The following is a 72,089-nucleotide window of genomic DNA, read 5'->3' on the forward strand; positions in this document are numbered from 1 at the left end:
TAGCACATCCATGGCTCCTGATGACAAACACCATTATCTCTTATCTGGGTCCTGAACTCGGCTCCTGACCCAGGCCCCTGCTCTCTGCCTCTGCCCTCCAGTCCAGCCAGAGGGACCTTTTCCAAACTTGAGTCAGACCAGGTTGCTCTCCTGGTTTCACATCTCACTTGGAATAACAACTAAAGTCCTTGCAAGGGCCACCAAGAGCCTACGTGGTTTGGCTCCCTGTTACCCGCCTGACCTCATCTTCTGCTGCCCGCCCGTCGCTTACTCAGCTCCAGCCTCTCTCTTGGATGTTCCCCCAGCACACCAGGAACGCTTCTGCCTCAGGGAGTTTACCCTGGCCGTCCCTTCTGCCCAGGCCACTCTTTCCAGCAACAACTGCTAACTCATCCCCTCCTTCATGTCTTGCTCTAATGCACCTTCTCAATCAGGCCGGCATAAGTTACCCTATTATTTATTTATTTATTTATTTATTTATTTATTTGTTAATCCTTACCCGAGGATATTTTTCCATTGATTTTATAGAGAGTGGAAGAGAGAGGGAAAGACAGAGAGAAATACAGTATCTTTGTGAGAGAAACACATTGATTGGTTGCCTCCTGCATGGTCCCCGACCAGGGCCTGGGGAAGAGCCTGCAACCGAGGTCTGAGGTACGTGCCCTTGACCAGAATCGAACCTGGGACCCTTCGGTCTGCAGGCTGACTCTATCCACTGAGCCAAACTGGCTAGGGTTTACCCTATTTAAATCGCAACCTCAGCCCTAGCCAATTTTGCTCAGTGGATAGAGCGTTGGCCTGTGGACTGAAAGGTCCCAGGTTCAATTCTGGTCAAGGGCACATGCCCAGGTTGCAGGCTTGACCCCCAGTAGGGGGCGTACAGGAAGCAGCCAATCGATGATTCTCTCTCATCATTGATGTTTCTATCTCTTCCTCTCCCTTCCACTCTGAAATCAAGAAAAAAATATTACATATATATATATATATATATATATATATATATATATATATATATATATATATATATATATGGATATATAAAATAAATAAAATTGCAACCACAACCTCATCACAAATAAAAGAAGAGGGAAAAACATGAAGAGGGCAGAAGGAGACTTTTGGAGGTGAACACGTCCATGGCACAGATGGTGCTGATGTGCATGTATCTCCAAGGTCATCCAGTTGTAGACAGTAAACATGTACAGTGTTTGTATGTCAATCATGCCTCAAAGAAGTGCCCTTTTTAAAAGTAAAAGACAAAATTGCAACCTTGTCCATGCTTCACTCCAGCACTCCAAACCCTCCTACCTTCTTTAATTTTATTTAACACTTTCCAACTTAACTCTTCAGCTGAGTTATTCGTTACGCTCAGACTTTATTTCTGACTCTCCTCTAGAATGCTAGCTCCACAAGTGCAGACGCCTCTGTTTACTCATGAAGTGTCCCAAGTGCTTGCTCACACGGCCCTTCATAAATATTCCCAAGTAAGTTGTTACAGACGCATGCAGACCTGCACGTGGCTTCAGTCTATAGTCACTAAGGGCGGGAAAGGTTCGCAGGGGGGCCATTCCGCTGGGTGAGAAAAGCAGACTTCTTCATTGCAGCGTTGACACATTGCTGCTCTTGATAGGTTTCAACTACAGGGATCCTTGGCGGTGTGGATGCTCTGCGTCTGGGCGTGGCCCGGAGCACGTGGTCTAGATGGAATGTCTTGATTAGCTATCAGATGTGCCTGAGCAGCTCTGGGGGAATAGCTTGTCGGTTCAGGTCTCACCATGGAGAAAGGGTTTCTCATCAGCAGTTCCATCGAAATCCTTCCTGGGCTGTCTCTATCCTCCTGCAACTCAAAAAAGCATTCTCCCTCAGTCTCTCTCTCTCTCTCTCTCTCTCTCTCTCTCTCTCTCTCTCTCTCTCTCTCTCTCTCTGTTTTAATATATTTTTATTCATTTCAGAGAGAAATGGAGGAGAGAGAGATAGAAACATCCATGATGAGACAGAATCATTGATCTGCTGCGTCCTGCACACCCCTCACTGGGGATCAAGCCTGCCACCTGGGCATGAGCCCTGACCAGGAATCGAAGCGTGACCTCCTGGTTCATAGGTTGATGCTCAACCACTGAGCCACGCCAGCCAGGCCCTCATAGTCTCTTTCTACAACCTTTTCGCTTATTGATTGCAAAAAAGCAGTGATCATTTCTTAATGTATGATTACAATGGTCATTTGGATGGAATATTTCAGTTTCAGCTATTCTGTGGTACATGCCATAAACTTGTCTAACGTATGTTATACCTGAACTGTAATAGGAATATGTTACTGTGTAGAAGTCACAGGGCAGTGCATTTGGACCCAATATAAGAAGTCTTAACAGGTAATCATGATATAAAATGTAAAATTTCCTAACCATTGGAGAGGATTTACATTAAATGTGCAGAACAGACAAATGTATATAGAGAAGAAAATCAGTAAATTAGTGGCTGCTTGGGGGCTGCAGGTGGGAATGGGAAGTGACTGCAAAGGGGGGCCATGATGAAAACAGTCTCATGTTAGATTGCCCAACTCTGTTAGTTTAATAAAAATAACTGCATTATACACTGAAATGGGTGGATTTTATGGGATGCGCATTAGTTCACTAGGGCTGCCATAATGAAGTATCACAGAGTAGAGTGCTTAAACTACGGACATTTATTTTCTCAAGTTCTGGAGGGTGGAAATCTGAGATCAAGATGTCAGCAGGTTCATTCCTCGTGAGGGCTGTGAGGGGAGGGTCTGTTCCTGGCTCTTTCATTGGCTTGTAGATGGTCTTCTCCCTTCATCGTCACACCCCCTTCCCTCTGCACAGGTGTGCATCCAAAAGTCCTCTTCTTATAGGGACACCAGTCATATTGGGTTAGGGCCCACCTAATGGCCGCACTTTAATTTAATTACGTCTTTAAAGACCTTATCTTTAAATACAGCTCCATTCTGTAGTAGGGGTATTTCAACATATAAAATTTGGGGGTGACAAAATTAATCCCATAACAATATGTAAATTATGCTTCAATAAAGCTGTTTAAAAACAACTTATATGAGCCCTGGCCAGTGTGACTCAGTTGGTTAGGCATGGTCCTGTGCACCAAAAGGTTGCCGGTTCGATTCCCAGTCAGGCACACTAAACTCATGTTAGATAATTCAATACAGGGAATATAGGCATTACAAAAACTTAGAGGCAAATGATCTTAAATCCAGAAGGTGGTGATCTAGGGACATAGGCAACCCTGCACCACAAGGCACAGGAGGGGAGTTGGGAAGGCAGGGTCAGAATTACTCTATTGAAGGTCATTTCTTCTCTCTCTGCTTCTTTTTGTGTATCAATTTCAACCTCTCTCTGTTGCACCTTCTATTCTTCTCCATGCACATAGCTGCACCAGCCCTAGATCAAGCTGCAGATAATCCCAGGAGTTAACCTGATGGATCCAGGTCGGGTTCAGTATCCACCCAAATCCATTACTTCTAGCCTGGGGGAAGGGCCACAGGACTCACCTGTGAGTGGGGACTGCAGTTCTCCCCAGAGGGGTCTGGGTCGGGGAGATCCCGTCTACTATTGACAACATGGGAAACTGGATGGGTACTGATGCCGCCACCGAGGTGGGGAATTCATGATGGGGAGATCAGGATGGAAGATGATAACTTAAGTTTTGGACTAGTTCAACTGAGATGCCCATAGAACACCCAAAATACGTTGCCTAGGAGGTAAATGAGTATAGAGTCTAAAGTTCAGTATGGGAATTTGAACTGGAAATCTAGGCTTGGGACAATAAAAACAGAATTTTGAAACCATGGGAAAGTAAGAAAAAAATAGTACTGAGTCAATCTAGAATTCTAGAGAATAAGAAATATTTACAGGATAAACAGGGAAATAAAACATGAAAAGAGACTGAGAAAAACTGGCCAAAAGGACTGGTGAGGGGTAAAAAATCATGAAGAGAAGAGACATATTTTCAATGAAAAAAAAGTGGTCAATTTTGTTAAATAAGATAAACCCTGAAAACTGCCCAGTTGGACATGGCCCCAAGGTCTCTGATGATGTGGGTATCAGAGTGAAGAAAGAAACCAAATTGCAATGAGTTTAGGAGGTTATGAAATAAATCCTCCATGGCTTAATGCTTTTGTGGCCTATCATGAAACAGTCTTGGTGAGATTAAGTAAAAGAAATAAACCAGGTGCTTCAAGATTCTTCTACAAATCTCTCCTCTCCTCTCCTCTTCTCTCTCTCTCTCTCTCTCTCTCTCTCTCTCTCTCTCTCTCTCAAAGATAGAGTAGCTTGCACTATGACTAACCTAGTCAGCTCAGGATATTTAAAAAGGCCAAATCTTAGGTTTTTACTCTGAATTCAAAGAGCAAATTACTCTGAAATCCTAGAGCTCCCTCTTGAGGTTGATGACATAAGGATCCTTCCTGGGCCTGTATCTGGCCCTCCACATGTTTCTGTATTTGTATTGCCTGCGATTAGGGTTTAATCTTTTTACATTTTCATTGAAAAAAAATAAAATGAAGGAAAATATTTTGTGATGTAAAAATTATAACATGCAAATTTCAGTGTCATTAGATAACTATATGGCACAATGCTCCTTTGTTTAGGTTTGGTTGCTTTCATGATACATTAGTAGAGCTGAGTAGCAGTGAAAGAGATTGTATATGTACAGCTTGCAGTGCCCAAAGTATTTGCTATCTGGCTCTTTTCAGATAATGTGTCTAATCACTTCTTTTAAAAATGTTTTTATTGATTTTTAAAAATATATTTTTATTGATTTCAGAGAGGAAGGGAGAGGGAGAGACATAGAAACATCAACGATGAGAATCATTGATCAGTTGCCTCCTGCATGCCCCTACTTAACGGGGATAGCCCATAACCCCGGCATGTGCACTTGACTGGAATTGAGCCTAGAATCCTTCAGTCTGCAGGCCGATGCTCTATCCACTGAGAAAACCAGGTAGGGCCAGAAATGTAATCTTTTAAAATATATATATATATATATATATATATATATATATATATTGTTGATTTTTACAGAGAAGAAGGGAGAGGGATAGAGAGTTAGAAACATCGATGAGCTGCCTCCTACACACCTCCTACTAGGGAGGTGCCTGAAACCAAGGTACATGCCCTTGACTGGAATCAAACCTGGGACCTTTCAGTCCGCAGGCTGACACTGAGCCAAACCAGTTAGGGCCAGAAATGTAATCTTCAACCAATGTGGAATTTTCTGGTCAACACCAATGAGGTCATCTGTCACGTGGGCCCTCTTCATCCCCCATCTCCCCCACCCTCCCAACCCCCACCAGAAGAGGCACTAAAAACCCTTGCCCTCCCTTAAAAGATGTCCTGGTCTAAAAAAATGATTCTTCCTTTTCTTTTGTTAACAGCTCCCCTGCCTCACCCTTCTCCCTACAAAAACCTTCCATTTTGTTCATCCCTTCTGAGTGTCCTTCTAGATGCTAAATGAAATACAGCATGGTTCATGAATTGCTTCATAAAGCCAATTAGAGCTTCAAATTTACTTGGCTGAATTTTGTCCTTTTGTTGTTGCTAATGCTCACCCAAGGATTTTTTTTCCCATTGATTTTTTAGAGCGTGTGAAAGGGAGGGGAAAAGACAGGGAGAGAGAGAAACATCACTGTGAGAGAGACACATCAATTCGTTGCCTCTAGCAAATGCCCGCCTGCAACCAAGGAATGTGCCCTGACCGAATCGAACCGGAGACCATTCAGTCCGTGGGCCGACAATCAAACCACTGATGAAAACCAGCTGGGGCTTGTTCTTTTTTTTTTTTTTTAAATATATTTTATTGATTTTTCACAGAGAGGAAGAGAGAGGGATAGAGAGCCAGAAACATCGATGATAGAGAAACATCGATCAGTCGCCCCCTGCACAACCCCCACTGGGGACGTGCCCGCAACCAAGGTACATGCCCTCGACCGGAATCGAACCTGGGACCCTTCAGTCCACAGGCCGACGCTCTATCCACTGAGCCAAACCGGTTTCGGCGGGCTTGTTCTTTTTTAAAAAGAAATATGTTTTTATTGATTTTAGAGAGAGAAGGAGGGAAAGGTATAGAGAGAAACCACCATGAGAAACATCTACCAGTTGCCTCCTGCATGCCCCCTACTGGGGATCAAGCCCACAACCCCGGGCATGTGCCCTGATGGGGAATGGAACTGGTGACCTCTCGGTGCATGGAACGATGCTCAGCCACCTGAGCCACACCAGCCAGGGCTGAATTTTGCTCTTAACAGGAGTAATTACATATCTATAGTCATGCTTTGAATAATGTTTCAATCCACTGATGGGCCACATAAACCAGTGGTCCCATACGAATATAAGGGAGCTGAAAATTCCCGTCTCCTAATGACAACACAGCTGCTGTAAAATGTCTGTGGTGATGCGGATATGAACAAACCTACTGCACTGCCAGTTGTATAAAAGTGTAGCACATACAGTTATGCACAGCACACGATATTGATAATAAATGACTGTTACTAGTTTATATATTTACTACATTACACTTCTTGTCATTTTGTTTATTTAATTGATTTCAGGGAGAGGGAGAGGGAGAGATAGAAACATCAATGATGAGAGAGAACCATTGCTCCACCGCCTCCTGCATGCCCCCTACTGGGGATCGAGACCGAAACCTGGGCATGTGCCCTTCCGGTTCATGGGTCAACACTCAACCACTGAGCCAGAGCAGCCGGTTCTTATGGTCATTTTAGAGTGTACTCTTTCCACTTAAAAAAAAAAAAAATGTTTGCTGTAAAACTGTGCTGTGTTGTGGGCAGCAGCCTCCGACATTTGTGTACCTTTTCTGAGTGCAGATATACAAATACTTACCATTGTGTTCCACTTGCCCACAGTATTCAGCACAGTAACATGCTGTGCAGGCTTGTGTAGCGTAGGAGCAGAAGGCTGTACCACATGGCCCAGGGATGTGTAGACGATACCATCTAGATTGGTGTAAGTGCACACATGACGTTTGTATGACAAAACCCCTTAACGGTGCATTTCTCAGAAGGTATCCCTGTGACTGTACTTTAAAGCAAATCTCAGGAGATTCCTAAACTCATTCAATTTGGAATCCAGAACTTCATGATTTCTGGGTTTCTCACGGAACTTTAAAAATTCTTTGCAATTCTAAAAACAATATTTACTCCTGTCTTTACTCCTCATTTTCCTTGGTTTCAATATCAAGAGTTTAAAGTCTATTACTATTTTTTAAAAAACCAGCTGGAGACATTAGTGGGAATGCTAAGGAATGTCTTGTACAAGAGATTTCAAATACCTCTTCTTTAATATTCCATCCACCAGAACTTAACACTAGAACTTCTTACATGTTACTAATGGCTAGCCAGATTCTTATCTCAATGTTTTGTAATTATGCCACCTGATGTTCAAATTTGACCCAGTCTTAAATTACTCCAGGAAAAGAAATTTATGAAGTATTTAGGCATGAGCTAACACTTTGAACATGAGAAGAATTAAGTGTTATTGAGGCAGAAAGGATGTAAATTACTGGTCTGAGTCATGTAGCTGGATGACTAACCCCTTAATCTCCTATCTCTTACATGCAAAATATGGATAGCAGCCCTACCTACCTACCTACCTACCACACTGTTTGGAAAAATGAGACTTACACTTTGATCTTCTTTAAAGAAGTGAGCTGCCTAATTAGCTGACTTTTTTTTTTTTTTTTTTTTTTTAATTAGCTGACTTTTCTTTACTTGTTTTTAGTCTTTATCTCAAAAGTAATTAATCCTTGGTAAACACATATTCTCTTGCACTTGTACAAGAATGGAGAAATAGAAATCAAAACCTTGTATTTTTAATGTTTGCTTTAAAATTCTAAACAAAACTTGTCACGTTTAAAAATTTTTGATAAAATTTACATAGTATTAAAACCACGTTTAAATGTATAATTCAGTGTTTTTAGTATATTCACAAGATTGTGCAATCATCACTCCTAACTCCAGAACATTTCATCACCCCAAATGGAAATCCCCTTTGCCCCATCTCTGGCAACAAGTAATCAAGTTTCTATTTTTAAGAATTTGCTTATTCTGGACATTTCATATAAATGAAATCATGTAATATGCGGATTTGTGCCTGGCTTCATTCATTTACATTTGTTTTCAAGGTTCATTCTGTTGTAGCAAAATTAGTACTTATTTCCTTCTGGTTGAATAACATTCCACTGTATGGCTATGCCCCATTTTATTTCATCCACCGCTGATGGATATTTGGGTTGTATTCTTTTTGGCAATTATGCATAAGTCTGCTACAATCATGTACAAGTTCTTGTGTAAACATGTTTTCATTTCTCTTGGATATACACTAGAAGTAGAATTGCTGGGTCATTAGGATAACTATGATTAGCTTTTTAAGTAATTGCCAAACTATTTTTCCAAGTGGCTGTACCCATTTTACATTCCCACCAGCAACATGAGGGTTCCAATTTCTCCACATCCTCACGAACTTATTTTAAATATATTTTTATTGATTTCAGAGAGGAAGGGAGAGGGAGGGATAGATAGAAACATCAATAATGAGAGAGAATCATTGACTGGCTGACTCCTGCAGGCCCCCTAACTGGGCATCAAGCCCACAACCCGGGCATGTGCCCTGACCAGGAATCGAACCATGACCTCCTGGTTCCTAAGTCGATGCTCAACTATGGAGCCATGCTGGCCAGGCAGAAACATCGATTTTGTTGTTCCACTTATTTATGCATTCATTGGTTGCTTCTTGTATGTGCCCTGACTGGAGATCAAACCCGCTACCTTGGTGTATCAGGGTGATGGTCTAAGCAACTGAGCTACCTGGCAAGGGTGTTCCTTACATTTTCCAAAATACTTTCCTATCTATTGTCCCTCGGTTGCGAAGATAGTTCAGCCAACATGGCCTTAACCATTAAGTACTACTAAATGCTCAAGTCACAGTAGGTGACTCCACAGTAGAGGGCTCACCATGTGGATGTGAACAGGAGAGGCTGAGGAAAAGGCAGAGGAATTAGGGGTGAATGTGAAGCTGATGCACTGGTGCTTCCTGTGTGTCTTTGGAACGGGATGAGAGATTAAATTTTTCCACGTGAAAACAAGTGACACTACAGGGTAGTTAGGCAGAACAATACTTAAGCTGTGATCTTTGCCTTCAAAGAGCTTCTGTTACTACAATGGATGCCAATAAGAGATGTGTGATCACAGTACTATGAAGACATTAATTGTAATGAGAGAGCTCCAGTGCATCAGAGAAAGAAAGAAACATTATGAGGCAGGAAACGTATCAGTAAACTACATTTATTGAGTACTTACTGGATACTGGCACATCAAATACAAAAGAGTCAGGCTGAATGGGAACAATGACCCCTAGGAGCACCTCCGTCTGGGGGAAAGCCACCCCTGAATTCCTGCCCCGATGTCAGACAGTCCAGTTCCTCCCCGTGTGTCCCTGGTTCACCCCATGACGCCGCCCAGCGCTGGAGCTCAGAGGGAGCGGGACCGTTCTCAGCATGAAAAGGAACATTTAAAGAAATATATTGAGTTAAACCTATCTCTACAATATAGCTTGCATCAAGAAATGAAGAAAAATGGCGAATTAGAAAAGGAGATTATCAGAATGATGATCTTACAGCAAAAGTGCAACCTGCATCTTCAAAATGTATATATATGTCTGGATGAAAAAAAATACACTTCAACAGAAGTTATTATCAGTGAAAGCAATTCAAAAGAAATGTGAAAAACTCAGGAATATAAAAGAGAAGTGGAAACAAGAAGCAGTAAACCTCAGAAAACATGGAAATGAATATGGTAGAATACTGTAAAGGAGAACAGTATAAACAAAAGATTGAAGAAAGAACAAGACAGGATGTAGCAGAAAATTAGAACAAGTTAATCTATTTTTACAGACACAAGCATGTCTGTAAACTGCTCAAGAAAATCTATTGCAATTAAGAGAGAATAATAATGCTTCAATAAGAAGGCAGTTTGAACTTAGAATTGAAGATCTGAAATCTGAACATGAAAACTTCTTAAGACTGTAAATGGGAAAAATATAGGCAACTCTACCTTGAAGAAACAGAATGTAGAAAGTCATTGGCAAACGAACTACACGAGACTAACGAGGGGGGAGCAGAGGGCAGCGCCGAACTTCTCCTGCAGAAGCACCAGCACAGCCTTCAGACAGCACTCCTCAGACGAGGCCGTCCTAGAAACACCGTGTTGGAAATGTTAGTAATAGTTTTGTACCCAATAGAAATTCTACTCCAACAGTAAGTTGGTGATTCCTACCTCAAGAATCCTTTTTATGACTTAAATAAAGTAAACTTGTAATACTGAAAAAAAAAAAAAGGAATCAGGATAAAGGCAGGTAAGAACTTAAGAAATTAAATATAGTCGAAACTGGTTAAAGGTCCCAGGTTCGATTCCGGTCAAGGGCATGTACCTTGGTTGCGGGCACATCCCCAGTAGGGGTTGTGCAAGAGGCAGCTGATCGATGTTTCTAACTCTCTATCCCTCTCTCTTCCTCTCTATAAAAAATCAATAAAATATAATAAAATAAAAAAAGAAATTAAATATACACATTAATTTTACCACTAATTCCAACTACCAGGGAAGTATGAACGGTGTATAAATTATATTTTATAACAAAGTTTTATGCCTGTCTAAAGGATAAGCTATACAATGTAATAAAAAAAGTTTTTAATTGTGCTTAACATCATAGAATTTACCCTAAAATGGGTTAAAATGCCCATACAGAATTCATATCTATTATATACATATGTTTCACATTAAATATTGCTTGAAAAGTACAAATACTTTGACCCCATTGCTGAGAAACCGATGGTCAACAAGCAATCCATTTCCTCTTTCAAATCCACCTTATTTTCAATTTAGTTTCCTACCCAGTTCTCTTCAGAACTGTTTACATCTCTTTTGTTTGATCATCTTCTTCGAGTTTCCTGATTTCATTTTTTAAACAATTTATAGTTTCACGACTTGCTTTTAATCTCTCCTTAAGCTCTGCAATTTCAAAGCTTGTTTTTTTCTTCGCAGCTTCTAATTTTTCTCTGGTTTTCACTTCAAGTTCTGCAACTAAGAAAAACACACTTTTAATGAACTATTTCATCTTTCTTGCACATCTAAAATATGTCATAGAGTAATATATGAGGCATTTCCTGAGGTCAATGTTCCCATGATGAAATATGGGCAACTTAAGAGATATAACATTAAACAGACAGGGGTGGGTAAGAAAATCTGAACTCCCAAGAGAGGATCTCAGATGTTTTCTTTAATAGTAAAATTATGGCTACTAATATTTCAATTTATAGTTAGAATTTTGTAACATAATATCCTTGTTTTTCTCCATATACATGTTAATCTGGAAATAAGGGGGTATACAATCCAAAAGACATCCAGCTAATAAGAACACTAAATATATAGTTTCTTACATTTATGTACAGGTAAAACTGACATAAACCAAAAAGAGAGCAGTAACTGTCTGGGTTTGAATTCCAGCTCTACCATTAATTAGCTGTACTGAGTAATTTATCATCTCTATGCTCATTTCATCATTTCTAAAATGGATATTACAATAAAAAACCCCTCAATATTCTTTTTTGAGGAGATTTTAAGTGAATTCATGTATATAAAGTATCTAGAATACTATCCGGTACATAGTAAGCCATATTAACTACTATTATGACTGAAAAACATTAAATGATATTTAAAACATTCAAGCTGTCTATATAACAAGTTACTAAAGAAAATATCACTAAGCAAAATAGAATTCATCTATTTAAATATTCCACTTAGTGTAGCATTCTATTTTACAAAGAGAAATGCCTACTTTCACCCAATATCTCCATCTTGTGGACATTTCAGGTAATTGCTGCTGATAACCATTAAAGCATAGTTATGCTTTAAGTGTAAAATGATCTCTAATTGGAAGAAGCAAGGTTTGGTGAAGGAAAAAGAAAAACAAAAAACCCTTTGAGCACTGCTGGCGAGGCTCAGTGGCTGAGCATCGACCTATGAACCAGAAGGTCATGGTTCCCGGTCAGGGCACACAGCCAGGTTGTGGGCTCGATCCCCAGTGTGGGATGTGCAGGAGGCAGCCTATCAATGATTCTCTCATCACTGATGTTTCTATCACTTTCTCTCTCTCCCTTCCTCTCTGAAATCAATAAAAAACAAACAAACACACATACACAAAAACCTTTGAAATCTGAAAGACTTGAGTTCAAATATACCCTATTAGCTGAATGCTGACATCTCTAGGTCTCCCTCAGTGTCATCTTTCTGTATGATACAGTTAAAACTGTATTTCTCAGAGGAGTTGTGAGGATTAATCAATAGAGCTGGCCCTTTTTATCCACGGGTTCTGCATCTGTAGACCTAAAATACTGGGGGGAAATGTTATGTTGTTACTAATGTTTACTATGCAGTCAGGCCTAGATGACCACATTTGCACTGAACATGCAGACTATTTTTTTCTTGTTATTCCCTGAACAATACAGTTCAACAACTATTTACATTGTATTAGGTAGTATAAGTAATCTAGAGATGATTTAAAGTATATAGGAGAATATGCATAAATTATATGCAAATACACCATCCTATCCTATATAAGAAAAGGCTAATATGCAAATTGTCTCCTTGACCAGGAGTTCGACTGGGAGTTGAACCAGGGGGCGGGGCTGGCCGACCAACCGCCTGCGGCCCATCTCCTTGGCTGGCCCCACCCCTGATCAGCACCACCACCATTTGGGGCGGGCCAGCCAGACCCCACCCATGCATGAATTCGTGACCCGAGCCTCTAGTTTTATATAAGGGACTTGTGCATCAGCAGATTATCGTATCCTCTGGCGTCCTGGAACCAATCCCCAAAGGATACCAAGGGAAGAAGACTATGTATATGTGAGACATTTAGCACATTCAAAACATGCAATATTTTATTTTGCTCATTGCTAGTGACTTTCTTTTTGTGATACATTTTGTAACACAGATAAATATTTATATTGCCAAACAATCCATATTTTTCTCTGTACTTTCTTTATTGCTTTTATTTCTAAATTGTTTTCACCTCTATTTTTTAAAAAAAGTTTTGGCCCTAGCTCAGTGGTCGGCAAACCGTGGCTCATGAGCCACATGCAACTGACTCTTTGGCCCCTTGAGTGTGGCTTGGCGTTAGAACCACTTCTTCAAAATAGACTCGCCCAGGCTGAAAAATAACTTCTGTGCATGGGCCACAAACTTTCAATAGCACTGTACGTGCACGTCCGCACGTGGTATTTTGTGGAAGAGCCACACTCAAGGGGCCAAAGAGCCGCATGTAGCTCTCGAACTTCAGTTTACCGACCACTGCCCTACTGGTTTGGCTCACTGGATAGAGAGCATTGGCCTGCGTACTGAAGGGTCCCAGGGGGTTCAATTCCAGTCAAAGGCACATGCCTGGGTTGTGTGCAGGAGGCAGCCAATCAATGATTCTCTCTCATCATTGATATTTCTCTCTCTCCTTCCTCTCTGAAATCAATAAAAACATATTTTTAAAATAAGTTTTATTTCACGGAGATGTAAAGCAGGACATAATAAATACTAGTATAGTCAATAATCCTATCTAATAATAGACAAATATGCAAATTGACCGCACCTTCGCTACGCCCAAGCCACGCCACCAGCCAATCAGGATGAGTATGCAAATTACCCCAACAAAGATGGTGGCTAATTTGCATATCAAGACAGCGTCGAAAGAAGCCAAGAGCTGCAGAAGGGAGTAAAGCTTCGGAGAAGCAAGCAAGCCGCGGGGAGGAGAAGGGAGGAGCGAAGGCAGGGCCAGGGGAGAAGGGAAAAGCAGGCGGGCTGGCGGAGAAGGCGGGGCGGGCGACAAGGGAGGAGCGGAGGCGGGGTAGAGTGCAGCAGGAAAATCCTATTGCAGGATTTTTCCTGCAATGGGAACGCTAGTATTGTAATAATTATATTTGGTGCCAGGTGGGTACTAGAAACATCAAGGGGAACACTTTATAAAGTATATGACTGTCTAACCACTGTGCTGTGCACTTGAAACTAATACAAAATAGTACTGAATGTAAACTGTAATTAAAAAATAAAATTAGTCCTGGTCGGTGTGGCTCAGTTGGTTGGAGCGTCATCCTGATATGCCAAGGTTGCAGGTTCAATTCCCCAGTAAGGGCACATATAATAATCAACTAATGAATGTATAAATAAGTAGAACAAGTTGATGTTTCTCTCTCACCCTTCCTCTCTCTCTCTAAAAATTACTAAATAAAAATTTTAAATATAAAAAATTAAAAAAAAGGTTTGTACCTTTTGACCCCCTTCACCCATTTTTCCCACCCGTCACTCACCTCCTGGCAACCACCAATCTGTTCTCTGTATCTTTGAACTTGTTTTTTTTTTTTTTTTTTAATTCCACATATAAGTGATCTTATACAGTATTTGTCTATCCCTGTCTTTTTTCACTTAGCATAATTCCCTCAAGTCCCATCCATGTTGTCACAAATGGCAAAATTTCATTATTTTTTATGGCTAAATAGTATTCCACTGTGTATATATAGATACCATATCTTCTTTATCCATCAATGGACACTTAAGGTAGTTTCCGTATCTTGGGTACCATAAATAATGCTTCAATAAACATGGCAGTGTGTGTGTGTGTGTGTGTGTGTGTGTGTGTGTATTAATTAGTGTTTTCATTTTCTTTGGATAAATACCCAGAAGTAGAATTATTGGATCATATGATAGTTCTATTTTTAAGAGGGTTTTGAAAACCCTCTGTACTGTTTTTCCACTGTTGTCTGCACAATCCCTCCAGCAGTGCACGAGAGTTCCCTTTTCTCCACATCCTTGACAACACCTGTTTGATGCCTTATTTTTCCTGTGTTTGCTTTCCCTTTGTTGCTGTTGATGCATTTTTTATAATAGCCATTCTGACAGTTGGGAGGTGATCATCTCATTGTGGTTTTGATTTGCATTTCCACGATGATTAGTCACGTTGAACACCTTTACATGTACCTGTTGGCCATCTGTATCTTCTTTGGAAAAATATCTATTCAGATCTTCTGTGCATTTTTTAATTAAATTGTTCGCTTTTTTAACTCTTGAGTTGTATGAGTTATTTATATATTTTGATTATTAACCTCCTATCAGATACATGATTTGCAAATATTTTCTCCCATTCACTAGGTTGCCTTTTCATCTTGTTGATGGTTTCCTTTGCTGTGCAGAAGCTTTTTGGTTATTGGTTACTGGCCTTTCTTATGAGGTGTAGGAGCTCTTTATATATTAAAGAAACTAGTCATTTGTGATATGAACACAATAGTTTTTCATGGTTTGGAACAAAGTCTTCACACTTTGTTTACAGGTCTTTGTTTACAATGCAAAGTATTTTATCCCCTTGCTTCCTTCTCCATATCAATTAAAAAACACTGTTAGATGCTGGGGTACAGAGGTAGAAGATGGACAAGAAAGAAAAATGCAGTACAATGTCATAAGATAATCATAAGGAGCCATGAAAGCAGACTGGATTTATACTAAGGGGGAAGGGTATGTGATTATGAAGGAAGGCATCTTGGCAGTAGTAAAAACTGAACGAAGTTCTGGAGAATGAGAAAGGAAGTACTAGAGGAAGTAGACCTAGCAGGCCCTCGAAACAGCACATGTACATTTGGGGAACAACAAGGAGTCCTGTATTTTGTAAGTCTTAAATCTAGTCAGGAAGACCTGACTCATTTGTCAGAAAGACAGCATTTGCAATAGATACAGATTCCATTGGTCTGATTTAGTTATATTTTATTCTTGACAAATCCTAAGACTGCAAAGGGCAGGATATATCTGGAAGAAGGCCTAGGTTAATTAGCAATGAGATCCTAGGGGAAAACATTTTAAAACTTCTTTTATTTTGTTCCACTTTTCTGCTTCCTACATACTAAATGCTATATTTTTAAAAATTCTGTTTTAAATTTCAAAATGAAGCCTCAAACTGGAGTAAATTAATCCAAAGAAGAATAATTATTTGTGCAGAGCCAATCTTACTTACTGGTTTGAAGCACAGATTGTAAGGCTTTTACACAGAGATCGATAGCTTATTGGTTAAGAGTACAGACTCTGGGTTTAAAATCCTGGCTCTGATCTGTAGCTCTAGGGTCTTTACTTATAAAATGGGACTAAAAGTAGTACCCTCCTCTTATGGTTATTACGGTGTATCCAATAAGTTAAGAAATTTTAAGTGCTTGTCTAGTACATAGTAAGCTCTCATTACGTGTTCATTTAAATTATTCCTTGTAAAAGCAACTATTACTTTTAAAAGCTAGATCATTAGTGTTTAAGTAAATTTCCATGGGTTTATTAGCACAAATATCTTTATAAACTTTTAATATGTTTCATAATGAGCAACCTCTATCCTGAATATTACTCTAAAAATATTACTAAGTTTTTAGAGCCTAAGTTCTGGGGAGTGCTTGGGATATAGTCCTGGCTCTACCAATAATTAGCTGTATTTGTGGGCAAGTAACTTAACTTCCCTATACCTGTTCGTTTTTATAAAATGGAGTACTTAATAAAATAATTGTAGAATTAAATTTTATACATTTACAGATTTAGAAGAGTACAAATAGTAAACACTCAGCCCTATCCAGTTTGGCTCAGCAGATAGAGTGTCAGCATGCGGATTGAAGGGTCCCAGGTTCAATTCTGGTCAAGGGCACATGCCCAGGTTGCTGGTCTGATCCCAGTAGGGGGGTGTGCAGGAGACAGCCAATCAATGATTCTTTCTCATCATTGATGTTTCTAGCTCTCTTTCCCTGCCCTTCCTCTCTAAAATAAATAAAAAATATATATTTTAAAAAACACACATAAAAACAGCCCTAACCGGTGTGGCTCAGTGGATAGAGCACTGGCCTGCGGACTGAAGGGTCCCGGGTTTGATTCCGGTCAAGGGCATGTACCTGGGTTGCGGGCACATCCCCAGTGGGGGGTATACAGGAGGCAGCTGATCGATGTTTCTTTCTCATCGATGTTTCTAGCTCTCTCTCCCTCTCCCTTCCTCTCTGTAAAAAAATCAACAAAATATATTTTAAAGAAAACAAACAAACCATAAAAACAAAAACAAATAGTAAGCACTCAATAAATCTGCTATCTTATTATTACCAAATATTGAGTATAATGCCCTCAAATTGGTAAGAGTATACATATCTTTCTAGGTCTTTGATTAACATTCCTAAATTGCTTTCCTAAGAGGCTAAAACAATTTGTACCCACACAAACAATTTATGAGAATGTAAAGTTCAACATATCCTCACTATTAAAGATTCCTTTTGCTGATTTGATACACATATGATCACCCATTATTGTTTGGTTTTCATTTTATTTTTAATATATTTTTATTGATTTCAGAGATGAAGGGAGAGGGAGAGAGAGATAGAAACATCACTGATGAGTCCTGACTGGTTTGGCTCAGTGGCTAGAGCATCGGCCTGTGGACTGAAGGGTCCCAGGTTCGATTTTGGTCAAGGGCATGTACCTTGGTTGTGGGCACATCCCCAGTAGGGAGTGTGCAGGAGGCAGCTGAATCGATGTTTCTCTCTCATCAATGTTTCTAACTCTCTATCCCTTCCTCTCTGTAAAAATATCAATAACATATATTTTAAAAAAGTCTAATATGCTAAGTGTCCGGTAGTTCAGTTGGCCGTTCAATCAAAGCATAATATGCTAATGATATGCTAAGGCCACTCAACCCCTTGCTATGATATGCACTGACCACCAGGGGGCAGACCAACAAGTAGGTTAGCTTGCTGCTAGGGTCCAGTGGATCGGGACTGAGTGAGATGCGTCAGACACGCTCTGGAGCCCTTCCACGGTCGCTCCCCGTCTGGCCAACCTCCCACGTCCCTCCCCAGCCCCATTTGTGCACTTGGCCTGGCCTGCACCCTCTTGCAATCTGGAACCCCCGGGGCATGTCGGAAAGCGGGTTTTAGCCCGATCCTGCAGGCCAGGCCAAGGGACGCCACTGGTGCACAAGTACATTTTTTTGGGACACCCTGTATTTCATTTGTCCATTTTAGGGTTTTTATGATACTAATCTTTTGCCATATTTCTGCAAAATTATTTTTCTTCTTTACCCTTTTGAAATGTAGAAGTTAAATATTTTTTACAAAATCAGGTTTTTCTTTCCTTTAATGTAATTTCTTCTAACATCTCAATTTTAAAAACTCTTCCCCAGACAGGATAGCCATTTCTCTAATTTTTTAAATAACAGGTTGACTGACTTTAAAAAAACATTGAACTATTTTTAATTAAACTGGAATCTGTTTTGATAAATACTATGAAGCAATGATCTAAATTAAGTTTTCTTCTCAAAAGCTTATCAACTGTGCCAGTACCACTTTTAAAATTATCTTTTTTTCCCCTTACTGTTTGATATTAAGAAGATAAAGTGAATATAATTCAAAACGTGCAATTTACTGGTATAACTTCCTAAGGTTATATAGCTCCATGCATAAGCTTTAACACATAAAATATATTTATAGAAAAGCTTTTTTATAAAACACATTAATTACTTGTACCTACTTAAATAAATTATTTAATTTGTTTTGTTGAAAACACAAAAATGTGTCACTTGAATTTTAAAAGAGAAGTTTCCTCTATCAATTTGGTACATTTTATGCTACGGGAGAAAAGATCTATGGAGCACAAATAACCAATAACAAATTAAAATAGCACATTAGGTATTTTTTTTACCTTGTCAAAGTGGTCATATACATATCTGTTTTATGTTCATAATGAAGTAGGCCAGGTAAATACATTTGAAGATGCAGAAAGTGAAGCATAAAACGTTTAAAAGAGTATGATTTTAAATTTTAAATGACTACCAACTGGGAAAACTATAATCAATATTCAGATCTTTTAACTTCTAGTCATGAGTTTCATAAAAATACAAACTAAACACTATTAAAAGCAGTAATAGTTCAATAGCAACTCCCTTCTCCCCTGTATTCTCATCCCCCCGCCATTCTTTTACTGGATTGCAGCACTCCTTTCAGCCTATAAATACACTGGTTTATTTCCCCCTGAAAACACTACCTTCTCGACCCTATATCCTGCTTCTGCTCCCACTGCAAGTTCCAAGGCAGAGGTGTCCACAGTGCCTGTCGCCAGTTTAACTTCATTCTCTTTTCATCCACTGTCCTGACTGTTCTCCTTCAACTGCCCGTTAAGGCCTTCAAGGACCGCTGCCTGGCTATCAGCAGTACTAACCACAGCTTATGATTGTTTCTTGACACACTCTCTGTGCGTGGCTTCAGAACATTACAGGCACCTAGTTTTTCTTCCTCCACACTCACTGTTGTTTATTTCCTTTGCTGATCATCTCCTTACATTTCTAAACGTTGCAGTGCTGGAAAGAGGCTCAGTCCTTGGACCTCTTTTCCATCTTCACTCCTTTGATGCTACCATTGGGTCTCACAATTTGTAAATCCATCTATTTATTAACTTCAAATATTTATCTTCAGCCTCGACCTCTCCTTGAATACAAGACTTTTGGGTGCGATTGCCTTCTCAACATAACCACTTAGATGTCTTACAGGCATCCTACATCCATATGTCCAAAACTGTACTCCTAACTAATCTTTCCCCAAAACCTGCCCCTCTCAAATTTCCCCATCTCTGTAAAAAGCTATGACAATTTTTTGGTTCCTCGGGCATAAAACCTTAGAATCATTCTTTGTTGATATTCTCTCACATTTTTTTTTATTATTACTTTTAGAAAGAGGAAGGGAGAGAGAGCAACATGGATTGGTTGCCTCCCGTACATGCCCTGACCAGGGACCGAACCCACCACTGTTTGGTGTACAGGAAGACTAACTGAGCCACATGGGCCATGGCTTCTCTCACATCTTTTTATTCAAACCATCAGCAAATCCTATTGTATTTATCTTCAAAATATATCCAGAATCTGACCCCTTCTCATCACCCTATATTGCTATGACTCAGGTACCACCCACCATTCTATCATATCTAGATTATTGGAACAGCCTCTTTGCTGCTTCTTTGTTTGCTTTACAGTCTATTCTCAACACAGCAACCAGGGTGGCTTATCTTTTTAAATATATTTTTAATGATTTCAGAGAGGAAGGGAGAGGGAGAGATAGAAACATCAATGATGAGAAAGAATCACTGATTGGCTGCCTCCTGCACTGTCCCCATCCTGGATGGAGCATGTACCCAGGCCTGTGCTCTGACTGGGAATCGAACTGTGACTTCCTGATTCCTAGGTTGATGCTCAACCACTGAGCCACACCACCTGGGCTAATTGATCTTTTTAAAATGTTAGTCTTATATGTTCACTCTTCTGCTCAAAGCCCACAAATGACTTCACACATCCTTCACTTTAATAAAGTCCTCACAGTTACAAGTCTCTATATGATCTGGTTCCCTATTAACTTCTCTGACCCCCATATGCCACTCCTTGTCCCCTTCCTTGTTCCCTCTAGTCACACTGGCCTCCTTGCTGTTCCTCAGACATGCCCTGCATCCTCTTACCTCAGGGCTTTTGCCCTGGCTGCTCCCTCTACAGATAACATTCTTATCTCTGACAGCTCTGAGGCTCTCTTCCTTACTCCTTTAGGTATTCGCTCAAATGCCACAACCTCAGGAAGCATTCTGTGACCTGATATTTAAAACTCCAATCATCATCTCCTCTCACCAAAGGTGCTCCCTCCCCTGCGCTTTGTCTCCATGCTACCCATTCACTATCATACACATTAAAATCTCTCTTCCTACTGGAATGTAAGCTCCATGAGGGCAGGGCTTTTTGTCTGGTTTGGACAACGCTCTATCCTCAGACCCTAGAACAATGCCTGGCATATAATGGGTAATCAATACATATTGTAGGCAAATTAGCTGCATGGAGTGATGTGTATAGTATTCGGAGGCCAAGCCAGCTTAGAGGGAATATACACCGTGATTGATTATTAGTGTGGCATCCTGGTACTCTCCACCTTAGTATGAATCTGAAACTATGTAAAATGGCATAGGTTGAAAAAATAATAATAATAAACTAGTTCACAGATCACAAAAGTAATATTATGTTTTGCAAGGTTTTTCACACAGATTTTGTTAGCAAAGACTAATGAATAGAAAATGACTGAGTAGCAAGTTAAGCAAGATTAATAAAAAGCTATGTTTAAATGTAATCAGGGAATAAAAGACAAACAGTATTTCAGAGACTGTGAGAAGCTGTCTTTTATCTTTTTGAAAGTAGACCTACTTTGGGAACAATTTAAAATATGCTTCTTACATGTTCTATAGTAATACTTAATTTTTAACTTCTGAACATTTTATATATATATATAGCATTAAGGAAAGAATTTAAAAGTTACTAATCATACGATCCTTTCACCATTACATAACACTATTTTTCAGGATTAATTATAAACTCATGGCACTTACATTCTGTTTCATGCTTGTAGGCTCCTAATGTTAGCTGACGAGATGTTGTTAATAATTGTTGCATCATTGCTGTTGGGTCTTGAAATATCTAATGAGATAAAGTGAGAAAAGACCCAATAACTTCAAAGTTCTACAATTTAAAATGCTTTTAAAACTCTCATTATAAAATCTTACCATTTCATCATAGAACTCTGAAACCACTGTCTTTTTCCCTAGCATTGCATTGGTATCTGATTGGAACAGCTTTAACAAATGATACAGGGTTACCTGTGAAATAAAAACAGACATCACATCTGTGCAATGGTTACCTTCATCATTGTGAAATACTGTCATTTCTGTAATTGAATTAGTAAATACATCAACTTCAGGATTTTGTCTCAACTTACTGTGGCAAATCACTCAAAACTATCTGTACTTTTATTTTCCTATTAGGTATTACCATCATCCACATCTAAACATGAACATTCTGAAGATGGTAATTAAAGATCGTTACAAAGCATTTCTAGAGAGTATATAAAAACAGCATAAGATACAGCTCTGGAAATTAAACTGGAAAATCACTAACATATAAATTCTTTTACTAACACAAGTGAAATTAGATTATGACAGTTGTTCTGTGAAGATTAAAGTTTACAAATTTGCTATGGGAAAAAAGATTTGATACTTTCAAAAGGAATGACATACTAAAATGCTTAGTGAAGGTAAGATAATTTCTTTGATGATCTATAAGATTATTACATAAGTAACAAAGTCAGTGGTAATTCACTTTGGTATAACATGTTTTCAAAATACTTTAAAAAAAAAAACAGTGTAGTGAGACATCAAAGGGAAAGTTTTGTAGAACAATGTGTGATTACTTTAGCAAAATAAAACCCAGCTGGCAAAATATCAGAGTTCATGTTGAAGTTGGAGAAACCAATTCAGAGGCCTCAGAGAATTTTCCAAAACTTAGTAAAAATCATTATAAGTAATCATGCATCAATCACAAGCCATATTCCAAGCAGATAATTTGACAACTTTCTGGAATAGACAAGAGTATGTGACTACAGGGATGGATATTCCACAACAGGGAAGTCCACAACCTGAAAATGTCAGGAAGAGAACTGTATCACAGGTGGGAGCCAGACTTCCAGAGGAGCCCCAGAGAGGTTCAGAGCTCAAAGTTGGCAGGTGGAGAAATCAAGAATGTTGGGGGTGGCTGAGCCTGTTAATCCTTCTCCTGTCTCCCTTCACTCATAGACAAGAGAGCATATCTTCCTGTGGAACCTAGATTTTTCATCCAAACAGTATGAAGTAAAAATAAAGATATGGCTCTGAAAGTTTATTTTTCAGGCATCCTTTCTGAAGAAATTCCTCCAGGAAAGTGAAAAAAGAAACCTGAAAAAATGAAGAAAAAGGATCATCTGTTCTCATTAGTTGACAGGCACTATCTAAAATAGAAAAATTCAAACTATATGAGATGCATGGGAATAATTTCTAGAGAAATAGAAAACAGTAACTATGGTTTTCCTGGGCAAGAAGCCAGATATGGGAGAAAACAATATGTTATGAGTTGGGAAGAAAGCAAGATGGCGGCATAGGGAAACACCTGAACTTGCTGCCTCGCACAACCACTTCAAAACTACAACTAAAAGACAAAAAAAAAATCACCCAGAACCACCAGAAGGCTGCCTAAGTGGAAATTCTACAACTAGAAGGAAAGAGAAAAGCACACTGAGACTCAGAGGAGCTGTGGAAGTAAAGTGCAGAGGTACGGAGGCGTGCGCATGGAGAGGGCTGGCAACTGAGGACGTGGCTGGCTTTTTAAATCCACAGGGAGACACAAGCTCCCGACTGCTCTGAACTCCAGTTGTGGGCGAGACTCTGGGGACCCAGACTCATACGGGGAGAAACTGGACTGTCTGGCAGTGGGCAGAACTCGAGGGTGGCTTTCTCTCAGAGGTGCTTGCAGCGATTACTGTGGGACACTGAGACTCAGGGGACTCTTAGGGTAGGGCTTATGGGAAGCCATGGCTGTTTGCTTTGCCCTGAGATCCCGCCCCACCCAAGCTGTGCACAGAGGCTTTTGCATAGGAATGGCCTGGTCCTTTGAAATCTAAACTTAACTAACCAACTGCAGCTGAGTCAGAGAGACCCAGAAAATCCAAAAGAAGACCCAAGGTCCCACAGCAGCTTGCATTGCATCACAGCTGGGCCTCATCTGGGCGGGGAGAGAGAGAGAGGAGAGGAAGAGAGAGAGAGAGAGAGAGAGAGAGAGAGAGAGAGAGAGAGAGACAGACAGACAGACAGACAGACAGACAGACATTGATGTGAAAGAGACACATCAACTGTTTGCTTCCTACACCTGCCCTAATCAGGGTCGGGGATCAAACCTGTAACCCAGATACATGTCCTTGACCAGGAATTGACCCCTCGACCTTTGGGTGCACGGGTCGATGCTCTACCACTGAGCCACACCGGCCAGGGCAACAATTTTAGCATTTGCTTTTAGAAACAACCATTCCTTTAGCAATGGCTTGTCCTATAATAGGTTAATGGATAACAGAAGTAAATCACAAGTTACCAGTGTCTTTTATATTTTAAATAAACCCTCATATGACATTTTCTGTAAGAACCAACTATTGAAAAAGTATAATGGTTTCATTATACTAAAATAATACTACAATGGTTTTTGGGGACTAAAATTTAGCCACCCCCTGGCTGGGTGGCTCAGCTGGTTGGGCACCGAAAGGTTGCTGGTTTAATTCTTGGTCAGGGCACATGCCCAGGTTTGGGGCTCCATTCCTAGTAAGGGGCGTGCAGGAGGCAGCCAATCAATGTTTTTCTTTCTTTCCCTTCCTCTCTCTTTAAAAAGTAAAAAATATATATTTTTAAAATTCAGGCCTATGTAGATCTATATGGAAACCTATTTAAAAAATTAATCACTGCAGAAGTACAAACGAACATATTACTTTACTTTTCCAAGAGTGGACTTTAAGAGCCAGCTCATAATAAAATTATATGATATAAAGATTTCTTTCAGAGATGTATTTTCCAATTGGGATAGGAGGGAACAACAGATAAAGAGATAGGTAAGGCCACACATTCTCAAAATAAAAATGAATTCAAAGCAATCTTACAAAGTTAAAAAGAGCTTCTGCTCTAGTAACACTACTGACTTCTTATCTCTCTCAATATCTGCTAAATTTTGTGCTCTAGTCTCTTTAATGGACTATTTATTTGTTTGTTAATTCTCATCTGAGGATATTTTTCCATTGATTTTTAGAGAATGTGGAAGGGAGAGGGAGAGACAAAGAGAGAAACATCAATGTGAGAGAGACACATCAATTGGTTGTCTCCCACATGTGCCCCAACCAGGGCCAAGGACTGAACCTGCAACTGAGGTATGTGCCCTTGACTGGAATCGAACCCGGGACCCTTCAGTCCACAGGCCAACACTCTATCCACTGAACCAAACTGGCCAGGACTTAAAAGACTATTTTGATTAAGGACAAAAGCAGTGCTTCATCTTTGTATCAAGATATTTGAATAATATTTTGCCAATAATGAATATTTAATAATTTCTTGCCATATAGAATAGTTGTGAGAGTACTCTAGAAAGAAAACAAAAATGGTAGACCTGGAAACCTTATCACATGAAGAATATTTAAATGAGCCAGATGTTTATACAGGAAAAAAGAAAACTAATGTATGAATAATTATCAATAAAAAGTTAAAGGAAGCTTAAAATAAAGTAGAGCTTTCTTAAAACTAGAACCACCCCACACCATGCCCAGCAGGCATGGCTCAGTGGTTGAGCTTTGACCTACAAACCAGGAGGTCACAGTTCGATTTCCAGTCAGGGTACATGCCTGGGTTTCGGGCTCGATTCCCAGTGGAGGTGTACAGGAGGAAGCCAATGAATGATTCTCTCTCATCATTGATGTTTCTATCTCTCTCTCCCTCTTCATTCCTCTCTGAAATCAATAAAAATATCTTTAAAACAAAAAGCAAAACCAAAAAACTAGAACCACACCAAACCTGAACAGAATGTTTCACTTATGACAGAAGTCAATATTCTCCATACTGAAGTTAGCAAATCCAAAGGAGATTCTTATTTCAGAGACAGCATGAATAATTCCTACCTAGGAAGAGTATGGCTTCTGCCAATGGGTTCTAAATCTTACCTTGCATCAAAATCACCTGGGGTGCTGGCCCCTATCCAAACTACTGAATCAGACTCTCCAGGGGATTAAATTTTTTGAAATTTTAAAAAACGCCTCAGGTACTTCTGATATAGTCAGTTAAGAACCAATCCTCTGAGCCCCTGGCCCAGGTGATACTCAACTCCTTTAAAACCACATATAGTTTTATTTATTTTAATTTAATTTTATTTTAAAACTTTAAGTGTATATTCTACTTTTTTTAAAATATATTTTATTGATTTTTTTTTACAGAGAGGAAGGGAGAGGGATAGAGAGTTAGAAACATCAATGAGAGAGAAACATCCATCAGCTGCCTCCTCCACACCCCCTACTGGGGATGTGCCTGCAACCAAGGTACATGCCCTTGACCAGAATTGAACTTGGGACCCTTCAGTCCGCAGGCCGACGCTCAATCCACTGAGCCAAACCGGTTAGGGCAAAACCACATACAGTTTTAAAAATTTAATCTGATAATGAAAGTCTAAAGATTTGGTGCCAAAGGAATGAGCTTAAATTTATTAAGATGAAAATTAGTGGTGAGAACTGTTAAAGCCCTGAAACAAATTAACCACCAGCCACACAAATGTGAAATGAGAGAACCATAACTGAGTTGTGGCCTTCTAGATTTAAAAATAAAACAGGCTTATGCCAAGGTTGTGGGTTCGATCCCCAGTCAAGACACATACAAGAATCAACCAATGAATGCATAAGTAAGTGGAACAACGAATCGATATTTCTGTCTCTCTCTCTCCTCCCTCTCTCTCCAAAAAAGCAATCAATCAATCAATCAATCAATCAATAAAAGGAGGCTTAGTGGTTTGTCAAAAGAAAGAGTAACGGAAAGAGTGTGTGGTCTAAACCCAATACTTGGGTTCAAAACTAGCTTTGCCACAACTAACTGTATTTTTGAGTCTGTGACTTGATCTCTGAGCCTTAGCATTCTCATATCTAAAATAAAGATATCACCAACTTCACAAAGTTGCTGAGGTATCAAAGTGAAAGGTTTGAGGGACTTTTTGCATTATCAAGCAACAATCTTATAAGAAGAGACTATAAAATGAAAAAGTTGGTTATCAATAAGGATTCATAAGTAAAGCTGCTGGTACTTTTTGCTTTGAAAAAGCAACAAGACTATTTCTAAGGCTTTTAACTATAAAAAACTGAATACTCCCATTTCATAGCATATGAACTCAACTTGTTTATTACTAATAACCAAATGATATTAATGAATTTAAAATTTTTGCTGTGGTAGCCCTGGACGAGTAGCTCAGTTGTTTGGAGCATTGTCCCAATACACCAAGGTGACAGGTTTGATCCCTGGCCAGAGCATATATAAGAAGTAACCAATAAATGCATCAATAAGGGGAACAACAAATTGATGTTTGTTTTTTTCTCTTTCTCTTTCCCCATTCCTCTCTCTAAATATGTAAATTAAAAAATAAAATTTTTATAGAGTAATCATATAATTTTCATGGTTTCTTTCCAATAAATGTTCACATTGTATTCCTTCTTCCTATATTGAAAAAGCCTTGGAAGGCACATCACTTAAAATAAAAAACTTTAACTCATGGCAAGATACACCATGCCAGCCCTGCTTGAGTGTTGTCCCATGCACCAAAAGGTTGCTGGTTTGATTGCCTGTTGTGGCACATGCCCAGGTTTTGGGCTTGATCCCCAGTAGGCAGGAGACAGTCGATTAATATTTCTCTTTCTCTCTCTCTAAAACCAATAAAAACATATTTAAAAAAAATACACCATACGATAAGCGTACATAAAATAAGTCTGAATAAAAATGTCAACACATAGTATGTTCTTCATTAAGTATTGTTACATTTTCACAATTACTAAAAAAAAATCTGTTTTAAATTTACAAAGATTACCATTACTCACAGGTCTTTCATTAGGATCAATAAAAAATATTTTGATGATTATTTCGAATTCACCCCATCCTGTTTCAGTAATTTCATATGGAGGCTTAGTAACAACTGAAGAAGAGAAAAAATAAAACAATTATAATTGTAAATTACTGATGTAGTTTCCTAGCTCTTTTTAAATTTGTATATTATAAATGAAAAAACTATACTCTACCTCTTAAAGGATTGCCATAGCTTTCATGTAACTTAAATTGAATTTTCTTCACATATGCTGACATATCCTAAAATACAGAGGAATTAATTAGTTCTACCATCTACATATAAAAACTAGGAGGGAAATAAACTAAGCATATGTACCTAATTTTATAAAATACATTTCCCCTCAAATATTATAGAATCTAATTTTCTTTAAAAAACCCACAAAAAACATGAATTATACCTAGGAGATTTGGTTTTTTATTTTAAACAAGAAAGCCAGTGAATTCTCGCATAATTCATAATACACTAGTGGCCCGGTGCATGAAATTCGTGCACCGAAGGGGCGGTTTGTGGGGGGAAGGTGTCCCTCAGCTTGGCCTGCACCCCTCTCCAATCTGGGACCCCTCAGGGGATGTCCGACTGCCTGTTTAGGATCGGGCCTAAACCGGCAGTCACACATCCCTCTCGCAATCTGGGACTGCTGGCTCTTAACTGCTCACTTGCCTGCCTGCCTGATTGTCCCTCACCACTCTGCCTGCTGGCCTGCTCACCCCCAATTGCCCCCCCCCGCCGGCCTTTGTCCCCCAACTGCCCCCCTCTGCCAGCCTGCTCGCTCCCAACTGCCCCCCCCCGTTGGCCAGCTCACCCCCAACTGCCCCCCTGCTGGCTTGCTCGCTCCCAACTGCCTCCCCCTTGCTGGCCTGATCGTCTCCAACTGCCCCCCCACTGTCAGCCTGCTCACCCCCAACTACACCCCCCTCCCCGCCGGCCTGATCACCCCCAACTGCCCTCCCCTCCTGGCCTGATCGCCCCTAACTGTCTCTGCCTCGGCCCCTGCCACCATGGCTTTGTCTAGAAGGACGTCTGGAAGGTCTCCTGGTCTAATTAGCATATTACCCTTTTATTAGTATAGAAGAAGATAGGAATATACATATCAATTCACTTATCTTGCAAATAGTTTTTTTATATTTATCTATAGACAATACTCTAAATCAAAATATTTCCATAAAAACAATAATACACTTCCAATACTTTTATAATAACTATATTATCCAAAGCAAATTTAAAAACTAAGCAACTTCAAAGAACAAAATTATATCATATAAAACTAAGGTCATCTCAACTAAGCAGCTAAAACTGTTGGATATAAACTCCTCCTTTTCTGAATTTTATTTTGAAGCACAAGAGCATATTCCTTTTAGTTCTGACACATAAAAGGGATTCTCCTAGTTAACGTCTTTTTCAAACATACCCCATTATAGAAAAATGCAAAACAGAATAAGCCAAACAATAAAAATGTTTATTAATTTTTTTCTTTCAGGAATTTTTTTGTGCTTATTACCTTGCACAATTTTTAAATTGGAATCATACTATAATGATATATTAATATCTGCTTTCATTACTTAATATAATATTGTGAACATTTCCCCCCTTTTTATTGAATTTATTAGAGTGACACTGGTTAACAAAATTACACAGGTTTTAGGTGCACAATTCTTCAACACATCATCTGTATGAACATTTTTTTCTGAGGCAGATTTTCCTAAGTATCTTTGAAGACTGTTTTAGAAATAGTTTCATTCATTTTTATTCTACAAGTATAAGTGACTACTAACATTGGGTACCAGATGCCAAAATGGTAATAGGGTCTTGCCCTCAGCATCTGTCTATGAAGTAGGCGCCAGAAAAGGAAATCAGCATTTCAGTGTAATCTGTGTTCCTGAGGGCATGAGGTATACCACCACAGGAGAGGCACCTAACGTAACAGTTTTTGGAGGTCAAGAAAGTAGTTCTAATGAAAATACACTTGAACTAAGACTAAGGAAATAGTAAAAATAGGGAGGGAAGGAGGGAGAGAGGGAAGAAGGACGGAGGGAGGGAGGATGGAAGGAAGGGGTTCAAGAGTCCTCCTTTGAGAAACTGGAATTTAGTATTAGTAGAATGTAGGGTATAAGGAAATAAAGAAGCAAATATAGACAAGGTATAATGCTGCTGATATAGGATAAGGAAAGACCACAGCATGCCTTCTAAAATAAGATAGTTTTAACTTTATGAGGGTAATTGGTAGTCATTGAAGGTGTTTTGTTTTGTTTTTTTAAATATATTTTATTGATTTTTTTACAGGGAGAAAGGGAGAGGGATAGAGAGTTAGAAACATCGATGAGAGAAATATCAATCAGCTGCCTCCTGCACACTCCCCACTGGTTATGTGCCCGCAACCAAGGTACATGCCCTTGACTGGAATCAAACCTGGGACCCTTGAGTCCGCTGGCTGATGCTCTATCCATTGAGCCAAACCGGTTAGGGCGAAGGTGTGTTTTTTTTTAATAATAGCTTTATTGAGATATTCACACAACACATAATTCACCCACTTAAAATGTAACATTCAGTGGTTTTTTAGCATATTCACAGAGTTGTACAACCATCACTATATTCAATTTTAGAATATTTTTATCATATAAAAAGAAACCCCATACCATTAGCACTCATTCCTAAGTCCATCTTCTCCCCACCCACTGGCAACCACTAATCTATTTTCTGTGTCTGGGATTTGCCTATTCTGGACATTTTATAAAAATGATATCATAGAATATGTGGCCTTTGTGTCTGGCCTCTTTCTCTTACCATAATGTTTCTCAATTTCTCCATGTGGTAGCAGCATGTACCAATACTTTTTTTTTTTTTTACTGCCTAATGACATTCCATTGCATGGATATGCCATATTTTATTTATTCAAGACATCTGAGTTGTTCCCATTCTTTTGTGTGGACTTTGAAGGATTTAAATAGAGGAACAGTTTATTCACTTAATAAATATCTGTTGAATACCTACTATGGACTGGCTGCATTCCAGGCATTAGAGATTCAGGAACAAAATTACCAGCAGCCAGATTATATAGCAGTTGTGTCTTTTATCTCCTCTGATGGTCTTATTAACAACCAAATTATCACTTAAAAATTAACTACTATTCTTGAAACATCTGATTAAATACTAGGCTAACTTAAGACATGGTGAATGGAAGATGTGCTGTGTGTATAGCACATTTCTTGTTAGTGTAATTTAATTTTAATTAGAAAACATTTTTGGAAAATTTCTACTGAGCCCGGCCGGCATGGCTCAGTGGTTGAGCATAGACCTATGAACCAGGAGGTCACAGGTTCGATTCCCGGTCAGGGCACATGCCCGGGTTGCGGGCTCGATCCCCAGTGGGGGTTGTGCAGGAAGCAGCCAATCCATGGTTCTCTCTTATCATGGATGTTTCTATCTCTCTCCCTCTCCCTTCCTCTCTGAAATCAATAAAAATATATACTTAAAAAAACTTTTTTTCTACTGAACAATTATATGAAAATGACAGCTCTCACTTTATTCTTTTGACTTTTGGGGTGGGTAACTTTTCTAAAAAGGACCAATTTTATAATCAGAGAGTCACTATAATATTACAATTTATTTTCAAGCAAAACAAACTGTAGCTTCAAAAAAGTTATAGGAAAGAACAGTACTTACCTCATTTCTATATGGTTTTACATATACTGTCCACTGATGGGTATGCCCATCCTCTTCTCTTTTCTTTCCAAAATATCGAGCAACATTGCCATAAACTATTGGCTTAACGATAGTAACCCCCTGAAAGAAAAATTTTAAACACTAATTAATATTGTATCATTATCCAAATAAACAGAAGAGTTCTGAAAGTTTGTTTTAAGAAATGGCAGGCATATAAGAGACTCACTTCAGATGGAAAGATACAGACTGAAAGTTAAGGGATGGAAAAAGACGCTTGAAGAAAATGGAAACAAAAAAAGCTGGGGTTGCAATACTTATGCCAAACAAAATAGACTTTATTTTATTTTAATTAAATCTCTACTGTTGAAAGTATTACATATGTCCCCTTTTTTCCTCCATTGTCCCCTTCTAGCCCACCCCCACCCCGGCCCAAGTCCTTCACCACCTTATTGTCTGTGTCCATGGGTTATGCATATATGCATACAAGTTTAGTTGATCTCTTCCCACCCACCCACCTACCTTTAAAACAAAGGTTATAACAAGAGACAAAGAAGGACTCAGCAATTCCATTTTGGGGTATTTATTTGAAGAAATCCAAAACAATAATTCAAAAAGACATATGTTCATTGCGGCACTATTTAAAACAGCCATGATATGGAAGCAACCTAAGTGTCCATCAATAGATGAATGGATAAAGAAGTGGTACATATATACAATGGAATATTACTCAGCCATAAAAAAGAATGAAAACTTACCATTTGCAACAACATGGATGGACCCTAGAGGGTATTATGCTAAGTGAAATCTGTCAGACAGAGACAGACAAATACCATATAATTTCACCTATGTGTGCAATAAAAGAACAAACAAAACAGAAACAAACTCATAGATACAGAGAATACTTTGATGGTTGCCAGATTGGAGGGAGATGGCGGGGGTGTGAAAAAGGTGAAGGAATTAAGTACAAATTGGTAGTAACGAAATAGTCATAGGGATGTAAAGTAATGCATAGGGAATATAGTCAACAGTATTGTACTATGTATGGTGTCAGATGGTTACTAAACATATAAGGGTGATCACTTCGTAAGTTATATAAATGTCTAATCACTATGTTGTACCCCTGAAACTAATATAATATTGTGTGTCACCTGTAATTGAAAAATTAAAATAAAAAAACTAGAGTTTGCTTATAACATCATTTCTCTCAAATCAATTTTAGACAATTATCCTCATTTCATATTAATACAAATAACTAAACACCAGATTAATTACAATGTCCCTACATTGAAAATGTCTATTTTAGCCCTGCCCATGTGGCTCAATGGTTGAGCATCGACCTATGGAGCAGAAGGTCAGGGTTTGATTCCTGGTCAGGGCACATGCCTAGGTTGTGGGCTCAATCCCCAGGGTAGGGGGGTGCAGAAGACAGCCAATCAATCATTCTCCCATCATTGATGTGTCTACCTCGCCCCCTCTCCCTTCTCTCTGAAATCAATAAAAATATGTTTAAAACATGTTAAGTACTTTGAGAGTTTTTCTGAAAAGAAACACAAAAGGCTCTTTATTCACAAACTTTAAAGTGAGGCTCTGCAATAAAGATCACCAACTCCAACTGCAATCATCTATACCAGGGTTCTCAACCTTTCTAATGCCGCAACCCTTTAATACAGGTTCCTCATGTTGTGGTGATCCCCAACCATAAAATTATTTTCGTTGCTACTTCATAACCGTAATTTTGCTACTGTTATGAATCGTAATGTAAATATCTGTGTTTTCCGATGGTCTTAGGCGACCCTGCTAGCGGTTCTCAACCTGTGGGTTGTGACAGGTTGCTCTCTATCTGAGAGCAGATAGGCAGTTAGGGGGATCAGGCCAGGAGGGGAGAGCAGATAAGCAGTTAGGGGGATCAGGCCAGGAGGGGAGAGCAGACAGGCAGTTAGAGCAATCAGGCCAGGAGAGAGCAGTTAGGGGGATCAGGCTGGCAGCCAGGAGCAGTTAGGCAGTTAGGGGTAATCAGGCCAGGAGGGAAGAGCAGTTAGGGGCATCAGGCAGGCAGGCAGGCAGGTGAGTGGTTGGGAGCCAGTGGTTCCAGATTGCGAGAGGGATCCCGGATTGGAGAGGGTGCAAGCCAGCTGAGGCAACCCCCTCTCCCCCCGCCATGCACGAATTTCATGCAACTGGCCTCTAGTCTGATGACAATGTCCTATTTATCAGCTTATGGCAGTGTTTTCCAAAGCACGGTACAAGTATTAAAGGCAGCTTGGAAGAAGATTTTAGGTAGAATAAGAGCAAACATAATAAACTCATTTTATTTATGGGTTTACTTTAATCACTGTTAGAAAAACCATAACTATAACTGGCAATTAAAACCCATAATCTCAAAAATATTAATGCTTAGGAACGGGCTTTTAAAAAGTAATCTAAATAAAAATGTTCAATATTACAGCTGGATTTGGATACTGATAAAATGTCACTTGGATGACTGATGCTAGTTTATTGGCTAATGGCCATGCTTCCTACATTTGGGCTCATTTCTGAGATGTACATACATGTTTCTCATCACATATGGTGAGTGTAAAGGCAGTGAGTGTTGACAGATTATGATGGAGGAGAGAAAAAACTTCAAGTGGAGACAAAATGCTGAATGTTACACATGAATTTCAGATCAATTGTTCAACAGTAAGAATGTATCTGAAGGTCAAAGAGCAAGATATACACATGTGGTAAGTGCTGTGCCAATGTAACCAAGAAGAAATGAGGGAAAGCAGTGAACAAATGGAAAAACTGTTAATTGTGGCTGAATAAGTAACAAATTCAATACTAATTAGCCTAAAGTTAGTCCAGCAGAAGGCAAGCTGTTTGTATAAGAACGTAAATAATCACAGTAAGTGCTACTGACACTTTTGTGGCAACCACAGACGGGGCCTCAGGTTCCAGGCCTGAATGAGTGAGGATAAGGAGTGCGGACTTGGTGAGTGGCTAAGAGATCCCGTGGCTGCTACGGTGTTGGTAGGAACTTGCAGAGTTCCTCAATGATAAAAACGGGGCTCATCTGTCAACAGACTTTCTACCTGGATAAAATTTATCTAAATTGGAAAAAGATGCCTACAAAACCACACAACAATGAGTGAGGAGGAGAAATAAGTCCCTAAGTTTAAAGCAGCAATTTTCGACTGGCATGCTGCAAGAAATTTTAAAACATGCGACACCTAACTATTTATCCAGGGGCACTGAGCTATTTTCCCTTGATTATCAAATAAAAAAATGACAATACCCAATATAACAAAAGCCATCCAGTTTGAATGAATCAAAATTATCACACACACCCCCCTTTTTTTTGGGTCAGATCAGCAAAATATATAGTTTTGGTGTGCCACAGAACTTTAGTAATTAGTTTATGTGTGCTATGAGATGAAAAAGGTTGCAAATCACTGGTTTTAAGCTTCACATGACTAACACACACCAGTGTTTGTAGAAAAGCATTTGAGGGCTACTGGCCTAATCTCAAGTCACTTGGGACTTAAACTTACAAACTTTCAGAACCTAACATGGTTACAAGTATTGAAACTTCTGTGAGTTCTTCTCCAAAATCTATTTTAACCCTTTGTGTGCTAGTGCTTTCCTATCAGTTCAAAACCTTGCCCAAAAAGTCTGGGCAAAATGTGTATATTTATCAGTTTACCTGGCATCTTTCTCCTTACATTAAATTTCAGTAGCTTTTGAAATTTTCGAAGAACTCCCGCTTTACATGATATTAAAGCACCATTTATGATAGTTGTAAACACAGTATAGAGTTAAAATTATGTGAAAACAATATGACAGATAACTCTTTAAAAACCTACTAACTAGATTGGTGGAAAAGTGGGTAATTTCTTTTTAAAGAAAAATTTCCTTTCTGGAATAAATAAAAATCGTAAGGGGTAGAAACAGGTGTTGTACTGGGAACCAGTTGGTCCTGCCTTAAAAATTAATGTGCTGAGGGGATGTGAGAAAGTGGCAGGGAAACGTGTCACTATGGCAAACATTACGCCAGGCTCTATGGTAACTGGGATTAAAAACAGAAGCTGCAAAGTCCATGTTCCTGATGTGCCAGGCAATGGGCTGTGCATGCCCTGGTCAGTACCTGCCGGAGCTTGGGCACCACCAGGAACCTGGGCAGGGTGTCTGACCTCCACCTCCAGTTCCCAGTTATCCCAAAAGCGATGGGTCATCGGCCTTTGTAAGGTTGCTCGGGGACGGGGCGGAGAATCGGTAAAGCTTTTAGCCCCGGCGCTGGGCAGGCGGAGGCGGTCACCGAACACCTGCTGCTGTGACTCCCTCCCACCGGGTGGGCGGCACCCCGGCCGACGGCGACCCCGCTGCCCGCACCCAGGCGGGACCTCCCAGCCCTCGGAGAGGCTGGTTTCCTGGGCAACAGTCCGGCGTCCTTCCCCGCAGCCAGCACCAAGTTTGGTTTTTGGCGGGGACGGCAGGAGGGGGGACTCCGTGAAGGTGGGGCGCCATCACACACAGATGCTCCCTCAGGGACGCTGACTCGCTCCCCGCCCTGAAACCTCGGGGGAACCCGCGGCCCTCCCCACGCCGCGCAGGGAGGACCGGCGGGGCGGCCACTGACCTTCACTCTCCCGCCGGAGTCAGGCCCAAATTCGGCCATTCTCTTGAACATATTGTCCTACGGGAGAAGCCGCCGCCGCCAGGGAAAGAGACCGAGGCCGGCGGGGTCGCCGCAGCCCTCAGAGGCGCCGCTCCGCCTGCGCGGGCCCAGGCGGACGGTTTCTGGCCGAGGGAGGGCGAGTCGCCGGCGCTCGCGGAGACAGAGCAGCAGCCGCCCGCCACTCGCCGGCGGTGCGGAACCCGAAGCCCATTCAGCCCACGGGCGGGCGGAGAGCGGAACCGGAGGGGCGCGGGGGCGCCGTGCGCAGGCGCAACGGGCACAGGCGCACTGCGCACGCGCGGGCCGCTGCCGCGCGGTGGGCGGGGCCTTTCGTCTCCAGGGGCCTCAGGGAGGCGGGAGTCTCCAGTTCGCCTGTCACCCGCCCGGACACCTTGGCTTCGTGGTGGCTGAGAAATGGCTTTTGGGGGCAATCCTTTGTCATCGCCAAAGCGTTCTAATTCTGAAATCAAGGTCATGAAATCTCGCCCACGCACAGCTTTTCTTTGTCTACATTCTGATCTCAATGCTTGAACCGCTTATTTCTCATTTATGGCCTCCTTCCTTTTCTACTCAGTTTGCAATCCAAGGTGCATAGCCTTTGACTGGGAATCGAACCTGGGATCCTCTTGCGCTCAGGCTGATACTCTAACCCCAGCAGTCCGGCCAAGGCCATCTGTACTTCTTTTTTGGTTGTTGTTAATCCTCACCCGAGGAGCCATTGGTTTTTAGGGAGCTTGGAAGAGAGGGGAAGACAGAGAAATGTCCATGTGAGTGAAACAGGTCAATTGGTTGCCTCCTGCACTGGGGCTGGAGAGGCAGGAACCTGCAATCAAGGAACGTGACCTTGACTGGAACCAGAATCGAACTCAGGACCTTTTGGTGCGAAGTCTGACGTCCTATCCACTGAGCCAAACCGGATAGGGCTGTACTTCTCAATCAGAGGAAATCTTTTTCCAGTTTAAAATCAATCCTTCAGACTGTGTTCTTCAGCTCATTCCTTTTTGCCTTTTCAAGGATTTTGCCCCAGCAACCTCCCCCAATCTGCCCCATATCTTCAACCTTCCTTCGTTGGTTCTTTCCCGTGAGAAGAGTTAAACAAGCTTAAATCTCACACCTGTCAAAAGGACTAGTATCACAAATTCAACAAACAAGTGTTGACAACAATGTGGAAAAAAGGAATCTTGTACATTGTCGGTGGAATTGTAAATTGGTGTAGCAATTATGAAAACAGTATGGAGATTCTTCAAAACAAAAATAGAACTGCCATGTGACCCAGCAATTCCACTTCTGGGTGTTTATCTGAAGACAACGAAAACACTCATTCAAAAAGATATGTACACCACTATGTTCATTGCAGCATTATTTCAGACTAGGGGCCTGGTGCACGAAATTCGTGCACTGGGGAGGGGTCCCTCAGCCCAGCCTGCCCCCTCTCACATACTGGGAACCATCAGGGAATGTCCTATGGATGGCTTAAGCCCGCTCCCCATTGGGAACAGACCTAAGCCTCAGTCTGGCCTCCCTTTGCTTGAGGCAACCAGGCTGATCAGAGGAAGGCACCAGCCCCATCACCCCACTGCTGTAGCCACTGCCAGTCACCGCAGCCGCCCAGGTATTTTCATCAACACAGACCCTAGTCCCTTCACCATGAAAAAATGACAACTTTCTTTAAGCATTTTCAAGATGTGTCTTTCATAGGATATGACATTTCTTTCTTTCTTTTTCTTTTTATCCTCACCTGAGGATATCTTTCCATTGATATTTTCCCCTTCCCTCCGATCCCAAGCTCAGCCCCTTCCTAAGCCAAAAGCCTCTGCCCCAGGTTTAGGCTTGGGAAGGAGTTCCCCACCCGCACCTCTGATCACAGGCTCGGCCCCTTCCCAAGCCTAAAGCCTGCGCCCCAGGTTTAGGCTTGGGAAGGGGACCCCCACCCCTCCCATTGCAGGCTCGGCCCCTTTCCACGCCTCAAGCCTGTGCCCCAAGTTTAGGCTTGGGAAGGGGTCGTCCCCCCACCCCCTCCACCCCAGGCTTTAGGCTTGGGAAGGGGTTTCTCCCGGCACCTCTGATTGCAGGCTTGGCCCCTTCCCATGCCTAAAGCCTAAAGAACCAGGCCGAAGCAACCCCAGCTCCTTGTGATTGATTGCAGGGGGTCTGCTCTGGCACCAGGGAGGCTTTCGGTATGGTGCAGGAGTGGACACCCAGCTCCCTGCGATCCATCATGGAGGGGGGGAGGGGAGGGGGTCCACTCAGGGAGCCTATGTATGCAAATTAACCACCATCTTGGTTGGGTTAATTTGCATACTCGCCCTGATTGGCTGGTGGGCATGGCTTGGGCTTAGCGAATGTGCATTCAATTTGCATATTACTCTTTTATTATGTAGGATGAATGGATAAAGAAAATGTGATATATTACATATGCATATATTACTGAGCAATAACAAAGAATGAAATCTTCCAATTTGCAAAAACATGGAAGACCTAGGGCAGTGGTTAGCAAACTCATTAGTCAACAGAGCCAAATATCAACAGTACAACGATTGAAATTTCTTTTGAGAGCCAAATTTTTTAAACTTAAACTATATAGGTAGGTACATTGTTATTAACTTAATTAGGGTACTCCTAAGCTGGCCTTTGCTAAAAACTCAAGGGGCCAAACAGCCGCATGTGGCTCTTGAGCCGCAGTTTGCCGACCACTGACCTAGAAGATATTATGCTAAGTGAAATAAGTCTAACAGAGAAAGAAAAACTGTATGATTTCACTTATAGTTGGAATCTGAAAAGATAAAACAAATTAACAAAACCAAACTTAAACAAACTCATAGATACAGAGAATAACAAACTGATGGTTGTCAGAGGGGAGCCAGATGAGAGGTGGAGGTTGGGTGAAGAAGGTGAAGGGAAACGAGAGATATAAACTTGCAGTTATAAAATTAGTAAGTCATGGGGATGTCATGTATAGCATAGGGAATATAGTTAATAATATTCTAATAGTGCGGTAACTAGACTTATTGTGGTGATCACATCATGAGGTATGCAGTATAAATGTTGAATCCCTATGTTGTACACCTGAAACTAATATAATATTGAATGTCAACCATGCTTTAATAAAAATAAATTACTAATTGAATTTTAAAATGGTAAAAAAGCAACCCATACATTTTTAATCCTGCATATTTCTATCTCTGTATTGTCAAATGCATTTAATGTCAAAGATACAACCCAAAATAAGTAAACAAAATGGTAGATTAGAGAAGTAAACTAAAAAAACAAGCCCAGATTATTATTACTATATTCAGATAAAATAAGTATTAAATCTGACACAAAATTTAAAAAAAGCTGTTGGAAATTAAAAATATGATAGCAGAAATGAAAACATTGGATGATAATACCAAAGAAAATTCCCAGAAAGTAGAGCAAAAGACAGAGTTGGAAAATAGGAAATAAAAGATAAGAACATCTATATGTAGCCCTAGCTGATTTGGCTCAGTGGATAGAGCATCAGCCTGCGAACTGTAAGGTCCCAGGTTTGATTCCTGTTATAGGCACATGCCCATGTTGCAGGCTCAATCCCCAGTAGGGGGTGTGCAGGAGGCAGCCGATCAATGATTCTCTCTCATCATTGATGTTTCTATCACTCTCTTTCTCCCTCTCCCTTCCTCTCGAAAATGAAAAAAATATATTGAAGAAAAAAAAAAGAACATCAATGTTTGCTAAGTCTGCCATAATAAAATACCACAGGTTGTGTGGCTTAAACAACAGAAATTTATTTTCTCACTGTTGTGGAGGCTAGAAGTCCAAGGTGAAGGTCAGATTTGGTTTCTTCTGAGGCCTCTCTCCTTGGCTTGCAGATATCGTCTTCTTGCTGCATCCTCACATGGTCTTTTCTCTGTGCTGGAGCATCCCTGGTCGCTCTTCCTCTTTTTAAAATTTTATTTGTTGATTTGAGAAAGAAGAAGGGAGAGAGAGAGAGAATAAGAGAGAGAGAAAGAGAGAGAGGGGGAGACATTGATTTGTTGTTTTACTTATGCATTCATTGGTTGATTCTTGTGTGTGCCCTGACTGGGTATCAAACCTTAAACCTTGGCATATCAGGATGGCACTCTAACCAACTGAGTACCCAGCCAGGGCCCTTCCTCTTTTTATAAGAATACCAGTCCTATTGAATTAGGATACCACTCTTATTACCTCACTTAATCTTTTTAAAAAAAATATACACTGAGTGGCCAGATTATTATGATCTCTGAACACATAATAATCTGGCCACTTAGTGTATATCCTATATAATAAAAGGCTAATATGGAAATTGTCCCCTCGACCAGGAGTTCAACCAGCAGGCAGGCCAGCCAACTACCCATATCCCCCCCCCCCCCCCCCGGCCAGGCTGGCCAGACCCCACCCATGCAAGAATTCATGCACCAGGCCTCTACACACACACACACACACACACACACACGCACATACTGAGTGGCCAATTACTATGCGCTCAGAGATCATAATAATCTGGACACTCAGTGTATATTTTTTATTGATTTCAGAGAGAAAGGGAGAGGGAGAGAGAGAGATAGAAACATCAGTGATGAGGGAAAATCATTAATCAGTTGCCTTTGCACACCCCACCCTGGGGCTTGAGCCTGCAACCCAGGCTTGTGCCCTGACCAGGAATTAAACCGTGACCTCCTGGTTCATAGGTCAATGCTCAACCACTGAACCATGCCTGCTGGGCGGGATATCTTGGCTGTGGAAATCTACGTGAGGAGCAAAGGGTCCTCACCCCACACCAAAACCCTCAGCCCAGAGTTCCAATGATGGGAAGACATAGCAGCGCTACCTAACACATAGAAACAAACACAGGGAAACAGCGAAAATTCGAAGACAAAGAAACATGTCACGAAAGAAAGAACAGAAGAAATCTCCAGAAAAAGAACTGAATGAAATGGAAGCGAGCAAGTGATCAGGTACAGAGTTCAAAACAATGGTTATAAGAATGCTCCAGGAACTTAGTGACAACATCAAGGAACTTAGTGGCAACATCAAGGAACTTAGTGGCAACTTCAAGGAACTTTGAGAGAACATCAATGACATAAAAAAAGGACCAATCAAAATGAAGTATACACTACCTAAAATGAAGACTAAATTCAGTAAATCAATAGTATAGTAGAGGACACCTAGATTCAAATCAGCAATTTGGCAAATGATGAAGCAAAAACCATCCAATCAGAACAGCAAAAAGAGAATGGGAGGTGAGGAGTGGAACTGGTGAGTATAGATATCTACCCTCAGAAATGTTGCTGCAAAGGGAGCAGAGTTATGTAGGCTCAATAGAGTTATTTGTAATGGAGGTTATTAGGACAGTTTGCACAGTGATGGGGTAATTGCAAAGAGGGAGAGACCCAGGATGCAGGAAACAGCCTACCTTGGAGCAGTGAGAGGGATGAGATGGAGATTGCATGTGGAGACACTGCCATTGGCAGGAGCAGAGGCCCTTCATCCGGGTGATAGCAGGGCAAGAAGGAAGAATGGACCTAGAGGAAGGTGTGGGCCCTGACAAGGGGAGAATTGTGTATGAGATTGTTTCTATTCTCTCAGTGTTCTCTGCGGCCAGTACTGAGGGCAGAGGTGGGCAGAAGGTGAGTGGTCAGGCACCTGTGCTACGGCTTTGAAGAGAGAGGAAGGAAAGTAAAATAGTAATAGTCACTTTGGAGAGTGGGGACACCAATCCAGAAGGATTGCAGACAGGTGACTAAGATGGCCTGGCAGACTTGAGGGCCCATCTGAGATTTGTGGTTATGAATTTAAATGTATTTTTATTCATTTCAGACAGAGGGAGAGGGAGAGAAACATCAACGATGAGATAGAATCATTGATTGGCTGCCTCATGCATGACCCCTACTGTGGATCAAGCCCATAACCCAAGTGTGAGCCCTGACAGGGAACTGAACCCCGACCTCCTGGTTCATGGGCCGACTCTCTATCACTGAGCCACACTGGCCAGGTGTGGTTATGAATTTGAAGTGAGATCTGTCAGCATGCCTGTGGGTTGTTGGTTATTTTCCAGCAATATAACCTGTTTGGGTACAGGTGAGGTATAAGGAAATATTAAGAGGGCTAAGTCATTTTTTTTTCCACACTAGAGAAAGACAAGATATGAGTCCTTTAATGAAAATGTTTATTTTTTTCCATGATAAGTTCACACTGGTGGTTAATTAGCAATTATTTCAATACTTTCAAACTCATCTGCCTCTAGTTTTAGGCATAATGCATGAATCTAAGCTTATAAAATTAAGAAACAGCAATAGCTAATCTAATCCTTCTTGATATTCCTTCATGATCAGGAAGATGCATAAAAAAGTTCTTTAAAGGGCTAAAGTAGATGGATATATAAATTGTGAGTTCATTTTTAAAGCTGTATAAAAGTAACATTCCTAAGAAAGCATTTAAACCAAAGATCACTCTTAATAACAACAATATTCTTAATTCAGGCTATGTCCATTTTCAGCTATTTGGCATTCTGTTCCTTTGTAAATTTTAGATTGCCCAACAAAGAATGGTTATCTTTTACTGTTTTGGCAGACGAATGAACAGATGAACACATCAAATGCCTACTCAGCTGAGATTTTGCCCAAGGTCAGTGTGTTTTAAAATAGTCTTTTGTTACATATTTATCAAATATTGAGGAATACTGATGTCATTCAAGATGAAGTCTTTGATTAAGAACTGAATGTACTGGAGACGTATTTGGTAATAAGATTTTAGGTAAATTTTCACCAGCCTTAGCTCCATCAGCACACTGAAACATGTTGTAGACTTACTACCCAATCATTAACACGTTAGACAACATTAGCCTCTTAGAAGAATGACCATATTTTGCTCCTGCTTTTGTAACAACATTGTTTATTTGAAAGAAGTGTGAACTTTTACTCAACTACTACTTCCTCATTATGAAAATGAGACAAAAGGAGCTGAAGAAGGAAAGCTTTCCAGTTACACTCCACAGCCCTGGATATACTGATTGACATCTTGGTTTTGACAATGATTTCTCCAGGCCACCCTGTAGAAAAAGGTGAAACAAATGGTGATAAGGTTAAAGCACATCTTCATTGTGATAGACGTACATCAAATCCTTTGACAAATTATTTTAACACTATATGAAATACAGGCTATTGATAGATCCAGGTATTGCTATTTATTACATGGAGACATGTACACCAAATACTTCACTTCTCCCCAAAGCCCAGGCTACAGCATAGTATGCTGACCACGAGAGTCACGTGCATTCCCTAACAGCCACTGCAAAGTGCATTCTACATTTACCTCATTCCAAACATTTCAAAATAGGACAAGGAACTGGTAGAGTGTGGAGAATCTTAAAAATTCTAGACATCCCCCCAAATTAATGGAGGAGTAAGATAAAAAGATTCTGAATCTGTTAAAATAGATTGCTTCTAAGTGATTGTTTGTTTAGCATACTCTAAAGCTGTAACTTTCAGTTCTCAGTAGGATACTGTGGTCCTTGAAAATCTCCTCTCACCTCTCTCCCAACACAGGGCAATAAAGCTTTCCCCTTTAACGCTTACACATACCATGCTCTGATGCCTTGTGGATCCCTGACAACCCTCTTTGCACAGGTTACAGCTTGAGTGATGTCATCTTGAAGCAAAACTGAAAAACAGGTGGTGAGGAATGAAGACAACTTCCACAGAAATTTCATTTTAAGTTTAGGTTTACCCATTTTATTCTCTTAGGCTAAGGAATGGACACTAAAATTCTTTTCCACAAGTTATGCATCTGTGGATGTTAGGAGGAAACTCAGATACCAAAGTCATTGGAAGTTCTGGAATTATCAACTAATGTGATAGATAGTTCTGTTTGTAATAGGCACTATTAGAAGAAAAAGAGGAACCAACCAAATAATTTTTAATCAACAATTCTACTATTAGAAATTTCCCCTTAAGAAATAAGAGTCCTGGCCAGTTTTTCTCAGTGGTTAGAGCATCAGCCTGCAGACGAGAAGGGTCAAGGGTTGGATTCACAGTCAAGGGCATGTACCTCATCTGCAGGCTCGATCCATGGCTCCAGTCTGGGTACATATGGGAGGTAACCAAACAATGTCTCTCTCTCTCTCACTCCCCCTCCCCTCTATCTAAAAAAATAAATAAAAAAAGATCTATTTTCCCCCAAAATAAAATAAAATAATAAAAATAAAACAAAAAATTAATAAAAATAAGATAATAAAGATTGGTATTTGTTAACATATAAATAATTTTGTGTGATAAAGAACAAATTGTAAAGCAGTATACATAGTACAATTTTATTTTTGTGAAAACACATATTTTGTCTGGCCGGTGTGACTCGGTGGTTGAGCATCAACCCATGAACCAGGAGATCACGGTTGGATTCCTGGTCAGGATACATGCCCAGGCTGTGAGCTTAATCCCCAGTAGGGGAAGTGCAGGAGGCAGCCAATCCATGTTTCTCAAATCTATGTTTCTCCCTCTCCCTTCCTCTCTCTCCAAAATCAGTAATAATAATAAAAAATAACCATTAAAAACACCACACATTATTTACATGTTTGTATGTAGTTATATTTGTACATGACATAGCTTAATATTCACATATATGATTGATATATATTCTATCTAGAACAATATATGCCAAAAGTTACTAGAAGTCATAAATCTCTTGGTAAGAATTTTTATTCAGTGACCACAGATTATTATATAGAACAAAATATGTTTAAAATAAATTAACTGGATACAAAAGAATATTCTAAGAATAATCTTTTCTATTAGAATTTTAACATTTAGAAATTTAATGATATTAATTTTATAATACTATTCAAATATTTTCATTTTTATGATTTTATTTTATATTTTAAAGTCAAAGTCAGTCACCTCTTTTTTTTTAAATCCTCACCTGAGTATATATGTGTGTGTGTGTTTTTTTTAATTTTAGAGAAAGAAGGAGAGAGAGAGAGAGAGAAACATTAATTGGTTGCCTCCCATACACACCCCAACTAGGGATTGAACCCACAACCTAGGTATGTGCCATGACAAGGACTCGAACACGAAACATTTTGTTGTACGGTATGATGCTTCAACCAACTGAGCCACCCAGCCAGGGCGAGATGGAGTTTTTGTAGGTCCCTGTTGAATTTTTGAAAACCTTTTCATTTGTATTGAATCTCTATTCTTGTAAGCATAACCAGATGGGTCCTGCGCCCTCACTTAAACGCTACTTTCTCTTACCGCTGCAGGATATACCACAGGCGTTAACTGATCTTGGGGTTTTGCCATCATTACACCAGTAGCGGCTATTGATCTGAAATATCCCATAATCAGTGCTTTTGCTTCCAGGATTGTAGTTTGTAGCTTGTGTGTTGTAACTACTTTCCCATTTGGCCAAACACATCCCTGAAAAGAACATATTTTTAGTAATAAATAGCAATGCCATATGACATATACTGCATACCATAATCAGTTCTATATAGCTCATTTTATTTTACTAATGACTTACTTTATAAGTATAAAGATGTAGAACAGGAAAGACTATTTCATAGTCCACCCATATATCCATCAAACTATTCACTCATGCATTCAAAAATAGTTATTAAGGGGAGGTGTTTGAATTCAACCTAAACATACAGTGATAACATTGACAAAAATGGGCTAAAATACAAAGTACCTTTTACACAGGCACATCTTGGATTGCATAGGAGAAAATAAAAACAGTTAATCAACTAGAGTGAGTAAGAATAATGAAATGGCATTTCCCGCTGCATTTCAGGGATCCTGACATAAACAGTGATTGAGGGGAAATAGGTTCCTTCTGCCCCTGTATTGAGATTTCAACGTAATTTAAAAAAACAAAACAAACTTTGCTATGAAAGCTTCATGTCATGCAGGGGAATTAAAAAAGAGAAAAATGCTGCATTATTCTAGGCTCACAGAGCCCAAGTTCCACCTGGGAAATAGCTGGAGTCAAGCACCAAAGACATGGCAGAGATTGCTCAGGTGCGCAAATGCATTAGTCAGCCTACATGTCCACTGAGTCTGAGGCAAGTGGCAAGCTTGGTAGCACTCGAAGAGTACAGTGGGTGGTGGTTTATGTAGAATGGTGCAGAATTTTGCACTCCGTGCCCTCATCCCTTCATCTGGCATTTCTGGTTCTAAAGGAACAAGTTGATATATATATATATTTTTTAACCATTTTAAGTATACAAATCCTCAACTTTTTTTTAAAGAAGTCCATTCACGCAAAGCCCCTTTCTCATTATTCATCCTCTGTTAGTATCTGTTGCACACCTGGCTGGCTATTTGGAAGTATGGAGAGTTAACTTACAGTTTGCCAGGCTCACTCCATCATAGCCATCCAGTCCAAGTCTTTTCATGGTTCTGGCCAGCTCACACCTCTCATAGACCTTGGCCTGGACGGCGACAGAGAGGAGGAGAAGCCCCAGAGTCAGGAGAGCCTTCATGTTGACTGCGAAGCCAGACCACTCAGATGGCCAGGGTAGGCTGGCCCCAGTTTTTAACCTCTTTTAACTTCCTTCTTCTCCTGGTGGTTTGGAGGCTCCACCCCATGAGATATGTGGAAAACGGGAACTATTTTTTGGTTCACTGACTTCAAAAAGTTAAAAGAATTAATCCACAGGACATTGATGAAATGACATTGTTTAAAGACCTGGCTCAGGAAGAATTGGTATTAGTACTGTTTCCAAAACAGGAACTTTTTTCTTATTTTTATGAATTTTAGCAACTCTAAAGAAAAAACAAACAAACCCACAAACGAACACTTTACACAAACTGAAAATGAGCTCTGATTTTTCATTAACGTTCATTTCATTAAATTGTTTTGTGTGCATTCACTATGCTGTTTTCATCTTTTTCAACTTAAAATTATTTTATGTACTCGGCATAAAAGAACGTGACACCTTGTCTGTCGTTTTAATAGGTATATAGCACCACATGATGTTACCCAGCCAGATTTCTACTTTAACTTTTTTGTAAAATTTTTTAAAATATTTTTTTATTGATTTCAGAGAGGGAGAGAGAAATAGAAACATTAATGATGAGAGAGAATCACTGATCAGCTGCCTCCTGCACACCTCACAGGATCAAGCCCTTAACCCAGGTATGTGCCCTGACCAGGAATCGAACTGTGACCTCATAGGTCAATGCTCAACCACTAAGCCACGCCATCTGGTCTACTTTAATTTTTTTTGTTACTATTATACGTGTCTTGTTTATAAATAAGCCTCATGAGAATAACATCCCTAACACCTTTACAACAATGCCTTACCTCAGATTTCCATGTTAAAACATAGGGGTCATTATAAAGTTGGGGAACTTTATAATCAAGCCTACAGAATAGCAGAATATGCTGCTTGAAAACCTGCCCCTTTGCCAGAGGATTATTTTGAGCTGGAGGCAATTACGAAGAAACAGACCCACAAAAAGCTCTCTATACTATGTGCCTGAAGCAGAACAGAAATGTGTACAGAAGGTAATAACCTGCAATAGTACATGCTTGTCAGCCCTGAGGCAGCACATACCAAACTTTACTGACTGGCTATTATCTTCCGTTAGTCCCCATATATGGTACGGTTCGCTGCCCTTGGGAGACTAAGGCTCTTTTCCTCTCTCGTCATTTCTCTAAAAACGTTTGGTTCTTGGTGAAGATGCTATGAAAACGCAAGTGCTAGCCACCTCTCGGAGTCACTCACCCTGCATTTCTCCCGAGCATATATGAGGTGTGCATGTTCATAAACATGGTTATTTTTTTCTTGTTAATCTGTCTTTTGTTACAAAGTCCCAGCTGAAACCCTAATAGGGTAGAAGGGAAGGGATTTTTTTCCTTCTGTACAGTTTCTGGCAATGAGGATGGGACGTTAAAAGACTGGGATATGCCGCTCTCCCTAGAGACTGCAGTTGAGATATTGGATAAGTGACAACAGACAAAGGAAGGTGAGAATTCTTACCATGTCAGTGTCCCATATCGGACTACTCAAAAGAGGAGGATAAGCCGAAACCGGTTTGGCTCAGTGGATAGAGCGTCGGTCTGCGGACTGAAGGGTCCCAGGTTCGATTCCGGTCAAGGGCATGTACATTGGTTGCGGGCACATCCTCAGTAGGGGGTGTGCAGGAGGCAGCTGGTCAATGTTTCTCTCTCATTGATGTTTCTGGCTCTCTATCCCATGCTTCACACTGGGAACAGATCTCGCAACCCGGGCATATGCCCTGACAGGGAATCAAACCGTGACCTTCTGGTTCATAGGTAGACACTAAACCACTGAGCCACGCCAACCAAGCTGGATAGTTTATCTTAATAATGAGTCCCAGTATATAAAGAACCATTGTCAACTCTACCTTTGTTGCCTTGTTTGTGATGGAAAAATTCCCAATCCAGTATCTCCTTTCCAGTAACACGGATGATTGGGTCTGTGATTTAAGGTGTCTCACTTTGTGGGAGATAGAAGTTTCTTTACTGCCTGTGACAATGAGGTCTTTGCTTTCTTAGGTTATCTTTGGAGTGGCTCTGCATCTTGAGAAATCTGCATATTTTATACACTCTTTGAAGACAGCTCTTGTGTCCATGGTTAAGCCATAAAAAGGCTTATTTGTAGTCACAATTGAAATAGGTACATCTTTGAAGATCTGACCTTGCATATCTAAAAAGATTTTCAAGAGAGCTCTTGTCCTAAACAAATGTCCTATTGAAAGAGAGAGAGAGAGAGAGAGAGAGAGAGAGAGAGAGAGAGAGAGAGAGAGAGGAGGGAGGAAGATAGATATAGAAGAATGCCTTAGTTAGTATGTGGTCGGGGAGGGACCCCAATGGGAGAAGATATTTGCAAACAACAGCTCTGACAAGGGGTTAATATTCAAAATATGTAAAGAACTCATACAAGTGAACACCAAACAAACACTCCAAATAAAAAAAAGGCAGAGGACCTGAACAGATAACTCTCCCAAGAAGACATACAAATGGCCAAGAGCTATATGAAAAGATGTTCAACTTCACTGGCTATTAGTGAAATGCAAATCAAAACTACAATAAGATATCACCTCACACCTGTTAGAATGGCTGCTATCAACAAGACTAGTAATAAGTGTTGAGAGGCTGTGGAGAAAAAAGAACCCTCCTTTACTGTTGGAAGGAATGTACATTGTACAGCCACTATAAAAACAGGTATGGAGTCTCCTCAAAAAAATTAATAGAGTTCATATAACCCAGCAACCCCTCTTCTGGGTATCTACTCAAGAATTTTGAAAACATTTATTCACAAAGATATATGCACCCTTATATTCATTGTAGTATTATTAACGGTGGCCAAGACACAGAAAAGAAGTATCCTTCAGTAGATGCTTGGATAAGGATGTGGTAAATATATACAATGGAATACTACTCAGCCATAAGAAAAGATGAAATACTGCCATTGGCAACAACATGGATAGATCTTGAGAATACCATGCTAAGTGAAATACGTCAGACAGAAAAAGTCAAGAACCATATGACTTCTCATATATGGGATATAAAACTGGAAGCAACAAGTGAACAAACAAGACAAACAGAAACTCCTGGACACAGGCAACAGTCTGGTGGTTACCAGAGGGAAGGGGGATGGGAGGCTTAGCTAAGAGTAAAGGGGTCAAATATGTGGTGACAGCTCAGCTGGTGTGGCTCAGCGGTTGAGCTTCTACCCAGGAACCAAGATGTCACTCGTTCAATTCCTAGTCAGGGCACATGCCTGAGTTCCAGACTCAATCCCCAGTAGGGGGCATGCAGGAGGCAGCCAATCAATGATAGGTCTCTCTCATAGATGTCTCTATCTCTAGCCCTCTCCCTTCCTGTCTCTCTACAATTCAATAAAGGGTAGGGGGGAAATACATATATATACTGAGTGGCCAGATTATTATGATCTCTGAACACAAAATAATCTGGCCCGGTGCATGAATTTGTGCATGGGTGGGGTCCAGCCAGCCTGACCAGGGGGAGGCCTGTCTGCTGGTCGAACTCCTGGTCAAGGGGACAATTTGCATATTAGCCTTTTATTATATAGGATATACACTGAGTGGCCAGATTATTATGCATTCAGAGATCATAATAATCTGGCCCTCAGAATATATATATATATATATATATATATATATATATATATATATATATACATATACACCCCTCGCCCAGGCTGCCCCATGCCCCAATGGAACCCCCACCCTGATCTGGGACACCCTTCAGGGCAAACTAGCTGGCCCCCACCCATGCCAGCTGGTTTGCCTGGTGTGGTGGGGTCCCTCAGCCTAGCCTGCACCCTCTTGCAGTCCAAGATCCCTCACTCCTTACTGCTGCACTAGCCAGCAATGAGCCGGCTTTTGGCTGAGTGTCGCTCCCCCGGTGGGAGTGCACTGACTCCTGCATTGAGCGTCTGCCCCTGGTGGTCTGTGCGCATCATAGCGATGGTTGTTCTGGTTGTTCCACAGTAATGGTCGCTTAGGCTTTTATTATGTAGACTAGAGGCTTGGTGCACGAAATTCGTGCACGGGGGGGGGGGTGTCCCTCAGCCCAGCCTGCACCCTCTCCAATCTGGGACCCCTCAAGGGATGTCCGACTGCCCGATTAGGCCTGATCCACGTAGGATCGGGCCTAAACAGGCACTTGGACATCCCTCTCACAATCCAGGACTGCTGGCTCCCCACTGCTTGCCTGCTTGCCTTCCTGATTGCCCCTAACTGCTTCTGCCTGCCAGCCTGATCTCCCCCTAAACACTCCCCTGACAGCCTGATTGATGCCTAACTGCTCCCCTGCCAGCCTGGTCACCCCTAACTGCCCACCCCTGTAGGCCTGGTCCTCCCCAACTGCTCTCCCCTGCAGGACTGGGTCCCCCCCAACTGCCCTTCCCTGCAGGCCCAGTTGCCGCCAACTTCCCTCCTCTGCCAGCCTGGTCACCCCTAACTGCCCTCCCCTGCAGGCTTAATCACCCCCAACTGCCATTCCTTGCGGGACTGGTCCCTCCCAACTGCCCTCCCCTGCTGGCCATCTTGTGTCCACATGGGGGCAGCCATCTTGTGTGTTGGGGTGATGGTTAATTTGCATATTACTCTTTTATTAGATAGGCTAGAGGCCTGGTGCACGAGTGGGGGCCAGCTGGTTTGTCCCGGATCAGGGTGGTGGTTCCCTTGGGGCATGGGGCGGCCTGGGCGAGGGGCCTGTGGTGGTTTGCAGGCCGGCCATGTCCCCCGGTGACCCAAGCAGAGGCCCTGGTATCTAGGATTTATTTATCTTCTATAATTGAAACTTTGTAGCAGAGGCCAAGGCAGGCCAGGGCTATGGGAACTTGGCTTCCTCCATTACCAGGGGCAACTCAAGCCTACTGCTCTCTCCAGCTCCATGGCTGCAACCATTTGTGTTGGGATTTATTTATCTTCTATAATTGAAACTTCGTAGGCTTGAGTGTAGGTCTGGGCTGGCCAAGGCAGCAGGGAAGCTTGGCTTCCTCCATTGTCCGGGAAACCCAAGCCTTCTGTTGGCTGCAGCTCCGTGGCCGCAGCCATCTTGGTTGGGTTAATTTGCGTACTTGCTCCTGATTGGCTGGTGGGTGTGGCTTGTGGCTATAGCAGAGGTATGGTAAATTAGCATATTACTCTTTTATTAGATAGGATTCTAAATAATAAAGACCTAATATGCTAATAAGATTGGATGGAGGAACCACCTTCCAGAATGACCAGTGGGGAGGGGTGTGGGCCGTGAGGCAGCAGGGCTGCTGCAAGAGCCAAGCCCCTTGCACAAATTTTGTGCATTGGGCCTCTAGTATATATGTATATATATGATGACAGAAGATTTGACTTTGAGTGGTGAGCACATAATACAATATACAGATGATATATCATAGAATTGAACACTTGAAACATATATAATTTTCTTAATCCAATCACCCCTATAAATTTAATTTTTAAAAATACAAAAAACAAATAAAATGAAAACCCCAAAACACTTCCTTAACAATTTTAGGAGGTGGAGAACAAGCTTAACACAAATGTCAAAACTGCAAGTGATACTGAAGCAGGTGTGAAACTTACATAAGTACTGGTAACCTGGAAATTGCTTTCTGGAAGACCCAGAAAATGCAACAAAGACTTCATTTATTGTTCCTTACTCTGTAAGTTGACCCCATAAGGTCCAGGACTTTTTATACAGGGTGTCCCCCAAAAATGTATACACACTTTAGCCCTAGCAGGGTTTGGCTCAGTGGATAGTGCGTTGCCCACAGACTGAAGGGTCTTGGGTTTAACTCTGGTCAAGGGCATGTACCTTGGTTGCAGGCTTGATCCTAGCCCTGGACGGGGGTGTGCAGGAGGCAACCAATAAATTGTCTCTCTCACATCGATGTTTCTGTCACTGTGTCTCTCCCGCTCCCGTCCACTCTCTCTAAAAATCTATGGGAAAATATCCTCAGGTGAGGATTAACAACAACAATAAAAAATGTATACACACTTTAATAACTGATAGCTGCGTATTCTATTACATTTTGAAAATTAAATGTATTCTGCCCTTATAATTATCCACAGTGTGTATACATTTTTGGGGGACACCTGTACTTTGGGCCTTCACTGAAAGAAAATTCACTGGACTCACACTTTAAAAAAAAAAAAGCACCTTAAATAGTTAGTACCCTAGATTTCTGGTAACAGGCAACTATGTCCCTGAGTTCCTTCTTAGCTAAAACCTACTTCCTTTCTCAGTCCTGTGGAAATGTTAATCTTTTCATGTGTTTAAAATGTAAGCATCCTAATAGATAAGTGTTGGTTAAAGCAACCCCCAAGACAGGGGGTAGAGGGGCGTTTAACAAACAAACTGCTACTTTATATTCCCATAGGCTCCCTTGACCAAAATTGTAGTCCACAGACTCCATAAGATTACCTATTAAAGACAAATAAAAATTTTCCAAGTCGTCTCCACAAATATTGGTAAAGAGCTTTAGTCATCTGAGTAGGTAAACTTAATGTGTTCCATCTGCCAAAAACACCACTCAGATCCAACCATTCATTTATGAGCTAGTTGAGTTTTGTATTATTGTACCTGTATTATTGTGGCTTTTAAAATAAAAGCTCTGAGGTCTCTGTTTGCATCTGTCTGTGCTTGTAGGTATGTCATTTATGTAATATTTTTCTCCCTCCAGATACTATTTCTAAAACCTAACTTGTAAAAGAGTTCTTTTTAATCGGCTTAGAGAAAATATAAGCACTTACAATATTTAAGGCTAGTCAAATAAGCTTGTCGCTGCTAGATATTTGAGATTATAAAATTGTAACTTCAACCTAAGAACAAAACATACAATAAAAATGATTTGCTTAATATATGTTAACATGGCAGGAAAAAAAGCCACATGTTTAACTTTTTAAGTTCCTTGTTTCTTTAATTTTTGCAAGGAAACTAACATTTATTTTTGGTAGCAAAAGGTTTGAAGTATGAGGATGCATTTTGTAAAAAAAATATTTTTATTGATTTCAGAGATGAAGGAGAGGGAGAGAGATAGAAATATTAATGATGACAGAGAAACATTGATTGGCTGCCTCCTGTGTGACCTACACTGGGGATCGAACCTGCAATGCGAGCATGTGCCCTGACCAGAATCCAACCGTGATCTCCCAGTTCATAGGTCAATGCTCAACCACTGAGCCACACTGGCTGGACTGAGGATACATTTTGGTTAAGCATATACGAATATGATATGCATAACCCATAGATACAGACAATAGGGTGTAAAGGATTGGGGTAAGAGGGCGGTAGTCGAGGGCAATGTGGAAATAAGGGACATATATAATACTTTCAACAATAAAGATTTATTAAAAATAAATAAATAAATAAAAATACAAAAAAATAAGAGTCATTTTGTCCTAATTTAGAGGTTATTTAAAGGTTATTTTAGACTAGAAAAAAAGAGGATAAAGGATAAAACCTAAATAGGTATAGAAAGTGAGGAAAAGAGAGAGAAAGAGAAAGGAAGGGAGAGAAAAAGGGAGGAATTCTTATCTTGTGTGATCAAGCTGGTGAAAACTGAGTTAATTTATTAAAAGGGTTTTTTAGATAAGCTTTAATAATGATAGGGTGCCTGTGCAAAACTAGAATATAATTTTCTCTCTCTGTTAAAATAAAAGAATTCTCTGGACAACAGTGTGGTAATTGGGGCGGGGGAGGGCTGTGCTGGAGGTGGAAGAGGGCATAGAGGGGATAAAAGGTGTTGGAAAATTAAAATAAATAAAACTAAAAAATTTAAAAAGAGATTTCTCTTTACCCATTAACAAACATGCCTGGGAAACAAGGATTCTGTGCCTCATCAGGATAATCACCTGTGTACTTGGAGTCCTTCCTTTATCAGGTCTTTGATTACTTACGGAAAACAGGATCTTTTCAACGTTCAAAGAGATTAGGTTTTTTCCTGGTGTGTTACTTCCTGTATTTGCCTTTGATACTACACTTGTTCTTAGCCAAAAGGCGAATGTGTATTTGAAATCATTTAATGTCACTTTGGTTGAATAAATAACTCAATTATTGCTTCACAGTAACCTGTGATCCTGTTTAATCAGTGGTCAAACCTTTCAACATTTTTTTACAGCTTCCCAAAATCAAATTCTAAAGAACGTTATTCTTGACCTTAAACTGACTTTGAGAGATCCCAAATGGCCTCTGGGAAATCTCAAAGACTTGTTCTCTGTCCTAATAAACAGAGAAATATTAAACTAATCAGATTTATTTGATATGTTAAATTACATGGGAAGCATGTCAAATGAAAACGATATTTAACAGTTCCTTGAGTTATATTTTTATGAGTATATGTTATTAATATAAGTATTCCAGAAATTGTGTAAAACTAGAAATCTGATCTGTCTTGGTATAATGTTATCTGTCATAATTTCAGCTATCATCTTAAAATGCTGTATGTCAGAGAAATCACCAACTTTTTTTGTCAATTGCATTTAAATGAACTCTCAGCAGACTTGTAACCACTCCAGTTAAAGTCTTTTGTCAACCACAGATAATTTTTATTTTACTCTGATGTTTTGTGAAAACGCTTGAAACTGCTAACCCCAAATCAAGCAGAATAAAAATTAATTATACGGGATTACATGAACTGATGATTTTTATTACAACTTTTTAATGACTTTTTGTCTAATACATTACTGGAATATTTTTTTAAAAATTTTATTTTAAAACAAAAGGGTTTTTCCTCCCCTACACTATACAAACACGTATTTCTACCTACATGTTACCTTTAAAAATGGTCATCTGAGGATGCTGTGCAATTTTTTAAAATCTATGCTGTCAGAACTCAATAGAAATTGTGCTTCCATCCTAGCCGGTTCTGCTCAGTGGATAGAGCATCGGCCTCAAGACTGAAGGTTTCCAGGTTCGATTATAGTCAAGGGCACATACCTCGGTTGCAGGCTCGATCCTGGCCCTGGTCAGAGCATGTTCGGGAGGCAACCAATCAATGAGTGTCTCTCACATCAATGTTTCTCTGTCTCTTTTTCCCCCTCCCTTCTACTCTCTCTAAAAATCAATGGGAAAATATCCTCAGGGGAGGATTAAGAAGGAAGGAAGGAAGGAAGGAAGGAAGGAAGGAAGGAAGGAAGGAAGGAAGGAAGGAAGGAAGGAAGGAAGGGAGAGAGGGAGGGAGGGAGGGAGGGAGGGAGGGAGGGAAGGAAGGAAGGAAAGACAGAAAGAGGGAGGGAGAGAGGGAGGAGGAAATTGTGCTCTGTATCTGTTTATGAAGACAGATTCTGAGCCACACAAATGTCATCCTTTTGTTGTTACCCTAATTTTTCAACTGCAGTCTCTTTCTGGTGGCTTCTAAGATTATTCACTAGTTTGACTCTAAGAGACTACTTGATTTTTGTGATTTAATAAAAAATTAAGAAGAACTTTTTTCACTCTAGGACTAACTTTAATTCTTTTTTATTTTTTAATATATGTTTATTGATGTCAGAGAGGAAGGGTGAGGTAGAGAAAGATAGAAACATCAATATTGAGAGAGAATCAATGATTGGCTGCCTCCTGAACACACCCCCATTGGGGACTGAGCCCGAAACCCAGGCCTGTGGAACTGTGACCTCCTGGTTCATAGGTCAATGCTCAACCACCAAGTCACAACAGCTGGACTAAATTCTTTAATAATAAATAATGAGACAGATTTTGAGGACCCAAAGAGAGAGAAACCCATTAAAATAAATAATTTTTGGTTCTCTTTATATGCTTTCCAAGTCAATGCTAAAGAACATCTAGAATATCTCAGAGAAATGACAAAATACCATATCCATGAAACAAGTAAGGACACTACAATAAAGAAATAATCAGAGAATAAAAAAGGAGCCCCTGATCTGAATAAAAACATTACTATATGAGTTAAGAGATAAATTTGAAATATGTTCTCAGAAATAGCATTAAAAAAAATCCACATTAAAAAACAAAAAAGGATGCCCTAACTGGTTTGGCTCAGTGGATAGAGCATTGGCCTGCAGACTCAAGGGTCCCAGGTTTGATTCCAGTCAAGGGCATGTACCTTGGTTGCAGGCACATCCCCAGTAGGGGGTGTGCAGGAGGCAGCTGATTGATGTTTCTCTCTCATCGATGTTTCTAACTCTCTCTCCCTCTCCCTTCCTCTCTGTAAAAAATCAATAAAATATGTTAAAAAAAAAAAAAAAGGAGAGAAAAGATGAAAGAATTAGAGAATAAAGAGATCAAACAGCCCAGCTGATGTGGCTCAGTGGTTGAGGGTCAAACCATGAACCAAGAAGTGATTGGTTCAATTCCCAGTCAGGGCACATGTCTTGTTTAGGGCTTGATCCCCAGTAGGGGTCGTGCAGGAGGCAGCTGATCAATGACTCTCTTATCATTGATGTGTCTATATCTCTTTCCTTCTCTATGAAATCAATAAAAAATATTTTTTTAAAAAAGAGACCAATCAGCCAATTAATAGTAATTCTTAAAAAGAATTGCAGAGGAAAAGGAAATATAAAATAAATTCACAAAACTGAAGGACACAAGTTCTCCAGATTAAAAGTGCCAGGTACAATGGTATGGAATAAAATCCAGAGCAATACACATCATCATAAGGTTTCAGAAAACCAGGGGCAAAGAGAAAACTGAACATTTAAGGACAATGATATTCAACTCAGAATCCTATTTCCAGTCAAACAGCCAATTCTGAGAGGAGGGAAGAAAAAGACATTCTCAGATATGCAAGGACAGAAAAACATTGCCTCTTTGCACCCGTTATCAGGAAGGGTCTGAAGGATATGTTCCATTTTAAAAAGAGCAAATAAGAGAGGAAACAGGGTTCTAACACAGAAGGAAGGGGAGGAAATTACCAAATGAAGAAAGCAGTGTTGTCCAACGTTGACAGCTGTGTTGCAGGTGAAAGAGAGGCCGATCCAGACTGGAGCAAGCGGGAGCGGGGCCCGGGAGTGTGGATGAGCGTGGACTTCATGGGGGAAAACAGCAGAGAAGGCCCGGAATGTCCGAACCCACTGAAGAGGGGATGGCAGTTCTGTATGACACTCTGGGTAATGAATCAGTACATGAATAAGTATGCGGAAAGCTAAGCAAACAGAGAAACAATGACTAATCCCAAGAAAAAACTTAAGAATGGAAACAACCAAATTATGCTATCATATTATACTCACCTGTGAGTGCGAATGCTTATAAAGAGGAACAGGTCAATGGGAGAAAAAAGGGGACATATGTCATACTTTCAACAATAAAGACTTTTAAAAAATGAAAGAGAGGAACAGCAATGGCAGGGGGAATTGAGAGAGAGCTAATTTTCATCTTCCTTGGTGGAGATAAATAGAAAATGTCTATGCTTGAAAATCAAGAAATAGTAGAATAAACATGGTCTTGAGACATATAGCAGTAAATACTAGAAGGAATAGCTAGAAAAGTGATAAAGGGATTACCTCTAATGTTGGGCATTTCATGAGAAAGATTAGCGCTATTTTTCACCATCACATTTATAACACTTTACTTGAATTTTAAAAATATACATATGTATTTTGTGATAAAAGGTTAAAAATGTGTTAGAGAAAGAACTAAAAACATACACTGAAATGTTCGCAGTGGTTATTTACGAACACCTCTCGGATTTTTTATTTACTTTGTAGTTTTTGGCATTTTCTAAGTTTTCTTCTTTCAGCATATGTGACTTGCAGTGAGCAAAATACTAAATAATGCCATCCATATTCAGGAATGCGCAGAATTCCTCAATAATGATGATTATTTTGAAGTTTTCAGCATTCCTCTGTATGTGTGAACTCAGTCATATTTTTCAGTAACATTCCTTTTTAAAAAAATAAATTTTATTGTTCAGATTATTACATTTGTTCCTCTTTTTTCCCCCCATAGATCCCCTTCACCCGGTTCCCACTCCACCCTCTGCCCTTACTCCCCTCCCCCACTGTCCTCATCCATAGGTGTACGATTTTTGTCCAGTTTCTTTCTACACCCCCCCAACCCCTTTTCCCCCTGTGTATTGTCAGTCCACTCTCTTTCTATGCCCATGATTCTATGATATTCACCAGTTTATTCTGTTCATCAGATTTTTTATTCACTTTATTTTTAGATTCACTTGTTAATAGATATGTATTTGTTGTTCATAATTTTTATCTTTACCTTTTTCTTCTTCTTCCTCTTCTTAAAGAATACCTTTCAGCATTTCATATAATACTGGTTTGGTGGTGATGAACTCCTTTAGCTTTTTCTTATCTGTGAAGCTCTTTATCTGACCTTCAATTCTGAATGACAGTTTTGCTGGGTAATGTTGGTTGTAGGTTCTTGCTATTCATCACTTTGAATATTTCTTGCCAAACCCTTCTGGTCTGCATAGTTTCTGTTGAGAAATTAGCTGATAGTCGTATGGGTACTCCCTTGTAGGTAACTAACTGTTTTTCCCTTGCTGCTTTTAAGATTCTTTATCTTTTGCTCTTGGCATTTTAATTATGATGAGTCTTGGTGTGGTCCTCTTTGTATTCCTTTTTGGGGTTCTGTGCTCTTCCTGGACTTGTAAGTCTATTTCTTTCACCAGGTGGGGGAAGTTTTCTGTCATTATTTCTTCAAATAGGTTTTCAGTATCTTGCTCTCTCTCTTCTTCTGTCACCCCCATAATTCTGATGTTGGAACGCTTGAGGTTGTCCCAGAGGCTCCTTGCACTATCTTCATATTTTTGGATTCTTTTTTCTTTTTTCCTTTCCGGTTGTGTGTTTTTCGCTTCTTTGTATTTCAAATCTTTGAATTGATTCTTGTGATACTCTAGTGTGCTATTGGACCTCTGTATATTATTTTTTATTTCAGTTAGTGTATGCTTAATTTCTAGTTGGTCCTTTTTCATATCCTCAAGGGTCTCACTAAATTTATCTGCAGTTTCTAGAAGATTCTTGAAAAACCTTATAACCGTGGTTTTGAACTCTATATCCAGTAGTTTGTTTTCTTCCCTTTCTGTCATCTGTGACCTTTTTCTTTGTCTCCGCATTTTGGCTGCTTCCCTGAGTTGATAGAGTGGCTGTGTGTGCTAGGTGTCCTATAGGGCCCAGTGGCTCAGCCTCCCCAGTTACCTGAGGTGGACACTCTTGTTTCACCCCTTTCTGGGCTGTGTGTACAGTCTTGTTGTAGTTAAGCCTTGATTGTTGTTGGAATCACTGGGAGGCATTGACTTCCAGGCCAACTGGCTGTGAGGATCAGCTGTGTCTATGATGGGAGAACTTCTGTGTTGGAAACACCCTTATGAGACAAGACTTGCTTCAGTGGGGCTTTGGTACTCACTGAGTCTGCCCCCTGAGTGTGTCCCTCATGGATCTGAGGAGTTGTAATCTGGATGGTCCCACTCTGACCACTGGGTACACTGGCTCTTGGGTCTCCAAGGAGGTTCAAATTTAGCCTTTGCCAGAGGCCACCCAGCAGGAGCTACAGAGAGATCTGCAGATTCCTCTTCGTTGTTTGGAGTTTGGAGGTACCCAGATGAGGCCCAACTGTGAAGCAATGCAAAATGCTGTGGGGCCTTGGACTTTCTTTTGGAAGTTCTGGGGCTCTCTGACCCAGCTGCAGTTTGTTAGGTAATTTTAGAATGCAAAGGGCCAGGCCATTCATATGCAAACGCCTCTGTGCACAGCTTGGGTGGGATGGGGTCTCAGGGAATCAACTGGGTGGAGCAAACAGCTATGGGTGATCCTCAACCCTGCCCTAATAGGCCCCTGGGTCTCAGTGTCCCTCGGTAATCGCTGCAAGCACCTCTGAGAGACAGCTGCCCTCGAGTTCCGCCACAAGCCAGACAGTCCAGTTTCTCCCTGTATGAGTCTGAGTCCCCAGAGTCTCACCCAGAATTGGAGTTCAGAGCAGTCAGGAGCTTGTGTCTCCCTCCCTTTTGAAAAAGACAACCGCACGGCGTACTCAGCTGCCAGTTCTTTCTGTGCGCGTGCCTCCGTACTTCTGCACTTTACTTCCGCACCCCCTCTGAGTCTCAATGTGCTTTTCTCTTTCCTTCTAGTTGTAGAATTTCCACTCAGCCAGCCTTCCTGTGGTTCTGGATGCTGTCAGTTTTGTCTTTTAGTTGTAGTTTTAAAGTGTTTGTGTGAGGCAGCAAGTTCAGGTGTTTACCTATGCCGCCATCTTGGTTTCTCTCCTAGCTTTTGTTCTTCAGGAACATTCTTGCATTTAATTTTATAGTCATCTTTCTCCTGTTCAGCTCATCTGAACTCAGATCTGTGGTCTCTAAGATTTCAATGGAAAGAAGTTAGGTTTTGGACTGCTGATACCTGAGGGAGAGGGGATTGCTGGAGATGGGGACAGGAATACAGGTTTTGGAGGGAAGATCAGGGGATGCATACTAAGTAATTTAATCCTCAGAATAAATCTATGAGATATGATACTTTTATGTCTTCTCATTTTAAAATTTAAGGAAACCAATGCCCAGAGTGGGCAACGGATGTGTGGGTCAGCAGCTGTGCAGGGATTTGACTCCTGTGTACATTTACCTTGCTGCGCTGCAGGGCTCAAGACACAGGAGAGGTCACGTGACACCCTTCCTCAGCCTATTGCAGCCAGGGCATGGGGTCACTACTCCTCTGAGGAGGAGGGGACAAAGTGGGGAGGGACTGCTCCCTGTCTCCAGCCCCCTGAGCTGTGGCCTGAGATCACAGAGGCCCACTCCAGACTATAGACTTCAACATTCCGACTCTGGAACATGTGGCATATGTGGTGCTGACTGATGTGGCCAGACCCCGGGCCCAGGCCATGGAGGTCCTTCACTGTGATCCCTTCAGTTATGTGGCAACCTTGTCTGTTTCTTGTAGGACCAAGGAAAGTCACAGAAACTGCTGGAGGGAGAAGAGGTTGGGCTAAGGTTGTCCTGAGCCCACCTCCCTCCCCCCCCCCCCCCCGAAAAGGAAAGAAGTTAAATGTTCATTTTCACTGAGCAGTAAAGTGGCATCTAAGCTATATAAAAAGTAACCTGAGAGACTATCTTAGTACAGTGCCATTTTGGTAGAATCATTTTATTGCATAATTAATATTTTTAAAAGACTGAAGAAAGCTCTCACAAGAATAGCCTTTGTAGTTCTTGGAATAAAGCACAAGTTGCCAGCTCCTGCGACACTACATCTCATGCAGGCTTTCGTTTGGGAGGCTCAGTCATTGAGGGGGAGGAGAAAGAGGAGAGAGAGTCACTGAGGCCAGGGCCATTGAGGAGGCAAATGTGGCCAGAGCTAAGATGATGGGTCTTTGGACTTCCTGGTTCAAAGGGTGTCAGAGCCCTGCATCCCCACTTCCAAGTGGGGCCCAGAGGGAGCAATGGCAAGGAGCCTCTTGGAGGACATGCAGCTGCTGGGAACCCGGAACACCCATTGCCCCCTGCCTTGGGATTCCACGAATCTCAGAAAAGGCACTTAACCCCTGTGTGAATATCTCAGGCATGGCCTGAAGCTCCAAGGTCTCCCTCGAGCTTTGTAGTTTCTGAACTTTGTAATCCGCTCATCTGCTGATGGGCACTTAGGCTCTTTCCAAATCTTAGCTATGGTGAATTGTGCTGCTGTGAACATGGGGGTGCATATATCCTTTCTGATTGGTGTTTCTAGTTTCTTGGGATATCAATGTAAATTTCTTGACTTGGATGCTGGCTGTAGTTGTGTAAGATACGAACACTGGAGGAGACTGGAGGAAGAGTGCACAGGAGTCCTCTGTACATTTTCTGTGAACTTCTATGAATTTATAATTATTTCAAAATACAGAGTTAGAAAACTACTATGAACATAATTTATTTATGACAAATAGTTTTGCCAGATATACTGAAAAGACTTCTATATTTGTTAAACTTTCCTGAAAGTAAAACCCCCTTCCTTCTTTTCCCTTTTATGGGAAAATCTTTCAATAGAATTATTTTGACAATTCGAAGCTGGTGTGGAAAACACAGGCAAATGAGAATTATCTAATTGCCAGGTGTCCTTAGATAAACTGGGCAATTGTCATTTTAAGAAAAAGCTAACAATAAGGTGGGATGAAAATGTACCTATCTTCTTTACATTTTCTCCTGTACCCATTGTAGGTTGCTTAGAACTCGATTGTTTTTCTTTTTCTTTTATTTATTTATTTTGTTGTATGACCTTAAAAAAAGAAGATGGAGGTTGCAAAATTGTAAACAATAAATAATTGTTTCTTTGTGTTTTTCTTAAAGTGAGTCCCCCTGCTTACAAATCAAAATAGCTCCTAACAAGCCCTGGCCAGGTAGCTGGTTTAAGCATCAACCGGATACACCAAGGTTGTAGGTTGAATCCCTGGTTAGGGCATGTACAATGGTTCTCTCTTGCATCAATATTTCTCTGTCTCTCTCTCTCCCCTTTTTTCCCCCCTCTAAATCAAAATTAAAAAAACATCCTTGTGTGAGGATTAAGGACAAAAATTTTTAAAGAAAAATTTAAAAAATACAGCTTATCAAAATTTATGGGATGTAGCAAGAACAGGGTTTGGAGTGAAATTTATAGCATCAAATACATATATTAGTAGAGAAGATATAAAATTTTTCAAAACTTTTATCTTCCCCCTTAGCAATTAGAGAAAGAAGAACATTTTAAGCCTAAAGTAAGCAAAGGAAAGGAAATAATACAAATTGAAGCAAAAATCAGTAAAACTGAAAACAGGAAAATAGAGTAAATCAATGAAACAAAAACCTGGTTCTTTGAAAAGACCAACAAAATTGATGAACCTCAGCTAGGCTAACCAAGTAACAGAGAGAAGACACAAATATGCTGATCAGTTCATGTGCTAACCAGTGCAAGTACTGATACCAGGATGAATCTTGAAGCACTCTGCTAAGTGAGAGAGGTCAGCCACAACGACCACATGTTATATGATTCCAATCATACAAAATGTCCGGACCAAGGCAATATATAGAGAACAAAAGTAGATTAGTGGTTGCCTAAGGCTGGGATGGAAAAGGGGTAAGAGAATAGGTGGGTGACAGCTAAAGGGTATCTGGTTTATTCTGAGGAGATGAAAACGTTCTGAAATTAGCATCGATGGCAGATAAACATAGCTGTGAATATATGAAAAACCATTGAATCATACACTTTAAATGGATGAATTATGTGGTATATGAACTCTATCTCAGTAAAGGAATCTGAAAACAGCAAGGTGCAAAACATCCTATATAATAAAAGGCTATTATGCAAATAGACCGAACAGCCAAACGACTGGTCGCTATGATGTCTGCTGACCATCAGGGGGGAGAGGTTCAATGCAGAAGCTTCCCCCTGGTGGTCAGTGTGCTCCCACAGGGGGAGCGCCACTCAGCCAGAAGCCCTGAGCTGGGTTCACGGCTATGGAGCACAGCAGAGGTGGCGGGAGCCTCTCCCGCATCCTAAGCAGGGCTAAGGATGTCCGACTGCCAGCTTAGGCCCGCGGGGCGTGGGCTTAAGCCATAAGTCAGACATCCCCCAAAGGTTCCCAGACTGCAAGAGGGCGCAAGGTGGGCTGAGGGACCCCCACCCCACCTGAGTGCACTAATTTCATGCACTGGGCCTCTGGTCCTATATAACAGGGTAATATTTGTTTAAGAACAGACTGGGGAGCGTTGATAAATATTTCAGCACCAAATGCTTATCCATGCATAATATTTCAGGGAGGACACAGGGAACTGAACACATTTATTGCCTTCAGGGAACAGAAGTGGTGGCTGAGGGACTTGCATGGAAGAAAGTTTACATTGTATTACCCTTTCGTACCTATTGAATTCTATACCATGTGCAGATGGTATAAAATAGACAGATTAAACATAAAGCTAATGAAATTTAAGCTTTGGGGCCCCTCACTTGCATGGGCCTTTCATAAGGCCCTAGGAGGGGCCCTAAGGAAGTTTACATGGTCATATGTTTTTGTAAAAACTGCAATAATGAGATATGTTAACTTCAAACAGCTAATCTTGCTGTTTCTTTGCACTCCAAATTCCCCTCCATTCACTTCTCCTTGTGTGTGATGTGTGGGGGAGGGGGAATGGGAACCTGGCTGTCAGCATTTTGGGGGTATGGTTAAGGGAGAGTAGACTCCACATAGTGATGCGGATGTCAATCCTTCCATGCAGTTAAATTATTGCTAGTCAACCTGGTGTTAGAAATGAATTCCAGAGATACCCTTGTTATCCACTGTGCCAACGTATGTGGCATCATTGTAAGAAGGTGCAGGGATGGAAGTTCTATTGCACTACATGTCCTACCACACTCAGCACCGTAAATACACGGGCACGGGAAGAAACATGAGGTTTGAAGTGTATAGTCACAAGACCCTCTGAGAAACAGGATCTCATCAATGCGTAGTCAAAACAGAAGCTCTTTCCTGTCAGAAATTTACTTAATGCTGCAAACATCATTTGTTGTTTCTAAAACATTTTTTTTTAAAAAGTGGATTCTGGCCCTGGAGTCAAAGTTTCTAGTTGCTTCTCAGCTGTAAAAGTTGAAGAAAGTTTTGCCTGTTTTCCTGTCAGTTTCATAAATTATTCCATTTAATCATTTTTTTGTCATTTTTAAGTAACACAGTATTTTAAAAAAGCCATTTTGATTGCATTTCTGAGCCTCTCATCAGTATTGGTCCTCACGCCATCCTTCACTGCTCCCATTCCCCAAAGTAGCACACATCAGAGATATTTGTTATTTTAAATGTTTAGTAACAAAAACTAATGTTTTAATATTGTTGCACAAGAATGTTAATGGAAGCAGCACAATGTAAAGACATGACGACTTTAAACAGCTGAATTCTTTTCATAAAATGCAAGCACTTTCCATGAACAGACTATGAATGCAAAGGGAGCACAGCCAGAGAAGACCCTGGAAGTGTAGGAGGGTGAGATGGTGATGGGTTGGGCTAAGGAGTTTCAGAGAGGAAGAGAGAGGGAGAGAGATAGAAGCATCAATGATGAAAATCACTGATCCGTTGTGTCCTGCATGTCCCCCACTGGGGACGGAACTCACAACCTGGGGATGTGTCCTGGCTGGGAATCGAACCATGACCTGCTGGTTCATAGGTCACCGCTCAATCACTGATCCACACCAGCCAGGCCAATTTTGTTGTTCTTAATTATGTATGAGCGTCAGGAGTTCCATGAACCACTTTGAAATTCTATACAAAATACTGCATATATATAATGTAATTTTTTTCTAGGGAGAGAATCCATAATTTTCACTGATTGTCTATGATTCCCAAAGGATTGTTATGCCCCCTTGCTGCCACGCTTAACCATTGAAGAGGAAGTTACATTCACTCAAACACTTCTGTGTGGATTTCCGATATGCCAGGTACTGTGCTTCTAAAGCATGGAGGGGGTTTGGAAAAGAGGTAGGGCTGGGATGTAATCATGGGAGGACAATTAATAGCCTGGCAATTAAGACAAGGGATAATCCTATATAATAAAGAGGTAATATGCAAATTGACCATCACACCCTCACACAAGATGGCCACCCCCATGTGGTCAAAGATGGCTGCTCCCATGTGGCCACAAGATGGCCAACAGGGGAGGGCAATTGTGGGCGATCAGGCCAGCATGGAGGGCAGTTAGGGACAACCAGGCCTGCAGGGGAGGTCAGTTAGGGGTGACCAGGCTGGCAGGGGCGGGCAGTTTGAATAAACCAGGCCTGTAGGGGAGAGCAGTTGGGGGCGACAAGTCATGCAGGGGAGGGCAGTTGTGGGCAATCAGGTTGGCAGGGGAGGGTATTTGGAGGCAACCAGGCCTCCAGGGGAGGTCAGTTAGGGGTGACTGGGCCAGCAGGGGAGGGCTGTTGTGTGGGACCCGGCCGGCAGGGGAGTGGTTAGGGGGTGATCAGGATGGCAGGCAGAAGCAGTTAGGGGCAAAGGCAGGTAGGCAGGCAAGCAGTTGGGAGCCAGCAGTCCTGGATTGTGAGAGGGATTCCAGATTGGAGAGGGTGCAGGTTGGGCTGAGGGACACACATACCTGCTCCATGCACGAATTTCATGCACCGGGCCTCTAGTTCATATATATTCTTTTGGGAAGTGCAAGTTCAAGTCTTTTGCCCACTGTAAAATTGGGGAAGTTACTCATAAATACAGTCTTATAAAAAAAATCTAGAAAACAACTTTTTGCCAGATATATGTATTGTGAATCTTTCACCCAGTCTGTGGCTTGCCTTTTTGTTTCTTTGAACATTCAATAACTTCCAAATAAAAGACTCTCTTAATATTTATAAAGTCCAATTTATTAATATTTTCTTTTATTGTTTGTGTTTTATGTCCTATTTAATAAATATATGCTGCCCTGGCCAGTGTGGCTCAGTTGGTTGGGCATTGCCCTGTGTACTAAAGGGTTGCTGGTTCCATTCCTGGTCAGGGCACATGCCAGGGTTTTGGGCTTAATACTCAGTAGGGGGCATGCAGGAGGCAGCAGATAGATGTATGGCTCTCACATTGATGTTTCTCTCTCTCCCTTCTTCTCTCTCAAAATAAATTTTAAAATCTTTTTAAAAAAAGAAATCTCTATGTTCATGGATTGGTAGAATCAGCATCATTAAAATGTCCATACTACCCAAAACAATCTATAGATTCAATGCAATCCCCATTAAAATACCAACGGCATATTTCAAAGATCTAGAACAAACTCTCCAAAAATTAATCTGGAATAAAAAAAGGACCCCAAATAGCCACAGCAATCCTGAGAAAGAAGAACAAAGTTGGAGGGATCACAATACTAGATATCAAGCTATATTACCAAGGCACGGTTCTCAAAACTGCCTGGTACTGGCACATAAACAGACATATAGACCAATGGAACAGAACAGAGAACCCAGAAAATGACCCAAGCCATTATGCTCAATTAGTATTTGACAAGGGAGGCAAGAACATACAATGGAGACAAAACAGTCTCTTCAATAAATGGTGCTGGGAAATTTGGTCAGATACATGCAAAAAAATGAAACTAGATCACCAACTTACACCATACACAAAAACAAACTCAAAATGGCTAAAGGACTTAAATGTAAGACGGGAAACCATAAAAATCCTACAAGACTACATAGGCAGCAAAATAGCAGACATATGTTATAGGAATATCTTTATTGACACAGCTCCTAGGGCAATGGAGACTACGGAGAAAATAAACAAATGGGACTGCATCAAAATAAAAAGCCTCTGCACAGCAAAAGAAACCATCAACAAAACAACAAAAAAGCCCACTGCATGAGAGAACATATTTGTCAATGATATTTCCGATAAGGATTTAATCTCCAAAATTTACAGAGAACTCATACAACTTAACAAAAGGAAGATAAATAATCCAATAAAAAATGGGCAAAGGATCTAAATAGACACTTTTCAAAAGAGGACATACAGAAGGCCCAGAGACATATGAAAACATGCTCAAAGTCACTAATTATCTGAGAGATGCAAATCAAAACAACAATGAGATACCATCTCACACCTGTCAGAATGGCTATCATCAACAAATCAACAAACTGACAAGTGCTGGCAAGGATGTGCACTGCTGGTGGGAATGCAGACTGGTACAGCCACTGTTGAGAACAGTATGGAGTTTCCTCAAAAAGTTAAAAATGGAACTCCCATTTGACCCAGTGATCCCACTTCTAGGACTATATCCCAAGAAACCAGAAACACCAATCAGAAAGGATATATGCTCCCCTATGTTCGTAGCAGCACAATTTACAATAGCTAAGATTTGGAAACAGCCTAAGTGCTCATCAGTAGATGAGTGGATTAAAAAACAGTGGTACATCTACCCAATGGAATACTAAGCTGCTATAAAAAAAGAAGGCACTTTTACCATTTGCAACAGCATGTATGGAACTGTAGAGCATTATGCTAAGCAAAATAAGCCAGTCGGAGAAAGATAAATATCACATGATCTCATTAATATGTGGGATATAATGACCAACATAATTTAATGAACAAAAACAGATCTGAGACAAATGGTAGGGAAGGAGTCAGGGGGTTAGAGAGCAAAATGACTTGTATGCATACATATTAACATAATCAATGGACACAGACACTGGGGCAGTGGTGGCTTGCCCGGGGTAGGAATGACTGTGGTTGGCGGGGGGGGGGGGGGGTGTCAATTGGGGATAAATGAGACATATGTAAAACTTTAGACAATAAATAAATTTTAAAAATAGTTGTGCATAATTAGACTCCACCAGCAATGATGAAAGTTCCCACTTCTCCACACTCTTGGGTATTACCAGAACTTTTCATTGTAGCCTATCTAGTGGGTAGGAAGTGGTATCTCACTGGTTTTTAAAAAAACTTTCTTGAGGTAGAATATGCATAAAATATACTTCACATATTTAAAGTGTACAAATTGAGCCGAAACCAGTTTGACTCAGTGGATAGAGCGTCGGCCTGCGGACTCAGGGGTCCCAGGTTCGATTCTGGTCAAGGGCATGTACCTTGATTGCAGGCACATCCCCAGTAGAGGGTGTGCAAGAGGCAGCTGATCGATGTTTCTCTCTCATTGATGTTTCTAACTCTCTATCCCTCTCTCTTCCTCTCTGTAAAAAATCAATAAAATATATTTAAAAAAATAAAAAATAATAAAAAAATAAAGTGTACAAATTGATTGACATATGTATACACCCCTGGGGCATTCACCACCAAGTCAGTGAACATATCCATCATCTCCCAAAGTTTCCTGTGCCCCTCTGTAATTTCTCCCTCCCCTCATCCTCACCTTCCTATTTCCAAACAACCACTGATTTGGTCTCTGTCACTATGAATGTGCATGTTCTGGAGTTTTACATAAATGGAATCACACAGTATCTACTCTTTGTTGGCTAGCTTCTTCTTTAACTCAGTGTAATTATTTTGAGACTCATCCATATCTCTGCATGTGTCAGCAGCCTATTATTTTTATTGCTGAGCAGTATTTCATTGTAAAGCTTTGCCACAATTTGTTATATCCATTCACCTGATGACGGATATTTGGGTTGTTTCCAGTTTTTGGCTATCCTAATATATAAAAAGCCAAGGGCTGTCACGACCAAAATATCTGGACGAACGACCAAACAGCAGGCTGTATGGGGAGACAAGGCCGGCAGGGGGGTTAGTGAGGGACAACCAAACGACTGAACAGCAGGCTGCATGGGGCGATCAGGGTGGCAGGGGGGTGAGCGAGGGACGACCAAACAACTGAACAGCAGGCTGCATGGGTGACCAGGTCAGTGGGGGGGGGGGGCAGTTGGGGGCAACCAGGCTGGCAGGGGGGCAGTTGGGGTGACCAGGCTGGCAGTGGGGCAGTTGGGGGCTACCAGGCTGGTAGGGGTACAGTGAGGGGCGACCAGGCCAGCGGGGGAGGGGGGCAGTTAGGGGCAACCAAGTTGGCAGGGGGGTAGTAAGGGGTGACCAGGCCAGCAGGGGGGCAGTTAGGGATGACCAGGCTGGTAGGTGGGGCAGTTGGGGGCGACCATGCCGGCAGGGGGGCAGTTGAGGGGCGGTTAGGGGTGATCAGGCTGACAGGCGAGGCGTTAGGGGCGGACATGTAGGCAGGCAGGTGAGCAGTTAGGAGCCAGCAGTCCCAGATTGTGAGAAGGATGTCCAACTGCCAAGTTTAGGCCTGATCCCAGATTGGGTCTAAACTGGCAGTTGGACATCACCTGAGGGCTCCCGGATTGGAGAGGGTGCAGGCTGGACTGAGGCAGACCCCTCCCCCCAATGCACAAATTTCTAGTAACAAATAAAGCTGATGTGAACATTTGTGTTGAAGTGTTTATATAGACACATGCTTTCTTTCTCTTGGGTAAATACCTAGGGTTAGAATGCCTAGATGCATGTTTAACTTCTTAAGAAAATGTCAAACTGTTTTCCAAAGTAGTTTGGCCATTTTAGATTCCCACCACCAGCTTCCAGTTGTACCACAATTCTTGACAACACATGGATGGTATGGTTGATCTTTTAAATTTTAGCCATTCTAATAGGTACGTAGTGGTACCTTATTTTGCTTCTAATTTGCATTTCCCTAATGATGAATGATGTTGCACCTATCTTTATGTGCTCATTTGCCATTTGTGTTTGTTCTTTGGTAAAGTGTTTGCTGAAATCTTTGCCCATTTTAAAAAATAGGCTGTTTGTTTTCTTAGTGCTGAGTTTTAAGAGTTCTTTATATATAGAACTAGAGGCCTGGTGCATGAAATTCGTGCACGGAGGGGGGTTGTCCCTTAGCCCAGCCTGTACCCTCTCCAATCTGGGACCCCTCAAGGGATGTCCGACTGCCCCACTGGGATCGGGCCTAAACAGGCAGTCGGACATCCCTCTTACAATCCAGGACTGCTGGCTCCCAATTGCTTGCCTGCCTGCCTTTCTGATTGCCCCTAACCGCTTCTGCCTGCCAGCCTGATCACCCCCTAACCACTCTGCTGCCAGCCTGTTTGCCCCCAACTTCCCTCCTCTGCCGGCCTGGTTACCCCTAACTGCCCTCTCCTGCAGGGTTGATCACCTCCAACTGCCCTCCCTTGCAGGCCTGGTCCTTCTCAACTGCCCTCCCTTGCAGGCCGGATGCCTCCCAACTGCCCTCTCCTGCTGGCCATCTCGTGGTGGCCATCTTGTGTCCACATGGGGGCAGGATCTTTGACCACATGGGGGCAGCTATATTGTGTGTTGCAGTGATGATCAATCTGCATAGTACTCTTTTATTAGATAGGATAGAGGCCTGGTACAGGGGTGGGGGCCAGCTGGTTTGCCCTGAAGGGTGTTCCTGATCAGGGTGGGGTTCCCTTGGGGCGTGGGGCGGCCTGAGCGAGGGGCCTATGGTGGTTTGCAGGCAGGCCATGCCCCCTGGCAACGCAAGCGGAGGGCCCTGGTATCTGGAATTTATTTTCCTTCTACAATTGAAACTTTGTAGCCTGGAGCGGAGCCAAGTCTGGGGCTCCCTCCGAGGCCCGAAGCCATTTGTGTTGGGGTTATAATTGAAACTTTGTTGCCTTAAGCGGGTGAGCCCAGCCAGGGTGTGCGGAAAGCTTTGCTTCCCCTGTTGCTGGCAGCAACCCTGGCCTGCTCTCTCAAGCTCCATTCTGCCGCCATTTGTTTGAATTTGTTTACCTTCTATAATTGAAACTTTGTAGCTTGAGTGGAGGCTTAGGCCTGCAACGGCTATGGAAAGCTTGGCTTGCTCTGTTACCTAGAAAACCTTGTTCTCTGTGGCTGTAGCCATCTTGGTTTGGGTTAATTTGCATACTCGCTCTGATTGGATGGTGGGCGTGCCTTGTGGGTGTGTTGGAGGTATGGTCAATTTGCATATTTGTCTATTATTAGATAGGATAGATACAAGTCCTTTATCACATATTTGCTTTGTAAATATTGCCTTCTATTCTGTGATCTGTGGCTTGTCTTTCAGTCTTCTAACATCTTCTGAAGAATAGCAGTTTTTAATTTTGATAAAGTCCAATGTATTATTATTATTTTAAATTTTATCTTACTTTATTTTTTGTTAATCCTGACCTGAGGATATTTTTCCATTGATTTTTTTTAGAGAAAGTGGAAGGGAGAGGGAGAAACAGAGAGAAACATCAATGTGAGAGAGACATATCGATTGATTGCCTCCTGAATGCACCCTGACAGGGCCGGGGAACCTACAACCCAGGTACATGCCCTTGACCAGGATCAAACCTGGGACCCTTCAGTCCACAGGCCGATTCTCTATTCAG

At 41.0% G+C, this 72,089-nt stretch overlaps 2 protein-coding genes across 7 annotated transcripts; both read right to left on the minus strand.

The window, feature by feature from the left end:
* Positions 1-1,628: 1,628 nt before the first annotated feature.
* On the minus strand, positions 1,629-36,182 carry YEATS4 (YEATS domain containing 4). 6 transcript variants are annotated; one of them, XM_054718862.1, is made up of 8 exons: positions 35,869-36,182; positions 31,254-31,373; positions 27,766-27,832; positions 27,568-27,662; positions 21,668-21,760; positions 21,494-21,581; positions 10,933-11,122; positions 1,629-1,837 (listed from the first exon to the last, which is right to left on the minus strand). In XM_054718862.1, the coding sequence occupies exons 1-7, from the start codon at positions 35,917-35,919 to the stop codon at positions 10,953-10,955; spliced, it is 684 nt and encodes a 227-aa protein (XP_054574837.1). In that variant the 5' UTR covers positions 35,920-36,182; the 3' UTR covers positions 1,629-1,837; positions 10,933-10,952. The 6 variants fall into 6 exon arrangements, with proteins under 6 accessions (XP_054574837.1, XP_054574838.1, XP_054574836.1 ...); XM_054718863.1 differs by lacking the exon at positions 1,629-1,837 and adding an exon at positions 6,891-6,982; XM_054718861.1 differs by lacking the exon at positions 1,629-1,837 and adding an exon at positions 9,192-10,235.
* A 5,889-nt stretch (positions 36,183-42,071) lies between these two features.
* On the minus strand, positions 42,072-46,486 carry LOC129149772 (lysozyme C-like). The gene is made up of 4 exons (XM_054718866.1): positions 46,246-46,486; positions 45,153-45,317; positions 43,488-43,566; positions 42,072-42,955 (listed from the first exon to the last, which is right to left on the minus strand). Exons 1-4 carry the CDS (start codon positions 46,379-46,381, stop codon positions 42,889-42,891), a joined length of 447 nt encoding a protein of 148 aa, XP_054574841.1. The 5' UTR covers positions 46,382-46,486; the 3' UTR covers positions 42,072-42,888.
* Positions 46,487-72,089: the final 25,603 nt, after the last annotated feature.

Source organism: Eptesicus fuscus, chromosome 7, assembly GCF_027574615.1.
Source record: "Eptesicus fuscus isolate TK198812 chromosome 7, DD_ASM_mEF_20220401, whole genome shotgun sequence".
Classification (NCBI taxonomy): domain Eukaryota; kingdom Metazoa; phylum Chordata; class Mammalia; order Chiroptera; family Vespertilionidae; genus Eptesicus; species Eptesicus fuscus.

Excerpts from the sequence above, each read along its gene's own strand:
- LOC129149772 (XM_054718866.1), bottom strand. The coding sequence starts at position 46,381 with ATGAAGGCTCTCCTGACTCTGGGGCTTCTCCTCCTCTCTGTCGCCGTC. Across the intron at positions 45,318-46,245 it reads TGGAGTGAGCCTGGCAAACT|GGATGTGTTTGGCCAAATGG; the intron begins GTAAGTTAACTC and ends TGTTCTTTTCAG. Across the intron at positions 42,956-43,487 it reads CCACAAGGCATCAGAGCATG|GGTGGCCTGGAGAAATCATT; the intron begins GTATGTGTAAGC and ends CTTTTTCTACAG.
- YEATS4 (XM_054718862.1), bottom strand. The coding sequence starts at position 35,919 with ATGTTCAAGAGAATGGCCGAATTTGGGCCTGACTCCGGCGGGAGAGTG. Across the intron at positions 27,663-27,765 it reads CTATGGCAATCCTTTAAGAG|TTGTTACTAAGCCTCCATAT; the intron begins GTAGAGTATAGT and ends TCTCTTCTTCAG. Across the intron at positions 21,582-21,667 it reads CAGAGTTCTATGATGAAATG|ATATTTCAAGACCCAACAGC; the intron begins GTAAGATTTTAT and ends TTATCTCATTAG.